The sequence below is a fragment of the Anolis carolinensis genome, chromosome 2 (genome assembly GCF_035594765.1).
Source record: "Anolis carolinensis isolate JA03-04 chromosome 2, rAnoCar3.1.pri, whole genome shotgun sequence".
NCBI classification, from domain to species: Eukaryota; Metazoa; Chordata; class Lepidosauria; order Squamata; family Dactyloidae; genus Anolis; species Anolis carolinensis.
In genome coordinates this window covers 205,719,215-205,791,303 of record NC_085842.1, presented here as the reverse complement: position 1 = coordinate 205,791,303, position 72,089 = coordinate 205,719,215, and the positions used below count along the sequence as shown (strand labels likewise).

At 42.3% G+C, this 72,089-nt stretch overlaps 2 long non-coding RNA genes across 2 annotated transcripts; one reads left to right on the top strand and one right to left on the bottom strand.

The window, feature by feature from the left end:
* Window positions 1-37,146: 37,146 nt before the first annotated feature.
* On the bottom strand, window positions 37,147-39,686 carry LOC134296498 (uncharacterized). The gene is made up of 2 exons (XR_010003273.1): window positions 39,555-39,686; window positions 37,147-39,427 (listed from the first exon to the last, which is right to left on the bottom strand). It is a non-coding gene; the product is annotated as an uncharacterized LOC134296498 (long non-coding RNA).
* A 500-nt stretch (window positions 39,687-40,186) lies between these two features.
* LOC134296497 (uncharacterized) lies at window positions 40,187-66,463 on the top strand. Its single transcript, XR_010003272.1, has 3 exons — window positions 40,187-41,827; window positions 64,134-64,215; window positions 66,045-66,463. It is a non-coding gene; the product is annotated as an uncharacterized LOC134296497 (long non-coding RNA).
* The last annotated feature ends 5,626 nt before the right edge of the window (window positions 66,464-72,089 follow it).

Sequence of the window (72,089 nt, the reverse complement as noted above, 5' to 3'; positions counted from 1 at the left end):
ATATAGCGTGGAGCCAATTTCTTGGATGGGAATCCCAATTTTAGGTTTTTTGTGCTCAGCCAAACCAGATCTCCTTCGCCCAATTTGTCCCCCTCTCGGCGCCTACGATCCGCAAAGAGCTTGTACTTCTTTTGTGTTTCCCGCAATGCCTCTACCACGGTTTGCCACCCTTGCTTGATTTTGGCCGGCCATTCCTCGTCGGTCTGGCCCTCCCCTTCCTTCCACTCGGGTAGCCTGGGGAAAGGTGCCACCTCCTGTCCGTATACTATTTCGAATGGGGCACGACCTGTGGCCGAATGTACGGCCCCGTTAAAAGCCATCTCAGCAAACGGTAGAAGGTCCGCCCAATCATCCTGTCTATAATTGGTGTACATCCTTAAGAATTGGCACAGTGTCTGTTGGGTACGTTCGACCCCCCCGTTGGTCGCGGGATGAAAGGCCGAGCTCAGGTTCCTTTCTGCTCCTAACAGCTGTAAGAATTTTCCCCAAAATTTTGCAGTAAATTGGACTCCCCGGTCGCTAATTATTTTGTCGGGACACCCATGTAGGCGATATACATGCTTCACATACAAATCAGCAAGTTTTTCAGCTGAAGGGAGTTTTGGCAGGGCCACAAAGTGTGCCTGTTTTGAGAATAGGTCCAATATTGTCCAAATGTATCTGTGGCCTCTGCTGGGGGGTAGTTCGCCTACAAAATCCATGGCTACGCATTCCCATGGCCTCATGGGCTCCACCACCTTCTGCAATAGCCCCTGGGGCTTCCCCGGTGGTGTTTTTCCCTCGGCACATAATTCACACTGCGTGACGTACCCCCTGGCGTCTTTCCTCATTCCGGGCCACCAGCATTGTTTGGCCAACAGTTTAATAGTCCTGGTGGGGCCTAGATGACCCGCACCTTTGTTATCATGGTACTTCCTTAACATTTCTCGTCTTAAACATTCAGGGATATACAATTTCTTATTTACAAACACCAAATCCCCACACAATTCTCCCTTTTCTTTGTTTGTTTGTAACCATTTGTCCATTCCATACGCTCGCTTCAACTCTTCCTCCCATATTTCTCCTCCCCCCGTGGAAATGGCAGTACGTTTGTTTTCTTTGGCCGCTTGTGCTCGAGTTAGTACTGCCAGGCCCCATTGCTTATCTAGGAATAGGCTCCCTTCAGATTCCTGAATTCCTCCCCCGTGCTGAGGCATCCGAGAGAGAGCGTCAGCGAGTATGTTATGTTTCCCCTGGAAGAATCTGAGCCTGAAATCAAAACGGCTGAAATATTGGGCCCATCTAATTTGCTTCGCCGATAGTTTACGAGGGGATCTTAGATACTGTAAATTTCTATGATCAGTCCACACCTCAAACGGTGTTCCACTTCCTTCCAGAAAGTGCCTCCAGCACTCTAGTGCTTTTAGAATAGCTAAGGCTTCTCTCTCCCAAATTGGCCAGTTTTTTTCTGTATCGCTAAACTTTTTTGACAGATAGCCACATGGCTTCAGGTCCCCCCCCTCGTCTTTCTGTAGCAGAACTGCCCCATATGCCCGGTCTGACGCATCGCAATGTAATACAAAGGCTTTAGACATATCAGGGTGCTGTAGGACAGGCTCCTCAGTAAAACGCTTTTTAAGGGCTTCGAAAGCTTCCTGGCATTCTATTGTCCAGGTCAGTTTGGCCCCTGGGGCCTTCACTTTGGCTGTTTCTCCCCTGCCTTTAGTCTTTAACAAATCCGTTAATGGCAAAGTGAGGCGCGCAAAGTCCTTGATAAATGTTCTATAGAAGTTTGCGAACCCTAGGAAGGATTGCAGCTGCTTCCGTGTTTTGGGGGCTTCCCACCCCCTCACGTCTTCTACCTTCGCAGGGTCCATCGCCACTCCCTGGGAGGAAATCCTATACCCCAGAAAGTCTATCTGGTCTTTATTGAACTCGCACTTGGCAAGCTTCGCATACAGTTTTGCTTCTCTCAACTTTTGCAGGACTTCCCTGACTAGTTCTATGTGTTGCTCCTTAGTCCGAGATATTATCAATATGTCATCTAAAAAAACAAAGACTCCCTTGTACAACAATGGATGCAACACTTCGTTGATTAATTGCATGAACGCGGCACCTCCGCCGCACAAACCGAAGGGGAGCACACGATAATTGAATAATCCGAATGCACAGGAGAAGGCCGTCTTCCACCTGTCCTCTGGTTTGATCTGCAATTTATGGTACGCTTCAATTAAGTCCAATTTAGTGAATATCTGTCCCTCCGATAACTGGGCGATCAAGTCCTTCACTAAGGGTAAGGGGTATTTATTTACAGAACTGATTGCATTCAGGCCCCTGTAGTCAATGCAGAGCCTCAGCGTTTGGTCCTTTTTCCGCCTGAACAACACAGGCGCCCCTAAAGGGGAATTTGAAGGCTCTATGAAACCCCTCGCTAGGTTTTTATCAATGTATTTTCTCAGTTCCTCCTTTTCCCTAGCCGACATTGGGTATATTTTTGCCTTGGGAAGCTCTGCTCCTGGGACTAGCTCTATCTTCACTTCAACTCTCCGCTTCGGTGGGAAACTGTCTGCTTCCTTCTCATCAAATACGTCCACAAAATCCCGATACTCTGGGGGTAATTTATCTGCCAGTTCTGCTATCCTGATAGAGTCTTCCTCCCCCCTTTTCCCCGGCTCCCTCTCCACTTCCTGGCTCCCTTCTTCCAACTTCATCCTGAAGATCATGCTCTTATCCTCCCAGTTGATTAGCGGGTTGGCCTGCCCCAGCCATGGCATGCCTAGTATAACATTATAGCTGGCTATTTGTGATATCACAAATGATACCTTTCCTTCCCAACTCCCTATCTTACACTTTACATCTTCGGCACTGTACTTAGCTAACGATCCCGATGCTGTGGATCCGTCCAACTGCGAAAAAGCTATTGGGGATTCTAGGTTCGTTCTTTCGCATCCCAATCCCTCGGCTAATTCAGGGGAGATGATGTTCCTGGAACATCCACAATCCACAAATGCTTTGCAGGTTGCTTGTTTGCTGCCACTTTCAAGCTGAATGGGGACCACTATCATGGCTTTGTCCTGACTTACCAACCCCCCCGAGTGGTGCCTCATCGGTGGTTCTTCCTCGGCGCGTTTCCCTGCCACGGCTCTTGGTTTGGGCGGGCCTCCGCCTTCCCCTTTTCTCTGCCAGCACTCGGCAGCCCTGTGGCCCAAACGGCCGCACACGAAGCAGCCCCTCCTGCTGGTGCTCACGTTCCCTGTCGGCTCCGTTCTCCTCCCGGCTGGGGTTGATCCCTCCTTCCGGCTCCCCTCTTTCATCTGCGGCCGCTGCTGTAGCCCTCCTCGGTGCCTCCTCGCCTGGGCCAGCGATGTCTCGATGCGCCCCGCCAGCTGAATCCATCCGCGCAGTGTGTCAGGCTCATCACGATGCACCGCCCAGGAGAGGATCTCCCGCCTGAGCCCCTCTTTGAAGAGTTCTATCTTTGTCACTGCAGACCATTCCGGCACCTTTTCAGCGAGGCATTGGAACTCCTCCGCATACTCAGATACCGACCTCTGCCCCTGGGAGACGGTCTTCAACTTCTCCCTCGCCCGGATCTGTTCCAGTGGATCTCGGAAACGGGTCTCCAGGGCCCCCATAAAGCGTCGGAGTGACCCCAGACATGGGTCGCGCCGCGCGTGCAGTTGAACGTACCAGCTGGCCGCTCCCCTCTTCAACACTGCACCAATGGCCCGTACCCGGCTGGATTCCGTTCTAAAAGTGTGAGCATTGTCCTCCATATAGCCCCTCACCGTGGTCAGGAAAAAATCCAGTTCAGAGGACTCTCCCCCAAACTCGATCCTTAGTTCCTCTCGTCTCGGTAGGGGTCCCTGTGGTGGCAATCCCCAATCCTCCGCCCGTCGCAAGCCCCCTTGCGGACCAGTGGGCCCCGCTGCTGCTTCTCTTGGCCCTGTGCCACGCCCGGCATTCGCCAGGGGCACCAGGGTCTCAGCTGGGAGCGTAGCCGGGATTCTCGGAGGCTTTTCCCCTTCGTCGTCACTCTCCTCCACCCGCGTCAGGCTTGTTTGGGTCTTGGGCCGGGCGCCGGGCTCCTTTCGCATTTCCCTTCCCTTCGGTGCTGGGAGGTCTGCAAAGCCCTGGCTGCTTCCCACGCTCACGTCCCACATTGAGCCAGCCCGAAGTTCCCTTCCTCTCTCTGGCTCCGCCAAAAACGCCAGGCGCTCCATCGCCCTCGACATCACTGCCAGGGTGGTCTCCATCGCCGACATCCTCTCCTCCAGAAACACCATCCTTTGTGGGCCTGGGGAAGGTGAACCTTCCTCTCCTCCGGTGCTGTCTCCCCGCACCACTCCACGCCTCTGGGTTACCCCATTTGGCTGGGCATAAGCGGTGGATGACGCCAGGGCCGCCAGCTGGTGGAACTCAGCGTCCGGCTCGGGAGTGGCCCTTTCCGACCTTCCTCCTCCTGCGCCCAAGAGCTCTTCATCCTCCACTTGCATGTTACACCTCACCGCTACAGCGGGATGGTGTCCGTATTCTTGGCTTAGTGTCAGCTCACCACAGCCGCTCCTGAATGAACACACAAGACTCTCTGTGATATCACCAGAAACTTTTACTGTAGGAAACATGAACATCAGAAAAGCCAAGAATGGGATACTACGGCCAACCCTCCTTTATATACCCTCCCCCTCATTTGAACAGTCTCTTCCCGCTCAGTAAAACCCCGCGCAAATTCCCCGCCAAGTCCAGCAGCCGTTTCTTCTCCAAGTCCTGAGCCGCAGGTGTCTTATCAATGTCAGTGACCCTGAAACTCAGAGCCACATCCAGGTTTATGTGCTCAACAGCCCACAGCTCCTTATGTGTGGTGAAAGGAAGAATCATATCTACAGCCATAAGGGACTAAGTAGAAGATTCCAAAGTGGGTAAGCCATAAAAATGTAGTCTTCTCCACACAAATCCATTCATAGCTATTGCTCTTGAAGCCACTAGAAAATCCTCTTTTTCCCACCCACTCGCTCATATGAAATGCAACATGCTGAATCCCTTCCTGATGTCAGATAGCACTGGGGGACTTTGCATAACCAAAAATGACAGAATTGTGCTGAGTCTTGAACAAGGCTGAAACCATTTCTAAAAAGAAGATGAAGCATTTTGCGGTGATACTGAAACAGCAAAAGGTCAAATTTTGCCTTCAGGCAAAAAAACTTGCAATAGGAATAGTAGGCTTTCTGATCCAGCATGAACAAGTGGTACACTGTGCAATGAAAGCAAAAAGCACAAGCCCTTCACTTTCACCAAGGGGCATGGCTATGCACCAACAGGGTTACGTAGAGGTACACAAAACAGCCTGCTGTGGCATAGTTTCTGACAGTTAAGGTGCCCTGCTGAGTCCATAATTGTTGAAGGGGCTGTACAAATAGAGTTCTTGATGAGCCAGGAGTGAATCAAGACTAATTCATAACTTTAAAAAGCCCAGAGAAATGAAAGAAAATTATCTTTGGAAATAGGAACAACAAAGCTCCCTTCATCCTGTTTCCATCCAAAGTTTTATTGTATGAAGGAGGCAAACCAGCATTGAAGCAGGATGTCATGTACATCATTTTGTAGGTCAGACATCTCCCTACAATTAATCCCCCATTATTGATGGGAAAAACCCATCAATATCTGCCAGTCACACAGCTCCATGTGTGACACACATCATAGATGGATGTAACCAGTGATATACAGCTGGTAGTACTCAAATATAAATGCTCTTTCTCTGACAGTTCGTGCCAAATAAAATAAGAAAGTAGGGCCTAAAACTGTGATGCTGCTGAAATGCTGAGGAATCATACACTCTAAAGCAGGGGTCCCCAAACTAAGGCCCAGGGGCCGAATGCGGCCCTCCAATGTCATTTACCTGGCCCCCGACCTCAGTTTTATAATATAATATTTTTATATCAGTTTTAATAATATAATATATTGTATATACATATAGTATTGATAATAATATTATTTTATACAATATAATAATACTAATAATAATACCATATAATAAAATTAATTATATGTTATATCTTACATATTATATAATACTATAGTGGTATAGTTCAATATAGTAATATATAGTTCTAATATTGTGCTATGCTAATAATATAATATATTGTATGTACATACCGCTGCTCTGAGTCCCCTTCGGGGTGAGAAGGGTGGGATAGAAATGTAGTAAATAAATGCAGTAAATAAATAATTAATTTTAGACTTAGGCTCGCCCAAAGTCTGAAATGACTTGAAGGCACACAACAACAACAATCCTAAGTAACTTGCCTATCTCATTGGTCAGAAGCAGGCCCACACTTTCCATTGAAATCCTGATAGGTTTATGTTGGTTAAAATTGTTTTCATTTTTAAATATTGTATTGTTCTTTCGTCGTTGTTGTTGTTACACTACAAATAAGACATGTGCAGTATGCATAGGAATTTGTATTTTTTTTTGCAAATGATAATTCGGCCCCTCAACAGTCTGAAGATTGTGGAACGGCCCTCTGCTTCAAAAGTTTGAGGACCCCTGCTCTAAAGGAAGACATTTGCCTGGGCGAACAGCCTGTGCACAAAAGGAGCCACAGTCTGCTGTGTGGAGACAGCACTGTATGGAGTCAACTCTGGTTACACCATATTTTTATTTTGAGCAAAATGGGATGGAAGATGTTTTCACCATCTGCTAAACAAAGATCTAACAGTGGTTCTCAACCTGTGGGTCTCCAGATGTTTTGGCCTACAACTCCCAGAAATCCCAGCCAGTTTACCAGTTGTTAGGATTTCTGGGAGTTGAAGGCCAAAACATCTGGGGACCTACAGATTGAGAACCACTGATCTAACATGTTGGCAGCATTTAATGAAATAAACTATCCATGCTTCCATCCTCTGTTGTTGGGTTGTTGCTGTCTTTGCATGACAGCAGATAAAAAAAAGTAAACAGTGTAACACATGTTGGAAATTGCTTGCAAGAACCACTGCAGAATCAAAGTTGCCTGTAGGCTGGCTACCATGTTTCCCTGAAAATAAGACACTGTCTCTTGTTTATTTTTCCTCAAGAAGACACACTATGGCTTATTTTCGGGGAATGTCTAATTTTTATTAATTATGATACAACAATCTGCATTTATTCAAATATAGTGCTGAGTAAAATGGCAGTCAGAACTTTACTTCTTCCCCCTGAGGACACACAATACCTAAAGCAGAGTGTCCTGCTCCTCACTTCACTGAGGAGACTTCCTTGGGGATGGGTCAAAGGGAAGCAGCGCTGCCAACCACAGCCCCATTGGAGCCAGTGACTCACTCCCTCTCTCACTCATTCAGGGAGGAAGCCTTATCTTGCCTGGCCTAGCCTGAAGGGAAAAAAGAAAAGGAGGAGGAGGAAGAAAAGGAGGAAGAGGCAGGAAGTGAGAGGGAAGAAGGCCTGGACTTGCCTTCGCCGCTGCTGCAGAAACTTCTTGCATTCACTTCCTATGTCTCCCTCTATGCCTAGGCTTGTATCACTATGTCTTATTTTCGGGGTATGGTTTATATTGTGCAAATGCTTAGAAATTCTGCTGTGTCTCATTTCCAGGAAAACATGGTAGCACGAAGAATGACTCTTTATTGCAGGAGCATTTTTTTCTCAGCAGGGAGTATTTTCTATTGAGGTAGAAGATTATCCCATGATACCAATAATGTTAAGTCTCCCTGCAAAATAAAATAACAACAGCTGTTTTGCTTTAAGATACGACTTCAGTTTTTGATTAGAGTAGAAAGATTATTTTTATTGGCCACTGAAGAAAACAGAACATATTGAAACAAGTCCAGCTTATTTATAACTTTTGATACTTGGTGTCTACTACTGGTGTGATTTATGCCCAGCTGCCTTTCACTTGTCAGTGTTTGTATGTCAATTATTGATTGATGGACTTGCAACAGATCATATGAAGCAAATCCATTTGTGGCTTTCCTTACACCAAATGCACATGTTTGGCTATCTGGAGTTTCTTTTCTTTCAATTGTTGTTATTTTTATAATATGTAGGATATTTTGCTGATTATTTTGGTTTGATGGTTGAAACAGTCAGGAATGATGATGATAATGACAATGATATCCCTATCTTAATTGTGATCTATACAACTGCAGCAATCATCGCCTACATACACTGTTTTGTACATTGTACAATAAATATTCTCACAACTCTGACAAGAGTGCTTGCTAAGAACATGCAAAAAAAAGCCTCTTGCAAAAAAGAGGATGTTTTACCCCCAAGTTTCTTGTTCTCACTTGTAGAGAACGAGACAAGCTAGAATTTATAACTCTGCTGAGTATGCTTGCAAAAAGCACACATTCTTGCATTCAGTGATGTGTGCATGGAGAGGGCCTGCATGAATAATATTGTTATCATATTTTGCCAAGTCCAGTTTATATAAACAAAGGTTTCTCAAGCAACAGAAGAGTCAAACTAAGTCCCAGTATATTAACAGAAAAAGACCCAAATGCCAGAGCACTTGTAGGCTAACAGTATTGAGGTACATACACACACAAGTCATTGAGAGTGAGATAAAGCCAAAGTCCTGAGTACATGTTTCCATGGTCATGCCAAATAAGTTTATTCAGAAACAAACAAAAGCCAGAATTCCAATCCAAAGTCAACAAAGTCAGCAGTCCAAAAACAACAGTCAGAAATGCAAGACAGGAACCAAAATGCAGCAGTCAAGGGCACAGTCCAGAATAAACAAGGCTGATAATCCAAAGAGCATCAGAGCCCAGATTCACACCACAAAGCAAGTCAATGTCTCCCATGACAAGGCTCTCACACCAGAAGCAACTTGCAATTTGTCAAGTCACTCCTGACACAAAAAAAAAAAATTGACAAGGCTTCACTTTGACAGTGTTTTATCCCATGTTCTCAAGTGTTGCCTGTGTGCAGCCCATTCCTCTGCTAATCATGCAGACCTGCAGACCTCTGCACGCTGTCATCTATGTTCTGAATGGGGCTCTGCATTTAACCATTCATTGGCCTGCCGTGATGTACTGGCTTCTGTTTGCTCTACCTGCTAGGAAGTGGTGGTTACGGATCTTCTGCAATAACAAAGCTAGGCTGGAGGGGAGGGGGAGAGGCTGCTCGAAACTGCTGGCTTCGAGCTCTACCACTGGCCCTTCCCTCATCCTCACTCTCAGAGCTAACCAGGGCATATGGTTAGTATGAGGTATTAAATGGATCTGGGTCCCTTTCCTTCTTGACATTTGGTTGTCATACTCAACAGCCCCTCATTTTGCTCACTCCCGCTGTAAAATGCAATACAACTCCTATATCCACAGGGGATACATTCCCAGACTTTGCATGGCTATACAAGGCACAGATAATAGCAAACCTTATTTAATGGAATGACTTCCAGACATGGAATACCAGAGTGTCATGCTGTCGGACCTAGAAAATGACTGAAGACATATTTTGTTAGATATTGATAAATGAAAACCACGACAGCCAGTCCTGTCCATACGAGAGTTGTACTGTATTAAACTGCTGGACAAGTCCACAGTGATTCACATGGCATGCACTATGTAAATATTTGCCTGCTTGAGTGTTAAAATGCTGAACACAGGCAGCACTAGCCAGCTTGTTGCTCTCAATGGGGGCATTCTCCTCCAATTGCAAAGCAAGGGCACAGCGAGTGCCCATGCATTCACAACGTCTTTGGCAACCAGCCACTGACACAAGTTCCATTTTGTGTCTATTGTGTATCAGGCTGACAGACCCCCACATATTCCCTTGAATTGTGAACCACAGCACAAAGGAGTAGAGGAAAGACAATATGACTGAATGGCTGTTGCTTTGGGCTTTCAGCCAAAAGCGCTTAATTTTTTTTAAAAAAAACCTTGGTGATTGAAGTTACTGCCATTTGTCCTATAGAGAAGCTGGAATTCTTTGGAGGACAAAACCTGCATTTCCCCCATCTTACTTCATGCTAGCATTATATGTTTGGAATCCTTACATTAAAAAGAAATCATGCCTTTTTTGCAATGGTTCTGGACTTCTCAGACATGTTCAGTGGTATCCTTATATACTGTCTTGCTGGGTTGGACTTCCACCACAGTTTTGCAGCACTATTGAGGCACTGCATTCTCAAAATAGTGCCATTGGATTCCAATTGGTTCATTCAGTCTGGGAAATGAATAAACTCATTGTAAGATTTACTATGCAGCATTATCAATATAGAGATAACACTCAACTTCCCTTATCATGACAGCAGAAACATTGAGATGTAGTAAGCTGCATGTTGGCTATCAGTCCTATAATGGGATCCAGGTGATTCTGAATAAGATAGGACTCTTTAGATACGTAGTCTGGGCCGTGATGGTGCAGCGGGTTAAATTGCTAAGTTGTAGAACATGCTGACTGGAAGGTTGTCGGTTTGAATCTGCAAGATGGGAGTGAGCTCCCATTGTTAGCCCCAGCTTTGCCAACCTAGCAGTTTGAAAACATGCAAATGTGAGTAGATCAATAGGTACCATTTTGATGGGAAGGTAACAGCGCTTCATGCAGTAATGCTGGCCACATGACCTAGGAGGTGTCTATGGACAACGCTCGCTCTTCAGCTTAGAAATGGAAATGAGCACCAACCCCCAGAGTCGGACTAGACAAGGGGAATTTTTTACTTATACTGAAATCAATACTTATGAAAAGCAGGTTATAATGCTGGTCAGAATATACTGGCTGTGGCTCTTTCTGGGGAAGGCAGAACAAGTAATGGTCACACATAACTTTATATTCACAAACGGCTGTTTTCATCAACAAAGCATCTTTGCTGGCTAGCATTGTGTGGAACAATGTTGCTGGTGAAGTAAAATCTCTATGCAAAGTCTGATACAATCTTATTTAGTTTTTCTCACATTATTCTCACTATCAGTATTCTAATCTTCTCAGTATCAGTAATCTAATCTTTATCACCATCAAATTCATGTGGGAGCGATTGTGTCTACAACCTAAGCTGTGTCTCTATTCCTGTTCCGTATTCAGACACTCACCAAAACATTGTTCTGCATTGCATGAGGCTTATTCTCCATAATTGGCTTAATTGCACATCATGTTCCCCATTCAAAAGCCCAGTTTCACACAAAACTGAATTACTGTTGTGCAGCACATGAATAATTGGCTTAATGCTCTACAGTTTATCTATGCAATCCCTCATTTCCCACAGGTACAGTAATGACATTCTCAAACCTGTGGTCTGTTTGGGATATGTAACTGCAATAAGCAACATTTGATTTTCAGGCCAAGTAAGAAAATCTTTGGATACTTGAAGGCTCTCAAATCCTGAACTGAAAGTCTGCCCTCCATCCTTGTACAGGCATACTTTGCCACAACCAATGACTCCTTTCCCCTTTATTCTTTATCTCCTATCATGCAGCAACCTCTTTTCTTGTTGTGGTTAGATGTAGAGGCTGATCTCCAAAGGCTCAGACTCCACCTTCCATTATGGGGAAACCTAAGAACAGAATGCCTATTTTCCTATAAGTCACAAGGGACCATTTTCAGTTAGGGGACATCAATGATTTTTGATTATCAATTCCATCGTGCCTTGGAAAGTAATCTGTTTCAGTCGCTTTTCAATTTTCTAAGCCAAAACATGATACTCAGAAGCCTAAAGTCATCCTTCTTACTTAGAACAAGACTTAACTATCTGTTAAGCTCTGGAGTGCTTTTAGCTACTTGGCTCTTTTGTCTCCAGAAGGAGGGAAAGGAAAAGTGCTTCTACTTTGGGTTACTATATATATACAAGTCGAACTCATGTATAAGTCAAGGATCATTTCATGGAGAGAGGAAAGCACACACTGCCTCATAGGGCCAGTTGCTCCAGGCTGCTGCTGTCCCCATTTTCCTACTCAAGCATTCAAAAAAGCCAAAAGCGGTAGAGATGACTGGTGCTTCTTTTAGGTTCTCCCAGGATGGACCTCTTGCCTTTCACCACTCTACTAAAAGAAGGGGATGCATCCTTTAAAAAAAATAAAAGTTAAGGTACAGTACTAACCCATGGACCTAGTTTTTTGGGGTTGATTTTTAACTAAAGTATCTAGACTTATGCATGAGTATATGCAGTCCTTATATCTCTATCAGTGTTGTGGTTTGTGAAGAATCTGATGCTTCAAAGGATGAGTCTTTCCTTAGGTCAGAGTGGCTGGCTGTAGCTACCCCATGAGAGCGTGAAAGAGAGACAGACTCACTTTTCCCAGCTGCTTCAAGATAAGCAGTGAACAACCAGATGTACGAGGAATGATGTCATGGGAGGGAATTAGGATTTTAAGTAGGCTCCAAGCGGACTGCTCTTTGTGAGAACCATGTTGCATTTCAAGTGGGAACAACTCTTAAGTTCTATAGCCTTGCTTCAAGTGTTCAAGTTTCTAGATTTTAGGTCTTGTCCATCTTTGCTTGTTTAAGCTTCAAGTTTCTGGATTATAATTCCTGTTAATGTCTTCATGGTTTTTGGTCTGGTTTATTCTCTGCATTGTTTTCAAGTTCTGGATATAACTTTGACCAAGTGTATGGAGTTTGCCTTGTTTCACTGTATTGACTTAAAGTGAAGTTCTAAGTTTTTCAATTCCTGTGTGTTGATTCCTGAAATCGATAATCACCTATACTCAACAACTTTGTCTTTTGGATTTTTGATGGTTCTTTTTATTGTGCTACTTCTTATCTTTTATATTTTTACTAGCTATGCCCGGCCACGCGTTGCTGTGGCGAAGTATGGTGGTATGGAAAATAAAGTATTGAGGAATTGGTGGTAGTTAAGGTCAAGGGTCAAGGTTTTCCCCTGACATTAAGTCCATTATAAATGGATCATTAGCTGTGTGGAAGGGCCTTGAGTCTACACTGCCATATAATCCAGTTCAAATCAGATAATCTGTATTTTATAGGCAGTGGGGAAGAGGCCTAGGTGAGGCCTAACTCTGCCTGTACTCTGGGCTGAGTGGGTTGCTAGGAGACCAAGTGGGCGGAGCTTAGCCTTCTAACTGGCAGCAATTGGATAAAAACAATTATTCCTCTCCCTCTAATTAGGACTTTATTTTCCTTTTCTTTTTGTTGTATGAACGTAGAGGCATGGATGAGGGGTTGTGCTGCCAAGTTTAGTGTTTCTGGGATGTGTAGTTTTGTTGTTTTGTCCTAGGCTGAAATTTCATTACCTTTTTATATATATAGATTAATAAACTTTATTTAGTGTATTCTCTCATGCCTGCGTGTTGTCTGGGTGAAAAGGTGCCCCACGGCTGGGGTGCAACAATCAGCAACTAGGAAAGGTGGATAAGAGCATTGGAAAGCTTGTGGGTAGGAGTATGGGTATGATAGCTTTTCATGATAGCTTTTCCTCTACCCTAAGCCCTTGGACAAAGTAGAGAGAGCAAGCCAACAGGACTCCCTGCTTCCACTCATCTGCTCCCCAGGAGAGGAACAGGTCTTCTTTGTGTGCTGAGAAGCTAAACGTAATCTGAGGTTTGACTGAGAGTTTTGATGCTGCTTTATTTTCCCCTTTCTTATACTTTATACACCGCAAAGGCTCTCTCACTGCAGTTGGCCCCTCACCTGAATATACAGTAATAGAATTTTAAAGGCAGAACTTGCAAGTTCATTTCCTATTCTCTTTTTAGAGAGATGCTTCCAGACTCCAGCTCACTTCTGGGACAACCACCTTCATTCTAAGGAAATCTCTCTGCCCCTCTGCAAAATCACTTGAACACCACTTTGCCATTTGGCTTCTGATTTCATTCAGTGGGATCCAACTAGCTTACTATAGGGAAGAAGAGTTCTTTGATTTCAAAAATGCTCTGCATGTATACACTGTGCAAAATGTCACTGCCTAGAAGAATCCTCCATCTTATGCGATTGTGGAGCAGAACAAACGACTCAGCATCTGTATGCATGCCTACAATGCCCTGCCTCATGAACAGAAGAAGAACTGTATAAAGCTACAGAGACAATGCAGCTGCTGTTGCCTGATTTTGGTCTAAAACTATTTAGCTGCTTGTGATCCCTTTGTTTTATCAGTTTTAAACTTATTTATTATGCAATGCTTTTGACACAAAATAAATTAAAAAGGTAGTGCTCGGAGTGGCAAAGTCAAGGTTTGCTGTTTTTCTGAATATTTTTGAGACATGATTGATTAAATCTGTAGATGCACAACCCTGGATATGGAGGACTTACTGCATTACTTGCCAGAAAAAAGCACTATGAAAATCATAAGGTCACCATAAGGCACATATAGGCACACACCGAGATCTATTTATGCAGCTGTATTTCCATATCACCAAGTGTCATTCACAATACTGAATAAGGATGAAACACATAGATAATATCTTGGCAATAAGACATACTTCTGAATCCTATTTTTACATCATATTCATTGTTATTGCTGCTATTGTTCTCAAGCCACTTTGCAGAGAAGTGGTGTAGTGGCTTGAGTGTTGAACTATGACTCAGCCATAGAGACCCACTGGATGACCTTGGGTGAGTCGTACACTCTCAGTCCCAGAAATCCCTGTGATAGGGTCAATTTAGGTTGCCATAAGTTGGCAATGACTTGGAGATGCACAACAACAGAAAGAGTTATTCTTGCCTGTACCCACAGGAAGAAATTCAAGGACCCACATATTTCATTTTTTTCTGGCAGGGAAAGCATAAAGATGGAGAGAAGGAAGGAAAGCAATGACAAAACAAACAAACAAAAAAAAAACAGAAAAAGCAGAAGAATCAAAGAAGCAACAAAAGAAAGATATAGTGCCAATACATTCATTTAGGGGAAACCAAATGAGTATCCAATGCAAACACTGCACAGAGCCTACCCATTACAGTATTGTGTAGCTTGGGCTGAGGTGAGCATAAGAACTGATGCCAACACACTCCTGATGCAGGAAATTAAAAAAGATGGGGAGACAGATGGGCAGAGAAGGGGTACAGCCTTCTTAATCATAAGGACTATGCCTCAACTAATTACTGAAAGTCATAAAGTCTGTAAAACGGAGCTTTATTGTCATCACCCCCCCCCCCCCCAGACCCTCCCCCAAATAATTTGCTATTCACAGCTTGGAAAGACAAGTTTCTCCCATCTGTTATCTAAAGCCAAAGAGCTCTAATTAATGCATTTGTACAGAACATACTTTGTCCCTTCCATTCAGACAAAGGAAGGCATGCTAGCCACACAAATCAAACCATGAATGCACTGCATAGAGGCCATGGATTTTTATTGTGTCTTGCTAATGAATTTAGATTGCATCTGGTAGTGCCGAATAATAGGTACAAGGCTGAGCTGCCAAAGGACTTTTTGTGCATTCAGAAGTGGTTAGCAAACACATGTTTCGAGAATGAACTGAAGTATCACAGGCAGTTGCAAATGGACCACGATAGGCATTGATGAGAATGTCTTTTGTTTTGAATTTTGTTGTTATTATTGTTTTGAGGATTCTCCCCCACAGAATTTGCAAAAAAAAAAGCATCTTAATCTCAAAAGAAAGATCTTAAAATTCAAGAAAAGTCCAGTGTAAGAGAAATTACCATACCAACCCAAGCAAAAAGATGGCTTTTAAGGATCCTTCCACACAGCCATATAACCCAGAATATCAAGGAAGGAAATCCCACAATATCTGCTTAGAACTGGGTTATCCGAGTCCCCACTGCTATATATTCCAGTTCAAAGCAGATATTGTGGGATTTCCTGCCTTGATATTCTGGGTTATATGGCTATGTGGAAGGACCCTAACTCCCAGTGAATCCAACCATTTTTGTTATCCAGAAATAGGTACACCTCTCTTCTTCTAGCTCCTTGTATGCAACATACTGAAGGGCCTTTTGTTGCTCTTACATTGAGCCAGTGTAGGTGGATAAGAATTATGTTTGGGTATTTAAAAAAGATATTTATTTATTTACTTCATTTGTATACTGCTTTTCTCCTCCCAACGGGGACTCAAAGCGGTTTTCAACATATGTATGGCAAAATTAAAAGCCTTACATACAAAGACCTAACACAATAATAGTAACATACAATAATCGATTAAATCATAAAACAACATCATTTAACATTAAAATGTAGAATTAAAAACATATCAGTATAACATTAAAATCACACAATCCAACAATCATGGTCCAGATCATTCCAATGTCATATCTATTGCACATAATCCAGCAATTATGGTCCAGATTGTTCTGAATGTTATATCTGTTTTACATAATCCTTTTATTGTATTGCTTAATGCCCAAAAGCTTGGTCCCATAGCCCAGTCTTTACATTTTTTTTCTAAAGGCCAGGGGGGAGGGGGCTGATCTAATTCCGTTGGGGAGGGAATTCCATAGCCGAGAGGCCACCACTGAGAAGGCCCTGTCTCTCGTTCCCACCATTCGCCCTTGCGAAGGGGGTGGAACCGAGAACAGGGCCTTCCCAGAAGATCCTAAACTCCAAGATGGTTCATAGAGGGAGATACGTTCGGACAGGTAAGCTGGGCCAGAACCATTTAGGGCTTTATAGGCTAAAGCCAGCACATTGAATTGTGCTCGGGAGCAGACTGGCAGCCAATGGAGCTGGTGCAACAGGGGGCTTGTGTGCTTCCTGTACCCTGCTCCCGTTAGTAATCTGGCTGCTGCCCATTGGACTGTTTTAAGCAAAATTTTCTTCATAAACAATATAGAAATTTTAAAGACCCGAATAAGAATGAAAAAGAAACTCGGAATCTGTATCATATCTGTTCAAATATGAATATATTTGGCTGTTTGTGAGAATAAATGGAATAGCTGTGATATAGTGAGGAACAGGTAAGCAGTGACATTCTCATTAATATATGGCAGGAAGGAAAGGAGGCTTGTAATACAGTAGAGTCTCACTTATCCAAGCTAAACGGGCCAGCAGAATCTTGAATAAGCGAATATCTTGGATAATAAGGAGGGATTAAGGAAAAGCCTATTAAACATCAAATTAGGTTATGATTTTACAAATTAAGCACCAAAACATCATGTTATACAACAAATTTGACAGAAAAAGTAGTTCAATACGAAGTAATGTTATGTTGTAATTACTGTATTTACAAATTTAGCACCAAAATATCACGATATATTGAAAACATTGACTACAAAAATGGTTTGGATAATCCAGAGGCTTGGATAAGTGAGGCTTGGATAAGTGAGACTCTACTGTATATTTAACTGGGCTTGTGCATTAAGGGGGGAGCGATTGCAATGAAGGTGCTCATTATGTTCAAATGTGCACTGCTTTATTTTTTTTTCCATATGAGGGAAAGATCATAAAACAATACAGTAGAGTCTCGCTTATCCAACATAAACAGGCCGGCAGAACGTTGGATAAGCAAATATGTTGGATAATAAGGAGGGATTAAGGAAAAGCCTATTAAACATCAAATTAGGTTATGTTCAAATACAACAAATTTGACAGAAAAAGTAGTTCAATATGCAGTAATGCCATGTAGTAATTACTGTATTTATGAATTTAGCACCAAAATATCACAATGTATTGAAAACATTGACTACAAAAACATTGACTACTAAAAGGCAGACTGCTTTGGATAATCCAGAACGTTGGATAAGTGAATGTTGGATAAGTGAGACTCTACTGTAGAAGGAAATGAAAGACCACTCAGAAGTGTCAATTGAGTAAGAAATAAAGTTGCAATGAGAATGAGCTGCAATAACATCCTTCTTCAAAGCCATCCTAACTTGACTTTTCCCATAGAACTCAAAGGTAGGCACTGCAAATAAAAGCAGCCCCAAGGAGAACACAGTTCTCTCCGAAGTCTAATATTATGTAGTAGACTCTGATATCAAAACACATCGAGGTCAAAGGAGGGGGACAGAAATTTATCCATTAAGGAAAGATATAACTTCAATTGCAAGAAGACTAGCGGATAAAACTTTACAACCTTGCAATGATGGACAAGTTGTCATTTTTTATTAAAACTGGAACTTAATAATTGCTTATTTGAAATAATATTCTCTCCTATTGAAGAAAATGTTTAGAGGAAGTATATATATATATATATATATATATATATACACACACACACACACACACACACACACACACACACACACACACTAAAAGTGTATGTATGTTGTATGTATGTATGCATGTGTGTAACAATGTATGTTTGTGGCTGATTTCCTATTGGCTCCCACTTCCAGAGACCACTGTGACTCCCACCAATGATGGACCTGGACCAAACTTGGCACACCAGTCCTCTATGACAAACAGAAAATACTGGAGGGGTTTGGGGTAACTGACCCACCATGGCGGGAGTTGGAGTTCACCTTGCATTCAGAGAGCACTCTGAACCCCATCGTCAATAAATCCTGACCAAACCGAGCACATAGAACCCCCATGACCAACAGAATATACTGGAGGGGTTTGAAGGGGATTAACCTGGCATGATGTGAGTTGCAGTCCACCCACATCCTTACACATCATTCATAACATTCCAAAACAATGACCTTTCCTAATAAATAGTGTTACAAGTTACCGGGCATTGCTGGGGACCTAAGCTAGTTTTTGATCATTATAACCATCAGTTAGGAGTTGGAAGTCATTTGTCCATCCATTGTATTTGAAGTGTCATATTTTGTTGCTACTACTGCTATTGTTGTTGATTTTATTACTGCTTAAAATGTTTGTAGTTTTGTAGCTTTTTCCTGTGTGTTGCTGTATTCATATAGATATTTTATATTAATAAAGATTTTAAAAAGAAATGCATGAATGGGAGCTTCTCATATCCCACAGGTGTCCTGGAAATCACAGGAATGTCCCAGGGAACCTAGATGATTCCTTGTATATTGTCTGTCTAGGCAGATTCATGGATGTAGGACTCCAGCATGACTTCACCCTGCCACCAGATTAACACCAGTGGCATAAAATCTTACCCTGGGGAAACATATCAACCAATTAAAAAGGCAGGCAGGAGGGGTACTTGGCAAACAAAGATAGATGGGACTAGGCAGGCTCTATTGCCCTATCATCTGAGACTGACTGACTGAGCAATTCAAAAATAAGAGACAGAAACAGAGTGACAGGAGGCAAAGAGCAGTTCAAAGGTTTTTTTCCCAGCTGCCTGGGAGAGAGGTATATATGAGTGTATGTATGTGCATTTGGATTTATATTAGAGAGAGAGAAGTATATGTGTGTGCAAGAGAGAGAAGGAGGGATGTTTCTTTGCCAAATACATCTGTATGCACGTGAGAAAGGTCGTATGTATTTCTGAATGTCCCTTTAAGAGGAGAAATGGGGTATGTGTGTGTTTTTGTATCTCTGTACCAGTAAAACAGACAGATGTATGTATCTGCGTGTGATAGAGAAAGGGAGGACATTGAGAATCTTTCTCTGCAGACCAATATTAATGGTGCTATCATACATATATTTTACCCAGAACTAAGCCCCATTAAATTCAGTGGAACTTACTCCCAGGAGAATGTTTACAAGATTGTAAACTAAGGATAAAATCACAAAAGACCACTGCAATGTTTAAAATATTTTACAACATTCATCTTTTCCCTAACTATGTGTATGTTAACTACTTTTATTCCATACACCTCCTGGAGCTGAAAATGCTGCATGTGATTTTTCCTCCTCCTCATGCTATTTTTAACCTCAAAAACAATCCTGTGAAGAAGGTTTGACTGAAAGGCTTTGATTATATCAAGGTGCTATATGAGCTATATAGGGGAACTGGGATTTGAATATGGTGAATCAATATGTGTTGAGCAGATAGATTGGGTGCGATCACAGACCACATACAGTGAGCATGAGAGAAAGCTGTCTGGGACAAGGATTGGTTCATTTTGCATTAATGTATAATATTTATAATTGCTTTATTTATTAGAGAAACATTATTATCAGTTTCTAAATCCAAAGGTTTCTCTGATAAAATGTTTTGTTGTTAACTGTTGTCAAGTCGACACTGACCCATGAATGAAAGACCTCCAAGACTCATCAACAGTCATAGAATCATAGAATCATAGAGTTGGAAGAAACCTCATGGGCATCCAGTCCAACCCCCTGCCAAGAAGCAGAAAAATTACACTCAAAGTCCTACTCAGGTCTCACAGACTCGAGGCCATAGCCTTCTTGACCGAACCTATTCACCAGGAATGTGTCTTCTTCTTTTCCTGTTGTCTTTCATCCTGAAAACATTATTGTCTTTTTTAGTGAGTCCTGCCTTCTTATGGTATCGCTAAAGTATGGCAGCCATGGTTTAGTCATCTTGGCTTCTAAGAAGGGTTCAGACTTGACTTGCTCTAGGACCCATTCATTGGGCTTTATACCAGTCCACAGTATTTGTAGATCTCTTCTCCACATTTCAAATGAGTTTATTTTCTTTGTATTAGGTTTATTTACAGCATTTATATTACGCCCTTCTCACCCCGGAGGGGACTCAGGGCAGATCACATTACACATATAGGCAAACATTCAATGCCTTTTAACATAGAACAAAGACAAACAAACATAGGCTCCGAGCGGGCCTCGAACTCAGAACCTCCTGGTCAGAGTGATTCATTGCAGTTAATTGCAGCTGGCTTGCTCTCCCGCCTGCGCCACAGCCCGGGCAGTTTCTTTAGCTTTCACAACCATGCACAGAAATGGGAAATATAATGGCATTCCTAACTTTAATGTTGCCTCTTAGGATCACCAGAGAATGATAGTGCAATTGATGGGTTGCTAATACAGTAGAACCCTGATAGTCCGAGTTAAACGGGCGGACCTCAGCTCGGTCAACCCAGATGACTCGGATTACCAGGCCTCTTCATTGGGAGGCAGCTTGAATCCGGAGGAGCTTCGTCATGCCAGGGGGTGGCAGCACCGGCACCTGGCGTGTCGAAGGAGCCAGCAGTGCGTGTTGCTAGGTAGCTTGCTATCTACCTAGCAACATGCACGCTAGCAAGTAGGTGAATGGGGAGGGCCTTTGCGGCCCTCCTCATTCACCCGCTCGGATTGCATGGAGGCTCGGACGAGCGGGGCTCGGACGAGCGGGGTTTTACTGTACTTGTTTTTGTGTGCATTCAAGTCATTTCTGACTTATCGCAACACTAAGGTGAACCTATCATGGGGTTTTCTTGGCAGAATTTGTTCAGAGGAGGCTGTCCTTACCAACCTTTGAGGATGAAAAGTGTGATATGCCAATGATTTCCCATGGCCAAATAGGGACTTGAAGCCTGGTCTCCCAGCATCTTCCTCTCACATTCAAACCACTATACCACACTGCTAAATATACTACAGTTTCATTCTTTCTTCTTCACAAATAATGTTTGCACTTGATCAAAATCTATGATTGCACTCTTAGGTTGCTCAATCTTATAACTCCACAATGTTTTCATATCTGAAATGTTGGAAGGTGTGGATTATAGGGGGCTGTATATATGTTCCTCAGAGGGCTGGTATGGAAGTTGTGTATCATTGAACATGTCTCAAGACCTACACTCCTACAAGAGTCCCAGCACACATACAGTACACATGGCCTTATTGTTCCTCTTCCTTGCTGTCAATACCTGCTCAGACACTTTGTTTTAACAAGCCACAGGAGCAGCAAAAAGGAGGAGCAGCTTCCAATTGCCTTGCCCTTGCTCTCTGAGTGGCAGTGGAAATTGGGCCCAGAGGGCAGGTGAATAGACAGCAATAACAGTTTCTCGTCATTGCAGCTACTAATTGACCACAGTCAGTCATTGTGGGTCAGCTTCAGCGAAAGGAGGAATGGAAAATAGGCACTCATACTGTGTTGTTGATGACAAAATGCCAGCAAGATAAAACTAGAAATATCAGCAAGTAGATCCATCACCACAACAAAGAAATTTAGACTATTATGTCAGACAACCAAGTGACAACCAAATAGCTAATGGTTCAGGAAAGGACATTGCTAGGCTTGTGCCCATGGGATCCTTGAATGTATTTCCCAAGATTCAGGATCAAGTCCTGCATGTATAATGTACCAATATTTTAAGCACCAAGCAATTTTCCTGAGCTCATGTATATTTTAGTGATAGGATGTATTTACACTATAGTTTTAGACTTCTTTAACTATTGTAGCCCCATGCTGGTTCTGCCCCTCTTCACTCACAGAGCTGGCATGATGTCATGTGAATGGAGTCGGTCAGCTCCATGGGTGACCGGGGCTAGATTGGCATTTTCCGCCAAATCTAGCCCTGTCTGATGAGGTTGATAGTCTCTCAAACACTGCACTACTGTATAGATTTGAGGAGTTTTTCATTTAAATATGACATAATAATAGCATGATTTCAACACAATAGGCAAAAGCACAAGTCCACACGTTTTCATTTTTATGTTGTGCTCAATCATTTCTTTTAAAAGAACCGATGCTATAATTCATTAAAGTGGGTTTCATATCTCCTTGGCAAATTGCCTGAGTGCATTCAGGATGCTTTCATTGTTCTGTAAAAGTTGTTGGCTAAAAGTCCATATGACCTTGCAGGTCTCTTTGGTCATTTTGTTTCTATTACTTCCCTTCATTCTTTGTGCCCCCCCAACACTCACTCACTCTCTCTCTCTCTCTCTCTCTCTCTCTCTCTCTCTCTCTCTCTCTCTCTCTCTCTCTCTTTCTCTTTCTCTCTCTCTCTCTCTCTCTCTCTCTCTCGGCATACCCACATTACTGTACGCTATGGTCAATGGAAAACGCTCCACTGCAAAAGATACAGCACAGATGATTCAATATCTAGCATCTATAAAAATAATTATGTAGAGCAGCTATTATCCCATTTCCTTACATTTTAAAAGAAGCATGTTTGAATGCTTGGTTTGTCTAATTCAATCTATTGCATCTTAATGGAATGTCAATTTATTATATGGTAATGTCAAGGCTAGGTTTACTGATAAGTTGATAAAGCAGATAACTAGAACACAAGGTTTTTACTGACATTACAATGTCTTTATAAAAAAAATTCATGTCAAAAATGACTTGAGAAACTGCAGGCCGCTTCTGGTGTGAGAGAATTGGCCGTTTGCAAGGACGTTGCCCAGGGGACGCCTGGATGTTTTGATGTTTTTACCATCCTTGTGGGAGGCTTTTCCCTGCATGGAGGAAAACAAATAGATCTTATAGAAATGCAGCTAACCCCTTTTAATGCATAACAATATCAGTACATGGTTATATCACAAAGGATGCATTAAAAAAATCCAGAACTTCACACTAGAATTTAAACAATCCCAATTAAATTGTGAAGTGGCACTTCAATTCAGGTTAAGTCACCTCTTACATCTCAACGTATGTAAAGCAAATGAACATTCTTTACCTTAAAGTATAGTTTCTATATTCCTCATTACAATGGGAAGAAAACTAAATGTGGTACGTCTGACCTTGGAATGACTGCTTTTGTTAGTCCATCTTACCACTTTATCACATTGAGAAATTTCTCCCTCACTTACTTACTTAGGCGATCCCTCATAGTTCGAGGATGATGGTCTTCCAGTCGTGATGTCTTGAGGGTGAATTATTAGGTGGCTGAAGAGACCTATTCTTGATCTGCATGTTCTACCGCAGTGAGGACATCGGTTTCCAGGTGGAAGGCGGTCCCTTCAGAGCTGGCTTGACGGGCCTTCCTCTTGGCACGTTTCTCCCTTAAGCCCTCCATTTGTGCCTCTTTGAATTCCGCAGCACTGCTGGTCACAGCTGACCTCCAATTAGAGGGCTCAAGGGCCAGGGCTTCCCAGTTCTCAGTGTCTATGCTACAGTTTTTAAGGTTGGCTTTAAGCCCATCTTTAAATCTCTTTTTCTGTCCACCAACATTATGTTTCTCGTTCTTTGGGAGATGGTGGTCGGGCATTCGGACAACGTGGCCAGTCCAGCGGAGTTGATGGTATAGGAGCATCTCTTCAATGCTGGTGGTCTTTGCTTCCTCAAGCATGCTGACATTTGTCCGCCTGTGTTCCCAAGAGATTTGCAGGATTTTTCTGAGGCAACGCTGATGGAAACGCTCCAGGAGTTGAGTGTGACGTCTGTAGAACGTCCATGTTTTGCAGGCGTAGAGCAGGGTTGGGAGAACAATGGCTTTATAAACAAGCACCTTGGTATCTCTATGGATGTCCCGATCATCAAACACTCTCTGCTTCATTCTGAAAAATGCTGCACTCGCAGAGCTCAGGAGAGGTACTGAGCTCATCGCATGAGTTAAACCACTTCTGGCTGTCATGCATAGCTCTCCGTGGTTGAAAAGAGGCAGAAGTGTCCTGCAAGGAGGGAATTTTGGCAATCAACCTCATCACACAATTTCTCCCCTGGTAGGACACTTCAGCCTCTTTTCAAGCATGGAGAGGCATGGAGCTCATCACATGGTCCAGGGTTGAAAAGAAGCAGAAATGTCCTGAAAGGAGGGAACTCTGAACACAGGCAGCAATCATGTTCAGAGCTCCTACCTCTTATTGCACATTACTCCCATCTTTACAACTGAAAAAAGGTGGAATGGGAACTATCAAAAGTTTCCCGTCCTGTTTCATTGCTCAATGGAGCCACTGCCGCACAATGCGCCCAAGTCCCATCCTGGAGAGTCAACCCAGAAGGATACCATGGTCGATGGTATCGAAAGCTTCTAAGAAATCCATGAGAACCAACAGGGAACACACTTTCTAGTTCTCTGTAAAGGTCATCCACCAAAGCTGTCTTCGTTCCTCAACCAGGCCTAAAATCAGACTTAAATGGTTTTAATGCCAGAGATTGTGATATATTTTTAATTGGTTCTGTTTGTAATCTCCTTTAAGTCCCCTGTTTTTAATATTCTATATACCCTAAAGGCACCAGATCCTTTCTGATCTAGGAAGCTGAGCAGGGTCAACTCTGGTTAGCACTCAGATAGAGAGGCCCACATGCTCTATTGTAGGCTATATTATTGCAGGGGAAGGAACTGGCAAAACCACATCAGAGTATTCCTTGCCTTAAAAAGCCATATGATATTCACAGGGCTGCCATAAGTCAACATGCCCTATGAGGACCAGCTTAAAAAGCTGGGCATCTTTTTATTATTATTATTATTATTGTTATTATTATTATTATTATTATATTATGACACAGCAAACAAGATAGATATGCTGGATTTCATATCACAAAATCACAAGTCGAACACTTCCCAAGTGTCTAGGACTGTGTGATGTATTTTCGGATGATGCGCGCAGATCCCAGCAGGGTGGCCTTTTGCAGCTGGCAGATCGTAATTTTGTCAATGTCTATTGTTTCCAAATGCCGGCTGAGATCTTTTGGCACGGCACCCAATGTGCCCATCACCACCGGGACCACCTGCACTGGTTTCTGCCAGAGTCTTTGAAGTTCAATCTTGAGGTCCTGATAGCGGCTGAGTATTATTATTATTATTATTATTATTATTATTATTATTATCATCATCATTATTTCTTACCCACCTCTCCTTGTGGCTCAAGATGGGTTATAACAAAGTTAAAACACAGTCATTGTAAACATCCTATAAAAATACACATATTAAAACATTTCTATAAAATACAAATTAAAATACACAGAAGAAGTATGCGAGTTTAAATTGCATGATTCAAACTGACTGGGTAAACCTGCCGAAAGAGATAGGTCTTCAGATGAGTTTTAAATTCTGACAGCTGATCTAGCTGTTGGAGCTCTTCTGGCAAGTCATTCTATAGTCTTGGGGCATGCGATGGAAAGGTCCTCTGGGTGATAGACACCAGTCAGGTTCTGGCTGGTTTAGCCTGCAAAAGAGAAGGTTGAGAGGAGACACGACTCCTTCTTTGGAGGCCTTCAAATAGAGGCTTGATGGCCACCTGTCAAGAGTGCTTTGATTGTGCCTTTTCTGCATGGCAGGCAGTTGGACTGGATGGCCCATGTGGTCTCCTCCAACTCTATTATTCTGTGATTCTAGATTATTAGAAGACACATACATATTCTGCCTTAAATTCCAAAATTGGGTAAAAGGCTAAATAGAACGAGGAGAAAAAAAGAGGAAGAGAATCTGTTTTCAAGGGGAATTAATAACATCCTGAAGTCATCCACTGCTTTCACATTGCTAACCCATCACTGCTCCTTTTAGATGACATCAGCATCTCATTATACTCATTCTTCCGAGAAACAACTTTACAAGCTCTGAATGAGGATCCATGAATGTAATCCACCCTCCATATTTATCATTCCAGGTACAGGCATCAAGAGGAGTGATTCCTGAAACCCACTCACTCCAAATCTACAGTACTGGAAAAACCCCACACATAAAAAAAGGAAAATCACACTTCTCTGGACATGTATTTCCTATAGTGAGGGAGAATTCTAAGAGCTGTAAAAACAGGCATGGGGAATAATATCTCTCATGGACCATATGTTTCCCACCTCTGAAATATAAGCTATTAAGAAAGCCAATATAAAGGAAAGGATGGAACACAGGCAACTAATCATCTGAACATAGATTCTTCCAGAAAAGGTTTTTATTATACGATTGCTTTGTCTCACACATGGAACTTTATGAGCATCATCAGATATCACTGTCTTCCATTTGAAAGGCTGCTATATTTTCCTACTACTTCTTCCAGCTTCTTTCTTTCCATGAAAAAAAAATCCGTTAAGGAAGGAGAGATGAAGTAACTGTTCCACATCACTTAACTAATGCTAAGAGCTGTCTGATTGGGAGCCTCCCAAAGTGTGATTCATCCCAGCATAAAAGGCTCTTCCGGAAAGAATACGTTTACCATTTCTGAGAATGAGTAAGGCTTGTATATACGTACATAAACATAAGCAAAGAGAAGTTTATAAAAGAGTCAAAAGGTAAAAAGGGAAGAATAAAGGCCCAGAAATAAATCAACAAAACATGTTGTGCATATGATAATAAGTAACAGAGAATTGTTACAAATTTTAGGTTCATAATGAGCAAAATCTCCATGTCCAAAAGTTACTGGAATTGTAATATGAAAGTCCAAAGAACCGAGGCCATAGTTTGGGAAGTACAAAATGGCTGATGAAGAAAAGAACCCTTCAGTTCTTTTCAAGATACCTCTGGCAAAATCTTGAATTTAATGTGATCGAGTCTAATGTGGTTATTATTATTATTATTATTATTATTATTATTATTATTATTATTATTAAACTTTATTTGTACCCCGCTAGCATCTCCCGAAGGACTCGATGCGGCTTACAAAGGCCAAGGCCTCAACACACAATATAACAATACAAAACAAAAGGCAGATTAAAAACAATTAAAACAGTATAAACAACAAGCAATAAACAATACGCTAAAACACAATAAAACTGGGCCGGGCCAGAGTAATGGGTACAAGATTAAAAGTGCTGATGTGACAGGTGATATATAAGGCTTATAGGGCAAGTGCAGAGTGCGATATACGATCTTAATTCTAATAAAGTGCTTATGGGACTTGGTGTTGGAGATTTCCTATTAATCTGGGAAGGCACATTGGAACAGCCAGGTCTTCAAGTTCTTTCTGAAGACTGCCAATGTAGGGGCCTGTCTGAGATCCTTGAGGAGGGTGTTCCAGAGTCGAGGGGCCACCACAGAGAAGGCCCTGTCTCGTGTCCCCACCAACCGTGCTTGCGACGCAGGTGGGATCACGAGCAGGGCCTCTCCAGATGATCGAAGTGAACGCGTGGGTTCATAGACAGAGATGCGGTCACGGAGGTAGGATGGTCCCAAACCGTTCAGGGCTTTGTAGGTAAGCACCTGCACCTTAAATTGGGCTCGGAAAGTAAATGGCAGCCAGTGGAGCTCCTTGAACAGGAGGGTTGACCTCTCTCTGTAAGGGGCCCCAGTTAACATCCTGACTGCCGCTCGTTGGACCAGTTGGAACTTCCGAGCCGTTTTCAAGGGCAGCCCCACATAGAGCGCATTACAGTAGTCCAGTCTGGAGGTGACCAAGGCATGGACCATCCCGGCCAGATCAGCCTTCGCGAGGTACAGTCGCAGTTGGCGCACGAGTCTCAATTGTGCGAAGGCCCTCCCAGACACCGCCGACGCCTGAGCCTCGAGCGTAAGCGATGAATCCAAGAGGACTCCCAGACTGCGGACCTGTGGCTTCAGGGGGAGTGTAACCCCATACAGCACAGGTTGCCACCCTATACCCCGGTCAGGATTACGATCGACCAGGAGGACCTCTGTCTTGTCGGGATTGATCTTCAGCTTATTCCTCCTCATCCAGATAGACACAACGGCCAGGCACTCGTCCAGCACCAGAGAGGCCTCCTTGGAATTAGGTGGAAAGGAGTAGTAGAGTTGTGCGTCATCTGCATAGAGGTGACACCCAACTCCAAAACTCCGGATGACCTCTCCCAGCAGTTTCATGTAGATGTTAAAGAGCATGGGAGACAGAATAGAGCCTTGCGGGACCCCACAGCTCAAAGGCCAGGGGTCCGAGCAGGCGTCTCCCAGCTTCACCATCTGGGATCGACCCTCCAGGAAGGATCGGAGCCACGACAAAACCGTGCCCCCGAGACCCATCCCAGAGAGTCGTCCCAGAAGGATACCATGATCGATGGTATTGAAAGCCGCTGAGATGTCCAAGAGAACCAACAGGGTCACACTCCCCCTGTCCAGCTCTCTACGGAGGTAATCCACCAAGGCGACCAAGGCTGTCTTGGTGCCGTGACCAGGCCTGAAACCAGACTGTGACTGATCTAGGTAGTTGATGTCATCTAGAAAGCCCTGGAGCTGGGAGGCAACCACCCGCTCCAGCACCTTACCCAAGAAAGGGAGGTTGGAGATTGGTCTGAAATTGTTCAGCACCGTGGAGTCAAGGGAAACCTTTTTAAGGAGTGGATGAAGCACAGCTTGTTTCAGGTAAGATGGAAAACCCCCCTGCTCCAACGATGCATTAATGATCAACACAAACCAATCAACCAGCCCCTCCCTGGCCAATTTAATTAGCCAAGACGGGCAAGGGTCCAGAACCGACGTGGTTGCCCTCACAGCCCCAAGGACCTCCACCACGGTCTCAGGAAGAACAAGCCTAAAAGAATCCCACAAAATCGGACAGGCAGATGCCTCAATCACGTCCCCTGGCACTGTGGTGGAATTGGAGTCGAGCTCAAGGCATATCTGAGCGACTTTGTCTGCAAAATGGTGTGCGAAATCGCGACACTGAGTTGCTGGGTCGTCAAAAGTCTCCTCCACCACAAGTGGCTGAAGGAGTTCCCCAACGACCCGAAACCAAGAGGTACCCTGTTTCCCTGAAAATAAGACATCCTCAGAAAATAAGACCTAGTAGAGGTTTTGCTGAATTGCTAAATATAAGGCCTCCCCCAAAAGTAAGACCTAGCAAAGTTTTTGTTTGGAAGCATGCCCGGTGCCAAACAGAACACCAGAGCATGCAGGATTTGTAAATGTACATACCAGTTGTACATGGAAATAATGATAGTAACAAGAAATTCTTGATAGGATTCACAGTTTGTCTGGTTATGCTGGTTTATGATGACAACTACTGTACACTACAGTATATAATAAATGTTCATTTTTTGTTCAACAATAAATGTGAATTCTTCTTCATGTAAAAATAAGACATCCCCTGAAAATAAGACCAAGCACATCTTTGGGAGCAAAAATTAATATAAGACACTTTCTTATTTTCGGGGAAACACAGTAGCAGCTTTGACTCATGTATCTAAGATCTTGAGTCTTGATTTATAGATACAGCAGTAATGATACTCTGCTTGGCCTAAGAATGCTATCTGCTGATTTCTGCAGATAAGTCAGATTTTAAAGATACAGGAAGAACTGACTAATCCAGTTCTTTCATGTCATGTATTATTTTTATAGAGATACACATGGACCCATATGCATGCCACATTTGCATGTAGATGTACACATGTGTACACCCATCATGTTTCCCTGAAAAGATACTGTCTTATATTTATTTTTCCTCAAGAATACACACTATGGCTTATTTTCAGCAGATGTCTTATTTTTATTCAGTATGGTACAACATACTTCTGGGACATCATCATAACTCTCCAAACCTGGAATTCCATCCTGAATTTCTTGCGACTCCATTTCCTTTAGAACCATTGGCTCCAATCTTTCATGTCGAGCAATAGGGCTCTCATTAAATCAGCAGCTCTTATCCATGTAACTTGCTCGGAGTGCATTGGCAACAACACTATTGAGTGATTTTATTCCTTGTTGAGGCTGCCTGCACCTCTCCAGTCACCTCCGAGATAGCAGCTGTCATGACAGGGCAGATGAGAAGGGCTGCCCATCTTCTTTACCGCTCCGTGCCGGTACTCTGCATAGCCACATCTATCACTATGTCTTATTTTCAGGGTGTGGCTTATATTGCACAAATGCTTAGAAATCCTGCAATGGCTTATATTATGGGTATGTCTTATTTTGGGGGAAACTGGGTACATTTGTGACCTCATTCACTGTAGTCACAACTGGTTATAGAAGGATATTATGAATTACGTTTCTAGTAAAGTCTAAATTAAGTGCCCTTATCAAGATTGAACTGTTATTCCTAAGAAATATAAGAGACTATTTTTGCAGAATCTTTCCCACCACAAAGAATATAATAAGACAATTAATTTATAACTGTTGCATTTGTTATTGTTTTCATTTTTAGAAAGGAATAGCTCCTGGTGATGCTAGGATCTGTAGAAGGCTCTTAAAATGATTTCAGACACAGCTTTATCAGTCTCTAATTCTGTTCCATTCATTCAATTTCTTGAAGGTCTGAAGCCCCATCTACACTGCAGTATAATGCAGTGTAGGGGGCACATTATCATGTGTCCAAACTACACCTCATGATAATGTAGTTAACCCCGGAACAAACAGGGAAGTCCAGGTTTATTTTGGTTTTAGGACTTCATCACACTAGAGCATCTATCCACTTGAAATCCTGTGGCTGCCTCCTGTAGAATCCTGGGGTTTGTAGTTTTGTGATGCCCAGGACCTCTCTGGCCAAGCAATTTAAAGGCCCCTCCATGAACTACCAGCCCCAGAATTCTGCAAAAGACAGCAACCGGATAGATACTCTAGTGTGATGAGGTCCTAAAAACACCTTCAAGGTTCACAACTTTCAGTAGAATTATAGAATCATAGAGTTGGAAGAGACCTCGTGGGCTCTTCAGTCCAACCCCTTGCCAAGAAGCAGGAAAATTAAATTCAAACCACTCCCAATAGATGACCATCCAGTCTCTGTTTAAAAGCCTCCAAAGAAGAAGCCTCCATCACATTCTGGGGCAAAGAGTTCTACTGCTGAACAGCTGTCAAAGTTAGGAAGTTCTTCCTAATATTCAGGTGGAATCTCCTTTCCTGGTGAGGTGAAAGATGAAAAAAGGTGTTGGGCTTGTACAGACTGCTCCTGAGATTGCCATTTGCAACTCCAGGAGCAGTCCCCAGAGCAATCTTGCGTCTGTGTGCTCAAGTAGCCTGAGGAGGAGGGATGCCAGTGCCATCCTCCCCTCTCTCTGCCCCATTTTTGCCTTTAAAAGTTTAAAAATAGCCTCTTTACCAAGATTGGAGAGTTGTCTTTGTTCCACATCAGCTTTTTTTCATGTCAGGAGTGGCTTGAGAAACTGCAAGTCACTTCTGATATGAAAGAATTGGCTTTCTGCAAGGACATTGCCCAGGGCACACCTGGATATTTTGATGTTTTTACCATCCTTGTGGGAGGCTTCTCTCATGTCCCCACATGGAGCTGGAGCTGATAGAGGGAGCTCATCCGCACTCTCCCCAGTGGATTTAAACAGGCAACCTTAAGGTCAGCAACCCAACCTTCAAGTCATCAGTCCTGCCGGTACAAGGGTTTAACCCACTGCGCCATTGGAGGCGCCTCTGTGGTGGCTGTAAATGATGTACAGAGCTTTCAAGGGTGAATTCCTCCCTTCCCTCTCAAAAGCTTCATGTCGTCCTTTAGAGGCACTATGGAGCTTTGTAAGGTGAAAATGGGGGTGAGAGAGGGCAGGAGGCCAGTGGCTATACCTCCCCCACTCCCCTGTGCCAATTGCAAATCAGTTTGGGTGGGAATGTGACCACCTCCTTTGCCAAAAAGACACAGTTTTGCCTCTCTGTGTGGGCAGCAAATCTTAATTTCTGGAAACCTGTGCATTTTCTTCAATAACCCCTGTTTTCCCAATGCTTCTCCCATCATATCCCTTACATATCCTATCCATTATAGAGAGCTTCATAGTGACTCCTGGATATGAACAGTCCTCCATTGTGATATTAATCTTCTAGCACAATATAAACTAAGTTTATTCAATGTCTTAGAATTTCACATTTAAATATGCTGTTTTATCCCTCATGCCATGCACAAGGAATGAGTAGGACATATGGGATTCAATTTGCTCCCTCTTCTTTAAGGGTGGGGGAAATGCTGCTGGTTTGTGCTTTTAACAATAGCTAGGTTTGTTATTGTTGTGTGCCTTCAAATCTTTTCTGATCTATGGTGACCTTAAGATGACTTTATCACAGAATTTTCTGGGACTGCAAGGCCACTTACCCTATTTCCCTGAAAATAAGACATCCCCGAAAAATAAGACCTAGTAGAAGTTTTGCTGAATTGCTAAATATAAGGCCTCCCCCAAAAGTAAGACCTAGCAAAGTTTTTGTTTGGAAGCATGCCCAGCGCCTGCCAAACAGTACACCAGAGTATGCAGGATTGGTAAGTGTACATACCAGTTGTACATGGAAATAATGGTAGTAACAAGAAATTCTTGATAGGATTCACAGTTTGTCTGGTTATGCTGGTTTGTGATGACAACTACTGTACACTACAGTATATAATAAATGTTCATTTTTTTGTTCAACAATAAACGTGAATTCTTCTTCATGGAAAAATAAGACAGCCCCTGAAAATAAGACCTAGCACATCTTTGGGAGAAAAAATTAATATAAGACACTGTCTTATTTTCGGGGCAACATGGTAGTGGGAATGGAAAATCGAACCCTGGTCTCCATAGTTGTAATCCAATGCTCTAACCACCATGCATCCAGTAATTCATTGATGGAGAGTTTCTTATCACCAATATACTTGTTTCCTCTAGGTTTGATTTCCTGGATGATATGCAAAGAAGGGAACTGTGGAGTGGGATGTGTGTTGAAGGGGGAGAAGCAATTTTTGTTAGTCTTTGGTGCTCAGAGCAAGATTTCTGCAAGACTGATTCCGAAGAAAACAAGCTCCTTCAGGTCCCCATTGCTGTTGTGTCATTCTCGGTTCCCAGTTCTCATCGCATTCTAAGACCTCAAGGGAGACAAATGGCTGATCCATATGGTGACATAAAAGGGGTAATTTTTTTCCAGGACAAATCTCCATCATATCCCCTTGGAACATTTATTTTATCACTGAATTTTATTTTCTTGCTGGGCTGAAAGATGTGATGAAAAGATTTCCTATTTCTAACACCCTGTGGACATAGCATTGTCACACAACTGTCTAGGGCTGTGCATCAGCATCAAACGGGTGTCTATTCAAGGACTGCTGGAGCCACCCCCCTCCTTCTGCAAATGACCATTGACAAATCCCCCCTGCTTCGACAGACCAAGATGCTTCTCCATCTGTCTTTTCCAAATGTCCCTGGGCAGGGGTCCCTTGAACGTCTGAGGACTGTATTCCTGGCTGCCCAACAGCAGGTGCTGAGCTACCCTAGCACCCCGCTCTCTGTTCAAGGTAATTAACACCTTTCGGAAAGTGTGAATGAAAGCAATTAATATGCTAAGACACACCTGCTCTGGGAAGAGCTAACTAATTATCAATCATAATGTGTGAAAAAGTGATTGGAAGTGGGGAGCTTGTGCAGGCTAACCACACTCAATTATTCCGCCAGCCATGGAAAAGGAAAGCAGCCTTGGATTAAATGCAATCAGTTTTTTTTTCTTTCCTTGTGACAGAAGGATTTTGAAAGGTGGTGGAATATAATCGGCCTTAAATTTAATCAGACCACTGGCCCACTTAGAGTAGTGCTATCTACACTGATTTGCAGCAATTCTCTAAGGAGAGGGAGCTAGGAGGTTGTGGGGAGCAGCCATCACTAACAGGTTCCCAAATCCCAACCCCAAGGTTTCTTCATAAGGTAACTTAGAACTAAGTTTGAGAGAGTTGTGAGGAACCAGCTGTTCTTCTGGGGAGATTTGTTCACTTCCTTGAAGATCCAGCTTCCAAGCCCACAGCTTCCTCTGAAAAACATGCACCACATGTGTTAATTTTAACCCCCCCCCCTTTTATTTTCTTCAGTGAGCTCCTGCCAGTATGCAAGATTCTCATCCCTGGCCTATATCCTCAGAAAGTGAGAAAATGGCTGCTTCAGGTGACCCAGGAAGTCTCATGGACATGAGCGTGGATCTCCCAAGTTCTAGCCCACCAACTCGAACTACGATGTCACGTTAGAAAATGACTATGAATCAATTCATATCTGAATTGTTCCTCTACTAAGTGGAAGAAGGGTATTTTAAGTGGTAAAAAATAACCTCCTCTGGTCCTTGAACTTGTCCTTGTGGATTTGTTGTTGTTTATTTGTTCAGTCACTTCTGACTCTTCGTAACCTCATGAACCAGCCCATGCCACAGCTCCCTTTCAACTGTGGCCACCCCCAGCTCCTTCAAGGTCAAGCCTTCTGGATTTATATACCAATATTTCAATCGGTTTTGAAGAAACTATCTCAAAGGATACCTCACACCCTTCATTTGTAAGGACAGCAGTGAAGGTACCACAGGGACTGCCAATGAATGTGACTAGGAGCTGATTTACATGGACCAAAAAAACTGGACTCACATTGAATTCAGTGCTAGCTGCCTTCATGATGCACGGCAACTTCCAGTGAGTATCCTGGGTTTTCTGCCCTTAACTTTGCTGTACTTCAGGAAAAGTCAGGGGATACTCCAGAAGAACTACAGCAATGGTTCTTAACCTGGGATCCCCTGATGTTTCTGGCCTTCAACTCCCAGAAATCCTAACAGCTGGTAAACTGGCTGGGATTTCTGGGAGTTGTAGGCCAAAACACCTGTGAGAACCACATGTTGAGAACCAATTAATTAGAGAAGTTTATGGCAGAGCTGAATCAGATTCAATTTGGCCTGATTCACTGTCCAGATGGACACTTCTGCCATAACCCTTTCCCTGATCTATGTCACCATCACCATTCTTCACTTGCCACAGACCTTTTTGCAAGTGCCTAGCTGTCAGTCACATCTGCTAATGTCAGAAAAAGCTACCTGACTGGCCAACAAGAAAGAGTCGGTTGCTCTGCTCGCTCCTTGCTGGCAACATGAGTGCCCAGTTTTAAGACCAGTAGATGCCACAGGTGACAGCCAGGGGCTTGCAACTCCATGGCTGGGGGAGATCGATGGCAGTGACACAGAGGGTGAAGTGCCGTCCCAGTGGGACAATTGTTTTCTCAGACTGTCTGGATGCCAACATGGTGCTGCATGATGACCCAGACTGGCCCTGCATTAAGTAGCCAATGCAGACATGGCCTATCTGTTATAGACTCATGCACAAAGACAGATGAAAACCCCTGTGTGAGGGTGGCATTGTGTCAGCCAGATCACCATAGTCTCAGAGGGATAATACGCTGTTCACAGGAAAGACACTAAATATAGGACTTTACTTCAAACAATAGCATTTGGATTGGCCCTCTGGTGTCATACCTGATCCTGTTCACCTGGAGTATTGCAAATTTTCCTCTCAATTTCCTCCTGACAGAAGCTGCTCTGGTGATGAGGTGCTGGATCCGTAGGCTCCTATTTCAAATCCTTAGCACTTGTGACAACTTCAAACCAGCCTCCCACTGAGCATCAGATGAATGCCTCTATGGGGTATTCTATTCAAATACAGCACAGAAAGCTTTTTACTTCTGTTCAAGTCCCTTTATTTTCAACAACTGAATTTAGTTGCTGCAAATGACTTAAAGCAATAACCATAATGGGAACTTTATTTAACTCTGTATCTGGAATTTACAAAAGGGTGTATTTAATTGGGCAATCTCACTCCTACTCCATGATCACTGTGGAGAAAAAAGGGAGGGCAAAGATTTCCTACTTTAGAGCTGAACTAACTGTTGGAAAAGATGGGTTTGTTGCTCAGAGACTGAAGAAAAAAGGGTAACTAGTTCTACTCACTCCATTCCATTAAACTCCATACAGCCCCATTCCTGATCATTCATTGCTGCATTCTTTATGGCAACCCCATAAATGTCACAGGGATATCTTAGGCAAGGAATACCCAGAGATCATTTTGCCAGTTCCTTCCTCTGAAATAGAGCCTATAGCATTTGGTATTCATTGGTAGTCTCCTACCCAAGTACTAACCAGGGCTGATCTTAGAACAGCCATGTACTGAAATTTGCACACTCCTACATTTTCCCAGTAGAACAAAAGGTGCAAAAACTGTATACACTTGGGTGAAGTTGAAAATGCTCACAGGCTCTACCAAAATTGCATGTGGACTATATGAAAGATTTTATGTAGACATCAAAAACAGAAACAAAAAAAACCAAAATAAAAAATATGAGAAACTGAGCAGGACTGATACTGCTAGGATTTACTGGTGTCAATGTTGATGCCAATTCTTTCTGGAACCAGATAGCAGATTCCGACATTTGTGAGTTTACTGCACATACCTTTTATTGCATACCTAGCTGTTACGATCCACTCTGGGCATTTCATAACAATTTAAGAAGCGCTTTGCTGGAACAGTCCAAAGCTCATCTAGCCCATCGTTCTGTTCCCATGGTTACTATGGGAAGAAGTACTGCAAGACATGAGGAGTATAGCACCCTCCCTCTCTGGCAACTGGGATGAAGAGACATACTGGCCCTTATGCTTCATGGAACATACTGGTAATCTCTGACAGTCTTTTCTCTATTAATTTGTCACTTTTTAAACCCAAGTTGGTAGCTATCACAGTATCTTGTCAGAGCAAAGCTCTCAGTTTCATTACACACTATGCAAAAAGTGCTTTGTTTGTTGCTCTGAATCTAACCATCCCATCTTCTGCTCAGCTTAACTGTGTGATTCCCAAGTTCTAGTATTATAAGGGAAGAGCAATTTTCTTTCTCTCCACATACAGAACCATGTCCCTTGTTTTCCCTTTTTTCTATGCTAGAGATCCCCAACCATTTTAATCTTTCTCCATAGAGGTATTGCTTCAGCCCTTTGAGAATTAGGTTGGTCCTTATCTGCCCCTCTCCCTCCCTCTGTTGCAACACCTCACATGCATGAGCTCTGAGGACTACACTTTATTAATAGACAGAATGGTTAATAAACCTAAGGTCAGACTCAGGCAGTGAAAGCTTAATCTGTTTTCAGTCTCAATGTTTACAGTGATCCTCACTCCCATTACATCTGACTCTGGCTTTGGTCTACACACACTAATGAGAAAAAAAACAAGCTGTGGTTGAGTTAGAGCTACTGAAAAAAAGAAAGAAGATGATGATCACATCCATATTGCAAACTGGCATGGCACTTAGCCTTCCAATAATTATTTAGATTGGAGTGGGGGTGGATAACCTTGTCTCTCCAATTGATGTTTGGTTGCATCTGTTGCACTCCAGGTCTGGAAAAATTCAGGAATAGAGAAAGAAGAAGTATATCCAAAAAGGGTTTAGCAATAAGCAATAATCCAACAGGAGTCCAAATGTCTTAAACAGATTCAAAGGTAATATAGTCCAGGAATAGCCAAAAAATGCAAGAACAGCTTAAGCCACTTGATCATGAATATAACCACAGGAACATAGAAACTTTACAATTTATTTGAATCCCAAAACCAAAGGCTTAACTTGAAACATGGACCAGACACTCAGGCCTAGCTTCTTACTCCAGACACTATGTTGCCTGAACTAACTTGAAATTAAACAACTTGCCAATTAAAAGCTGCCCATGAAATCATTTCATCTCCCCTGAAATCTCTCCCCAGCTTTCCCACACAAACACTCTGCCCTGCGATGTCTATTGTCTGGTCTGATCTGCAAACGAAGGCCTGTGTTGATTTTTATATCTCCAGGTGCTTTTTCCTGGGAGCCTTCAGTATCACTTAATTCTCCACTCGACTCCTCCTTATCTAATGTCTCTGACTGCTTTGACTGACCTTGAAGGCCTGCATTTTCCCAGTCAGCTTTCTCAATGAAAGAAGCATTACTCCCTTGACTTAAATCTCCATCACTTTGTGCCCCTGGAAATCCCACAGGCAATCCCACAATTCTCTCTGAAACATTGGTGAACCCATCAGTCTCAGGCTGATCTACAACAGCTTCTCCCCAAAAGTCTACCCAGCACAGGCACTGGCAAGGAATGATGGGATTTGTTGTTCAGCATCATCTGGTGGTGCCCATATTTCCCTGTTATATAGGATGAACTAAGCCAGGGAGGCTGAATTAAAGGTTGAAATAAAAGAAGGATGAAACTGCAAGCCTTTGCAAGCTGTTTCACAAAATAAAGATTTCAAGATAAGGCACACCAATAATCATGTCACCAACTCACTAAAAAAAGCTCTGTGAAGGAATTTAGCTAGTCCAAGAAAGTCACCATTCTCTCTAACTCTCCCTGGGTAGAGATATTTCATTGAGTTGGCTACTGTCACATGACAAGAGTGAATCCCAGTGAAAATGTGTCCTGGTGGTGCAGTTGGGCCCCTAATCTTTGTAAATTCATTGAAATAACAAGGACAACTTCAAGTTTTGGCTTGCAAAAAGAGAAAGAAAAAAGAAGGGGTGCAAAGAAAAACAAAGAAGGCAATTCTAAACAAATGCGAATATAGCATGAATTATGAAGCAGAAGATGTCTGGCGATGTATGCTTACTCTGCATCATTTTCTTTGATTAGTCTATTCACACAGCTTTTTGGTAGCAAAAGGCAAGGAAGGTCAAGAGGCAGAAATAGACTGAAATCATTTGCTGCCTAAGGTGAGGAGGGATATTGATGGTTTTCTGCCAGTTTTTCAGTGCCTGTGCTGGGCTATCTCAGCTTGCAGAATGAGGAGGACATGAACAAATAAATGTAATAGGACTATTGGAATGAGGTGGGGGAGAGAAAGCTGCAAAGGGCAGACAAAGCAGGGCTTGGGTCTCCTTCCATTGGTGCCTCTCTTTGGGCCAGAGCTAAAGGAGACCCCAAGGTGAACCTTCCTTGGTTGACATTGACCCTTCACTTCTCTTTTTTCCTTTCTGCCCTATGACACCCAGCTGCCTGAGTTTCTCTGTGCACTTGGAGTCTCTACACTCTTGAGCAGATCAGACTTAACATTGTTGGCTTCATTTTCCTTCCACCCCAAACACGAATAATTTCCCAAAGGAGACTGAGCTCTTTACAAACCTCCGTGTTACAGAACTCTTTGCCCGCACTTGCCTCCCAGCAGAAGGAGCCCACCTTGGACCTACCTGATTTGCAGAGAAGGAGAAGGCCCTGCCTGCTCTGATGTTGAACGGCTAGGCTGCGATGTTGGAGCCAGGCCATCAGCAGCATCCAAGTCTTCTCTGGGGAGTGAGGGCACTGGCCAATGTGCAGCAACTGAAAAAGAAGAAGAGAAGCATGAAGGGCTGGAGCCAGGAAAGGAAGCACTGCCTCTCCTCACCTCCCCAGTCCTGTCGTAAGGCCCCTTCCAACCTCAAAACCCAGGCTAACCAACCCTCCTCACCTGGATATAGAAGGCCACCACACCAGATGCTGGGTTCTTCTAGCATCTTCTCTGAGGTTTCATTGAAGGACACCCAGGCAACCCTCTTCACCAGCACTATGATGATCTTTGCCAGTTCTCTGCAAAAAAAGAATGAAGTTGGTCACCAAGGCGAGTAGAAGCTCCAGGAACCACACCTCCAGGCGAGTGCTATCTCTGATGTGGCTGATGATCCCGCCGATGGCCCATGTCGCTCTTACCTACATAGAGAAAGAAGAAGGCTCAAATGCCAGGAGGGCTCCTGCTGAAGGCCAAGAAAGAGGGGGGTCCCGTTCTCCTTCCCCAACCCCCCAAAGTCAGGGTGTGGGTGGGAATGTCCTTACTGTGGCTACATCCAAAGTGGGGCCGCCCTGTTCCTTGCCCTGCTGGGCCAGGCAAGGGCCTTCCTTCACCTTGGCCAGGAACAGGTTGTGCGCCACCTCCAAGCTACAATAGAGTGAATTGAGTACAGAACATACCAATTCACCTCAAGCCTTTTAGGGAAGAGGGAAGAGGGAAGAGAAAGCCATGGTCACGGTAAGCCTTATCTCCATCCCGGGGGGGGGGGGGGGGGGAACCACTCAGGGCCCCATCAGTACCGTCAGGCCCAGCTCTCTTACTTCCCATTGGACTCCAGAAAGTGGTCCATGGCCATCTTCAGGTGTTTGCAGACCACATAGTCCACTGCCTGCATGACCTCTGCAGAGGAAGGACTAAAGACCAGCTGGCAAAGATGGTGCAGGTGTTTTTTTACCTGTCAAGAAATAAAGAAGGGAAACAATGGCACCTGGCAGCCATGGAAAGGTTCCTGGGTCAAAAGTGGTGGGAGAGAGCTGGCAGGTGAATCTGTGTGGGATGCCTGCTGGAAGGAACTGGGCATTGGGGTCCTAACATACCTTTCTAGTGGTCAAAGAGACCACTGGGTAATGAACAGGAGTGGAGAAGAGCAGCCTACATGAAGGCCGGGCATCTCTGGGACAAACCTGCCACTTGAAAGGTCTATGCAGGAAGCCCCTCTCCGCGTCCTGAGAAAAGTGATGGGCAATGCCTCCATGGTGGTGGTCCCAGGCCTCGCCGGTGTGAACTCAGGGTCTTTCCTGCCCTGGGTCCAGGGAGGACCATCTCTGAGGGTGCAGGGTGGGGTCTTCTGCTTCCTTGTGGCTCAGGGAGCTGGAAGAGAGGCACAAGGAGGTGAGGCCTGACAGGATAGGGATGGAGGACAAGGAGGGGGAAAACTGTCATGCCTCCTGGCAACAGCAACGCACCTGCTTGAACTGACATCCTCCAGGCTGGGGATGTCAGCCAGCATTGCCTCTTCGGAGTCCTGTAAAACACAATTGGGCAGAGCAGTGAAGTAAAGCTGCCCCCTCCCCTTGTGGGTATGGGGCCGAAAGAGACGGAATGGGAAGACAGCTCAGGGGAAGAAGACTAGAGTAGGAGGAAGAAGGTTCAAGGAGGGGGCAGGGAGAGGAAAAGCGGTGTGGGGATGGAGAGGAAGGAGCCCACCCATCTTTTACTGCCCCCTTCCCTTGATGTCTTCTGAGGTTGTCTCGGAAATTGTATGGTGACGACTATTATGTGCTGAAATACATCTCCCAAGGACCCCTCCCTCTGCCCTCCACCACCAAATCACCTCACACACGGAAATTCCCCCTTACCTTACAATTTGCATATCCCCCTCCCTCCCTCGGCCAATCACCTCCCACATACAATTTCTCCCCTACCTCACAATCCCCACTGGCCAAATTTTGCATATCCCAATCCCTCCCAAGGGGCCCCTCCCTCCCCTCCCTTCCCTGGCCAGTCACCTCCCGCATGCAAATTCCCCCCTACCTCATAATCTCCACTGGCTAAACTTTGAACATCCCACTCACGCCCAGGGGCCCCTCCCTCCCTGGCAAATCACCTCCCACATGCAAATCCCCCCCCCCCAACTCACAATCCCCGCTGGCCAAACCTTGCACATCCCACTGCAAAGGGGCCCCTCCCTCCTCTCCCTCTCTTGACCAATCACCCACCACATGCTAATTCCCCCTTACCTCACAATCCCCACTGGCAAAACATGTCTTATCCCCATCCTCAGGGCCATCCTGTGTGGGGCACATGGAAGGGCCTGGGCCAGAGAGGCATCCGTTGGGGGAAGCCCCGGCTGGACTTGCCTGGAGATCCCTCTTCCCATGTTGGTGGCCAGGAAGGCAATAGTGGTGCCAACCACCTGAAGGCCCCTCGGAACCCCTGGTCTCCCTGGCAACCAGGTAAACACCATCGGCCCTGGAACCTTAGCAGGAATGGAACCTTTTCAAAGAAAACAACCATCTGCCTGGAGCTGCTTTTGGGAGTGAGGGAGGGAGGGGGCCCAGCAGGAAAATAGGAAGCAAGGAAGGGTGGCCCTGCACATCTTCCTTTTCCCACTCCTGTGCCTTGAAGAGTGGACTCAGGGGCCATAGGAACGCTGCCTCTGGAGTCCCAGGCGGAGGCCCCCTTGGCTCCTCTTTCTAGAAAGGGCCTCTCCCTCTGGCTCTAGAGGCTCCCTAGTTCTTCCTAAGGCCAGAGGCTGACTCTCCAGGGAAGGGAGGGAGGGAGGGAGGGAAGGAGGGAGGAAGGAAGGAAGGAAGGAAGGAAGGAAGGAAGGAGCGCAGCCCTTGAGGTCATCTCCTGGGAACTTTTTGGCCGCTGTTTGGCTGCTTTGTGGCCCAAGGACCAAGCAGTCTCTGGAAGGGAGTCTCCTTCCTCTGCGGCTCCTGAGATACCTTTGAGATACTCTTCACCCCAAAACTCCCATTGCCTTGCTGACTCTTCTGGGGTCTTTGGTTTCTGTATAGAGGGCCCCCTTTTTACTCTTTCCACATTTAAAATGCACCAGGTCTAGCCACAGTGACACATACTTCAGTTACATCCTGTTTAGATTACTGTAATGCAATCTACATGGGGCTGTACTGAGAAGTCTTCAGCTGGTCAAAGAGCTGTTGCCAGATTGCTAACTATGGTTGGCCTTTTTTATCATGTCAGAAGCGACTTGAGAACATACTGCAAGTCGCTTTTGATGTGAGAGAATTGGGTGTCTACTGAGTCGTAGCCCAAGGGATGCCCCGATGTGTTAGCAGGGAGGTTTCTCTCATGTACCCACAAGCTAGAGCTGACAGATGGGAGCTCACCCCATCTCGCAAATTCAAACCGGCAACCTTCAGGCCAGCAACCAAACTTTCAGGTCAGTAGTTCAGCCGGCACAAGGGTTTAACCCATTGTGCGGCCACGGCTCCTTACTAGGGTTGGCTAAAGGAAGCAGACAAGTTCTTTTGTTGCAATGGCGCCATTGCCAGCTGGCCTGCACAATGGAAAGCCCGGTTTTGACCTATAAAGCCCTATATGAATCAGATCCAGGTTATTTGAAGGACCATATTTCCCTCGTGAACCTACCCAGTTTTAACATCTGCTGGGAACCCTTTTTCTCTGTCCTGTATTCTTCACAGGTACATTTGGTGGAAACATAGGAGAAGACCATCTCATTGGTTGCCCCCAAGCTCTGGAGCTCCCTTCTCAGAGAAGTTAGATGAACAAGCTCCCTACTTTTTCTGGACATTTCTGTTTCAGCAGGCATTTGATAAGTTTATTTGTTTATCATGTCAGAAGCGAGCCGAGGGTATAAGTTGTAATGTATTTAAAAACACAAACAAAGTTTAAAAACTTGTCATTATATGTCCTTTGACCAGTAGCTGGCCACTTGGAGTGCCCCTTGGAGTGCCATTTGATAAGTGTCTCACATAAACAATGCACTGGATTTTTGCTAATTGTCATACTGGTTTATGTGTGTATTTAATGATGTAGGTTTTGTTCTGGTTTTAATCTTTTTATATTATATCTCTTTTTAAACTTTTGCATTTTGTGTTTTTTTTATTGATGTAAGCCATTTTAAAATTGATGTAACTAGGGGGGGGGGGGAGTTGGGATAGCCAAAATCTTTCTTGTCTTCAGCCATTTATCATAAGAAGCACATTGAGATTCACATCTCTCCCTTAATTTGCCAGTAAAGAAGAATAGAACTGGAAGTTTGCTAAAGATGACTGACTTTAAGACTTCTCCTTCCCACAAGTATTTCTAAACAGAAAATACTTGTTCCTTGGCAATTCTAGTCAATTCCAGTTATTCAGTATGGATTCTCCTTAAACCCTTAGCTCTTCCCACTGCACTGCTTATGTTAGACACAGCCTCCAGTTTAACTGTAATGGTCTGTTTACATGACATCATAACTTTCTGCCTTTCATAAGTTATGGCATCTGTCCCAGCACTTTGCTTCCACATTGGTCTAATCCCCACTGCACAGGAATTTATAGTTTCAGCCATCATCAACAAGTGGGAACAGTTTAGGCAACTGTAGCAACTGTATTGCTGTTATGACGTTTTTCTGCAAACTAGAAAGACCAAAGAAACCAAATACAAAACAAAGTAAACTTATCTGGTGAGCCAAATTTTGAGCCAGAAGCACAAAACACCTGCACCACTTCTTCCTGGGATCCTGCCCAAATCAGAACTCTGTAATTGGTGCCAACTACAAAATTAGCTTAGAGTCAATTTACTTTACGGGAAAATGACTGAAGGAACATGGTTACATATTGACATTGCCTCCCATTTGCAGCTTATAATGCAGTAATTTGGGTGGGAATTAAATTACAGTCCAATATAAAGCAGGCTGCCAAGGCTAGTTCAGTGCTCATTGCAAAATGAATTTTGAAAGACCATGCTGGGACCACAAGCACCCTCTGATGAACAGGGCAGATGCAGGAATGCAGGCTCTCGCCCAGAATTAATCATGTCAAGATCAAGTGCTTGGGTTGGCCCCTTCTGTCTTTAAATGATGGTGGTGGAGATGGTTATTAAATGTATGTGCCATTTCACATTGCAAAAGAAATCAATCTCTAAATGACTTAACAGTGTACACACAATACTAATATAGAAAGCCATAGTTGATATATCAAGGAAAATGCAGACTTACAATGATATAGTAGTGTTATACTGATACTCTTTCTCTTTCTACTGTTCAATGGCCTCTATTGTTGAATGGTTTCCCCATTGTGCCGTTCAATGGAAGCTTTCCCCTTCCCCAACACTGATCTATTCTTTGTGTCTTCATCCACCACATCTACTATTGTTGAATAGGATCAGCCCAATTTACTTCTGGAACTAAATAGCAGCATAGTGTGGTTTCCCCAGACACATTACAAATCATCTGGCTGGGTTAACATATCTTATCTGATTTTCCATATAATTTTGATTTATAGATTTCCTTCTGATATTAGTTTTACTTGACTTGTTTGTCTTCTCATGTGTTGTTTTGTATACATTAGTGTGCTCTGACTGTTTCCTATTTACAGGAGACATGCCTATATTTTGTAATCTTTCCCTTTTTTCTATTCTTATTTTTGCCTTTGGGGTAGAAGTGACCTTTTGTGGGATGAGAGAACCACAGCTTATGGGACCGGGCTTAGCACAGCAGGCTAAACCTCTGTGCTGCAGAAGAATACTGCCAATTGAAAGATCGTCAGTTCAATCCCGGGTCAGGGTGAGCATTCACTATTAGCCCCAGCCCACTTACCCACCTAGCAGGTCGAAAGCAGAAATGCAATTAGATAAATAGGTACTGCTTTTGCAGGGAGGTAATAAAAGTGTCCTTAAGGACATCGATCGGAGGAAAGCTCCTCGGCATGGAAGATAAAGCGACAGCACACACACCCCTCCGCCTCATGTGGCTGGAGTCAAGCACAGCTTCCAAGATGCCAGAAATAAGATTGGAAAAACTGGCTTTATGTCTGTTTGTGTTGTCTGTCCTTGTTAATTTTATAATCGGCATTGAATGTTTGCTGTGTGTGTGTTCTGTAAGCCGCTCTTGAGTGCCCTTCAGAGTGAGAAGGGTGGGGTAAGTACTGTAAATAAATAATAATAAATATTCCCTCCAGGTTTCCAGATTGGTCTTGAATGGAGTAGGGGGTTGAAATCTGGCCACCAGGATCGATCCTACTCTTCATTCTTGTTTAGAGGATTGCTGTGTAACATTTAGAAATATGCATATATGGCTACTAGTCATAATAGTCACACCTCTGAGTATCAGACGTTGGGAAGCACAAATGATTATGTGCCATTGATCTCATAGCTTTCATGTGAATAAGCATCTGATTGGTTTCTGGATAAATAAAATGGTAGAATACATAATCCTTTGTTCTGATTCAGCAGAGCTCTATCTCCTTTTCACAAACATGTGTCATGCCAGTACTGGATAGAGAGCTGGAGCTGTCCCTAATTCCTCTATGCATTTCTGGTTCTTCCTAGCAAATCAGTGAGTAGAAGGGAAGCATATTTAGCTTTCCTCTTCACTTACCTGGGATTAAATGTTATAAGCTGCATATATACAAGAATTAATGCAATTTGACACCACTTAAACTGCCATGACTCAGTGCTGTACAATCATAGTTGTAGTTTTGCAAAGTCTTTAGTCTTCTCTGCCAAATAGTGTTACCCTGTTTCCCCTAAAATAAGACATCCCCAGAAAATAAGACCTGGTAGAGGTTTTGCTGAATTGCTAAATATAAGGCCTCCCCTGAAAGCATGCCCACCAAACAGAACACCAGAGCTTGCAGGATCGGTAAATGTATGTACTATAGATTGTTGTACATGAAAATAATGGTAGTAACAAGAAATTCTTGATAGGATTCATAGTTTGTCTGGTTATGCTGGTCTATGATGACAACTACTGTACAGTATACAATAAATGTTCATTTTTTTGTTCAACAATAAATGTGAATTCTTCTTCAAGGAAAAATAAGACATCCCCTGAAAGTAAGACCTAGAGCATCTTTGGGAGCAAAAATTAATATAAGGCACTGTCTTATTTTCGGGGAAACATGGTAGTGCCTTACAATACTACAGCAGCCATGTTTCCAGAGTATTGAGCTATAGCAATTGAAACAGTATCAAACTGCATTAATTCTACAGGCCAGCTGCACCATATTCAATGAAACTTAATAATAATAATAATAATAATAATAATAATAATAATAATAATAATAATTTATTTGTTTGACCAATCATATGACCATTTCAAAGTGCAACATAAATAAAAACAAGGCAAAAAGAATGGGAGGACAGCAGCTGACCTTCTGTTTGCCATCAAAATCTTATTTTCCTGATTCTCCTTTCAGGAAATGTGCTCTTTTCTTGATAGCTTTCAGCATAAAAAGGCTTACTCTGATTATGGTGGATCTTTCTTGTCCTTGCAAGAGGACTGTCAGAAGATCATTTCTGTTGGGGGACAATGAAACTTACTTTTCAGACATGGGATTAAGTGAAATTCCACCAAATTAAAGTGGCTAATAAAAATAGCTGTAGCTTGGAATTCGGTGTATACACCTGAGCCTAAGGTGTTACCTTTTCAAATACTTTACTCGTCACTCTGACCACACAACAGGTCTTTACTTTTTACTGTTGCTGGAGCACACAAAATATTTCATATGATCTCTTGTTTCATTTTGGATTGTCTCATTAGAGGATATTTGTGGTAAAAGACATGCAAAGGGGAGTTATCCTTTTGCACTGATGCACTGATGTCACTGCCAATGTCTATGAGAAATTGTCTGCCATAGTCACCCCTGGCTGTTTGGCTCATTTAGTTAAGTTTCAAAGCAAAAGGAACATCTGAAGCATTGGAGACTCTTCTAGCAGTGTTGCTAATGTCAGCATAGCCTTTTGCCTGAAAGGAGTACACAGTCCCATTACCACAGAAAGGTAATAATATGGTGGGAATATTCTAAATATCCCTCCCTAAACGTCAAACTCTCAGGAATCCATGGGATTGATTGCACTGTCTAGAACCGGGTATGCAATAGTCATGCTTCAGACTCATTCAAACAGGTTTTGATTATATTTGCCAGACATAATAATCTTGCCAAAAGCCTTGAATATGTTATTTACAGTATGGTGATGATTATTCTGTTTTGTGTTTGAAGAACCCTTTTGATTATGTTACAGGGAAGAGTTCATATGGAAAAAATACAATTAGAAGTAATTTCTGTTTTATCTCAGCATGACTAGTTTACCATAATGTTTGCAATTGTTGAGTAACATCATTCTCCCGTATGCCTTGGGGCTATTTGAAACTGATCAAAATATTTTAGAAAAGATTTTACAAACTGGCACTGCTGTGCTGGCAAAAACAGCCCATGTTTATGTAGTGCTATATTATCATTAAACTCCTAATGTTATAATAAACTCTATTGGAACTGTGGTGCAAAAAATTAGCTTTTTTAAAAAAAAGATGCAGAAACATACAGTGAATGTTAACAAAGCAAAAGGCCTCTTTGTTCATATGCTAGCCAATACTGCGATGCAATAGGACCTATGTAGTATACAGTGCTGGATTTATGCATAAATTAAGTAAACTTTACAACTTTGAGTAAAGAGCATTTTTACTTAAAGTTGCACTCTCCCTGACAGACTGTGTTTGCAGCCTGGAAGTGTTCCTGGATCACTCTCCCCAAATGTCAACTGAGATAGATGCAACAATCAGCAGTTCCTATTATAGGCTTCAGCCGAGACATCAGCTGCACCCTTTTCTAGAAGTGGGAGACCTAAAGATGAGAGTGCATGTGTTGGTAACCTCAAGGTTGAATTTCTGCAATGTGCTATACACTGTACTACCTCTGTACCAAGTTCGGAAACCATATTTTATTCAAAATATGGCAGCCGCTTTGATTGTAAGTACATCCAGAAGTGAGGGCATCATACCGATAGTAAAATCACTCAACTAGTTCTCATTAATTTCTGACAAAGTAGTTGGTTATTACCTTTAAAACCCTACATTGTTCGAATCCAGGTTACCCACAGGAGCACCTTCTCCTGTACAATACATTTGCTAGGGGCCGGACTTAGCACAGCAGACTAAATCACTGTGCTGCAGAAAGATCCTGCTGATCAAACGGCAGCAGTTCAAGCTCTGATTGGTGGTGAGCACCCGCTGTTAGCCCCAGCTCACCTGCTCACCTAATAGATCAAAAGCAGAAATGCAAGTAGATAAATAGGTACCACTTTTAGCAGGGAGGTTGTATAGGTGCCCTTAAGGACATCAGTCAGGAGGAAGCTCTTCAGCATGGAAGATGAAGCAACAGCACCCCCCTCCCCCATGGCCAGAGTTGAGCACAGCCTCCAAGATGCTGGAAATAAGATGGGGGAAACTGCCTTTACCTCTTCTGTGCTGTCTGTTCTCGTTAATTGTATAATTGGCATTGAATATTTGCCCTATATGTGTTCTGTAAAGCTGCTCTGAGTACCCTTCAGGGTGAGAAGGGCGGGATATAAATACTGTTAATAAATAAATACATACATTGAGGTCCTCTGTGAGACATTTACATCAACCAGAACCTGACTGGCAACTATCACCCACAGGACCTTTTCATTGGCCACCTCTAGATTAAAAGTTTATAAGCAATGCTTTTGGGTTGGAAAGATTAGCCGTTTACAAGAAACGTTGCCCGGGGGACGCCAGACTGGGTTCACTCACTCTTCGAGGAGGCTCTTTCTATATCCCCCAATATATATGTTATATATATATTATATGCTGATGACCTTGGCCTAACAACAAAAGCAAAAGATTTTGAAACAGTTGAAAACCAACTCACTAATGCCTTGAAAGATCTCTCCAGCTACTACAAAGAGAACCGCCTGAAGCCTAACCCTTCCAAGACACAAGTGTGTGCTTTCCACCTACGTAACCGTGAAGCCAACAGGAAACTGAAAGTTAGTTGCAAAGGCCAAGAGCTCGAACACTGTTTCCATCCTAAATACCTTGGTGTCACCTTAGATCGAACACTAACATATAGGAAACACTGCATGAACACTAAGCACAAAGTAGCAAAGTTGCAACAGCAAGAGTATCCCTCTGGGCAGCTAAATCAGGCAATTCTAACTTGATGGCCCCCCATGAGGGTCTTCTTCCAGGGGCAAACCAAGAATGAGCAACTTGGAAGTCCCTAAACAGACTCAGAAGTGGAGTGGGCAGATCAAAAGACAACTTGGCAAGGTGGCACTACCTGGAGGAATTCTCCACCTTGTGTGACTTTGGAGCAGAACAAACAACTCCGCATATGTATGCTTGCCCACACTGTCCTGCCTCATGTATGGAGGAGGAGTTGTTTAAAGCGGTCACTGTGGCCCGCTTTTGGTCTAAAACTATTTAGCTGCTTGTGATTTCCTTTATTTCATCACTTTTAAATTTATTATGCAATGTTTTTGACACAAAATACATAACCTCTAGACTGTGGGATTGCTGGAAGAAATTCAACCATGAAATGCGCCACCTGAATTTTAAAAATTATTACAAACTTATCTCTGCCAGTAGACCTACCCAGACAATTTTAAACTATGAATCTCAATAAAAACCATTATCTGGGCGGAGGCCAAAAGGGGGTACTAAACAGAGAAGAATAGTTCATTTTACAGGAAGGGAGTTGAAGGAAGAAAACCATTTCCTACATTTTTGCTGGTTATTCCCCCTCTCTACTTCCCTGGTATATTAGTAAATCATGTAGATTTCCCTCTGCTGTGTAAGAAATAAAATCTACATCTACAAATACAAATACAAATACAAAGTGTTGCAGAGGAATTATTGTGCAGAGAAAATCATTAGGATTTACTTATTTGGGGGTATTTTCTCTGCAGAAAATGTGTTTCTAGTGCAGAAAACACTTTTTATGCCCAAAGAATTGAATTTTCATGTAGAATTTTTTTTTGGTGGGCACAAAACCCCATGCGGTTTTCCATGCATTCCTCTGCAACAGTGGTTCTCAAGCTGGGGTCCAGGGACCCCTGGGAGTTCACGATATTGTCAAAGGGGGTCTGCAAAGGATTAAATTATTAACTAATATTAGTATTGATAGTATTATTTTAAATTTGTATGGAATCCTTATAACCAAAATATCATAATAGTATTGTGTGTATCAACAGATTAATTTATATTCCATTCTCTCTAAATTTGAAGAAACATTCATGAGAAAATTGGAATAATTATTTAATGTGCCTTAAACCATAAGTCTTGTGGGTCTGCAGCCACAAAAGTATTTTAAAAGGGGTCTGTGGTGAAGGAAAGGTTGAGAACCACTGCTCTACAACACTCCAGGGCAGGGGTCCCCAAACTAAGGCCAGATTCAACCCTCCAAGGTCATTTACCCAGACCCCATCTTTAGGGTCACCCTAAGTCTGAAATGACCCTAATTAACTTGACTATCTCATCAGCCAAAAGCAGGCACACAATTCCCATTGAAATACTGGTTTTTGTTGGTTAAAACTGTTCTTCGTTTTAAATATTGTATTGTTCTCTAATTGTTGGGGGGAAAGTTTGCACTACAAATAAGATACATGCAGTGTGCATAAGAATTCATGGTTTTTTCAACTGTAGTCTGCCCCCCCAACAGAGAGACTGTGAACTGGCCCTCTGCTTAAAAAGTTTGAGGGCCCCTGCTCTAGAGTGTTCAAATACCTGGAGAAAATTGCGCAACAAATATTTCTGCCCTTTTTATTCTTCTTGATCAGATTTCCCAATAGTCAAGAAATCTAGTTTTCAACCTGGAAATAAATAATTGTGAATATCATTTCCTTTCCAATCCTTCTCCTAGGTTGATGGAAATGTTCTTTACAATAGTAACAGCATCCTCTTGGCAAAAGGAGTAGAATGTTTTGCAGACATTCAGTATAACTGTCATGTTTGTATGAGGAATAGATGCTCGCTTGGATCCCTGTGAGGTGCTGTGCCTTAAAAAAGAGAAACAGAAAGATGGATTAGTTTCAGACCAGAATGGCAACCCTTTGGCAAAACACTCACAGGGTTTTCTGGGACTGAGTGTGTGTGATTTGCCCAATGTCACCCAGTGGATTTCCATGACCAAGCTGTGAATCAAACCTTGGTCTCCGGAGTGGTATTCCAGTGTTCAGCCCACAATAATAATAATAATAATAATAATAATAATAATAATAATAATAATAATAATAATAATAATAATTTACTTTTCTATCCCGCCTCCATCTCCCTGAAGTGACTCGGTGTGGCTGACATAGGGCCAAGCCCAAAAAAATGCACAAAATTAAAAGCATATATAAACAACATCAACAAACAATTAAAATAAAAACAGCTTAATAACACAATAATACAGTAGAACACATTTATTTATTGTGTCAGAAGCGAACCGAGGGTACAGTTGTAATGTATTTAAAAACACAAACAAAATTTAAAAACTTGACATTATACTAAATGTCCTTTGACCAGTAGCTGGCTACTTGGAGTGCCTCTGGTGTTGCTATAAAAGAACCTCCATTGTGCATGTGGCAGGGCTCAGACTCCTCTGTAATCAGTGGTCTATGGTTTGCTCTTCCCCACACTCGCATATTGTGGACACTCTTTTTATGATTACATCACACACATGCAATTAGATAGAGAATTGTGGGGAAAGGAGACTGCACAGCAGAGGTTTTTGAATAGGGTTGTTTCCTAAGGCCTAGTTAAACCATTTTAACACCATTTGGGAGCAAGGTAGATGGTACTGGCTCAGATGTATCCTTTCCTTTGTAACTTGGGGGAAAAAATGTGATTTGCATCTTTCTGGAACCTATTACATTCTCCACCTCTCAAACAACTGTATAAATATGATTTATGCCTAAGACTTTAATAGCACTCAGTACTGCATCTGAAGTGGTGGATTTTATACTCACAAAAGCTCTTGCTAAAATAAAAATCAGTTACTCTTAATGTGCTGCCACACCTTCCCTTCTTACTTTTTATGCTGTAAGAAACTAGGAAGGTTACTTCTTTGAAAATTACAACATATAAAGTGAGTTGCTTTTAGACTAGCTGCATTTTGGGTGGAAAGTTTCCCAGTAGAGTGACAGCCTGTATCATTTTAGTGTGCTCAGTTTGCAATAACTGCAAAAAGAAAGAGAATATACCAGGTGTCCTCAAACCTTTTAAGCAGAGGGCCAGTTCACAGTCCCTCAGATTGTTGGGGCCCAGACTACAGTTTGAAAAAACCATTATTTATTATTTATTATTTATTTATGACATTTATATCCCGCCCTTCTCATCCCGAAAGCGACTCAGAGTGGTTTACAAGTTATATGTACATACAATATACTATATTATTAGCATAGCACAATATTAATCTTATATATTACTATATTGTAATATATCACTATACTGCTATATTATTAGTAATATTATGTGTAATATATAATATATAATTATTATATTATTGTATTGTATTACATTATAATATTATCAATATTATATGTGTATACAATACATATTATTAGCATAGTACAATATGAACAGGAAAAAAACATGAATGAAATCCTACACACACTGCACATATTTATTTATTTATTTATTTATTTATTTGCAGCATTTATATTCCACCCTTCTCACCCCGAAGGGGACTCAGGGCAGATCACATTACACATATAGGCAAACATCCAATGCCTTTTAACATAGAACAAAGACAAGACAAACATAGGCTCCGAGTGGGCCTCGAACTCATGACCTCCTGGTCAGAGTGATTCATTGCAGCTGGTTGCAGCTGGCTTGCTCTCCAGCCTGCGCCACAGCCCGGGCCATTTATTTTTTAAGTTACAAAATACTATAGAACAAGGTGTCAGGACCCAGGCTGCAGAGCACCAATAACCATGCGCAGAGACCAGAATCTATCTAATATCTTTATTAAAGGAATATATAAAGTCAATAAAAACAAGTGAAGAATATAGTTCAGAAGTAGACCTTTCAGGAAAGGTCAAATATAGTCCAGGAAAACAATGTCCAATATGTGATATTAGAGTCCAAAGTTATAATCCAATAACCGAAACACACACTTTGCCAAGCAAAGTGTGGGGAAATGACAGGGTCCTTTATTCCAATGGAGCTTGACAACAAGGCTGGAAGCAAACTAGATTCTTGGCAAACAAGGCTTGATACGTGGCAACAAGAGGCAAGAAGCAAGAACGAGGTCCGTGGCAAGATCCGAGGACAAGGCAGGCTTGGAACTAGAACAAGGTCCATGGCAAGGTCCGGGAAACAGGGAACTGGAGTAGCGTAGTCCACACACCATCTCACTCCCGAAGCTGACGAATTGACTCCGCAAGGATTTCCTTGCGGGTAAACACCTATATAGGATCTTGTTTTCCCGCCAAGGAACACTTTCCCTGGGGAGCAAGAAACGAAACCCATACTGTGTCCAGATGCATGACTCCTTAAGACTTCCCAAGGGAAACAGGCTTAATCAGCTAATTGTCTGGCAGCAATCCTGGCGCTTCTGCGATTCGCCTCCCTAGCGCCTCTATCTCGATTATAATAATCCCGGCGAGAAAATGGGGGAGATTTCTGCTCAAGGCTTGTTTGGCTGACTTCTTGTGGGCAAACATCTTGCAGGTGCAAGGGCTCCAATTCTGGCTGAAACGGTGGGAAACCCAAGTTTTCCTCTTCATCTGCCACAATAGTACTAGGAACGGGACTACATGGCCCATGAGTCATCACACAAGGCTACTGTTTTCTGCCCACAAGATGTGTTTCACTGACAGATTACAAACATTTCTCCTGGAGGATGCCAGACATAGGAGGCTTAGCTATAAACTGATGTTCCTGAAATCCAATGCCTGACAGAGGCTTTAACTGTCAGAAATATTTTAGGTATGTGCTGGGCCTAGACTGGAATCTTACCTGTAGTGCAAAAAGCCCATGAACAAACAATACAATACTTAAAATGAAGAACAATTTTAACCAACATTAACTTACCAGTATTTCAGTGGGAACCATGAGCCTGTTTTGGGCTGATAATTAGGATTGTTGTTATTGTGTGCCTTCAAGTCATTTCAGACTAAGGGCGGGAGCCAGGTAAATGACCTTGGAGGGCCACATCTGTCCCATGGGCCTTAGTTTGGGGACCCCTGCACTACACCATGCTAGAAATTTGGAGATTGAGGCAAATTGTCACGAGAAGTGGGAATTCTTATTTGGAGGGTCAATGCCTTCATGCCCGCCCTGCTGCACTCCTGCTGCCTACCTCACATTTTAAAAGCATACACATTTCAGAGAATGCATCATGTTTACAACAAACATTTCTTCAATTGTCAAATATTGACTCAAGGAGTAGTGCACCCAGGATTTGGTAGACAGCAAATGAAGCAACAACTCCTCCATTGGGCCCCCTTTGCTCCTTATTACCTTTTCAAGCAATGTCCTTTGACTCTGTGCCCTCAGGAAACTGGTGATTCGACTGACCTTAAACCAATTAAATTTTGCTTTGCCCCCTTGAGCAGATCTGCAGTCACAGCAGGAACAATTATTTACCAGCAGGAGATTTCAGAATATTTTTCTTAGCTCCTTGGCTAAAATTCCATTTAATAACTAAAACACAGCCGTTTTATTGTGGAGGACAGCCTTCTTGCGTTCTTTTATCTTCTGACAGCTGTGTGGCAAATAGACTTCAAAGAAGATAATGAACGTCTATTGAACCATTAAGAAAGGAGGTTAGTTATTGCAGCCTGCCATTTAGTATTATTCAGATGAGTTTTCTGTTTTCTTCACAAAGAAAACAAAGGCTTTAGGAATGATCCCAGTTGTGATTGTGACTGCATTTAGCTTGATTTGCAAATCAATAAATACCCTAAAGGCACCAAATCTGGTCTGGTCTTGGAAGCTAAGCAGGGTCAGTCCTGTTAGTTCTTGAATGAGGGACCACCAATTAATACCAGGCACTGTAGGCTATATTTCATAGTCAGGAACTGACCACACCACCTCTGAATATTCCTTGCCTAAGAAAACCCTATGAAATTTATGGTGTTGCCATGAGTTGACATCCAGCATGAAGGCACATACATAAACACGAAGCAGCATGGCCTAGTGCTTTATGTTTGCATTTATGGCAGGATTGGGAGACCCCCAGAGCCATTTTTCCAGGCACAGGGATACCAATTTGTGTTTAAAAGTCAGAAAATTGGCTTCCAAATGCCCACTGGGGAGGAGGGGGCAATTATGCCATATTTCCTTGGAAATTTTAAGGTCAGATGAAGCCTTTTATTTCAAATTATGGATCACTTATTGTTGAAAAATGGAATTTCTTAACACCAAAATGGTCTACCTTCCTAACGGCACAAACCTAATACAGTCCCTCATGTTGTAGTGACCCCCAACCATAACATTATTTTTGTTGCTACTTCATAACTTCATCCCTTAGGACTGTCCATATTTGTGTGACGATGTTGTCCTTCAGACTACAGGCTGTCCCTGAGTTACAAACAACTCCTATTTAAGGGCAGGGCTGAGACAACAGGGAGGGAAAGGAATCTATCCTCTCCTTTGTGAGAAATTTCATTAACACGTTTTATGTTGTATTTTACATTGTGACTTTTTAAAAATAATATTTATTTATTTATTTATTTATTGTATTTCAATCTGCTTTCCTGAACAGACTCTCCACTGTAATATGGCTAGATGCAATACAAATAGTTTAAATGTTTTGGTCAATGTGTTCTCTCAGGAGGTGATCTTCTTTTCTCACCACTGTCAGGTCAAACAAAATCTTTTTCCATCTCTATTCTGTGTTTCTGTCTACGTTGAGAGTGACATCCAGAGTTTCCAGAGACCAGTCTGTTGTGTTATATTTATGGCCTGTTATGTGGGACTCAAGGTGACATTGGCCCCTTCTACACTGCCAAGTAAAATCCAGATTATCTGCTTTGTACTGGATTATATAGTAGTATAGACTCATATAATCCAGTTCAAAGCAGATAATCTGAATTATCTGCTTTAATAAACTGTATTATATGGCTGTATAGAAGGGACAGTTGTCTCCTATTTGCAACCTTCTTGCATTTTTCCACAATATTGCCATATTTTTTACAACAGAAAATTTCTGAAGAAGGAAAAGGCAGAATATCTGCGCAAAGTCTGTTGGCTGGTAAGCCTAAAAGCAGCCCTTCTTAAAGTAATCCCAAAGCCTGTTCCAGTGACCTGAATTGATAACATGGTTTTTTTCCACAGAAAATCTCCTTCCATGGAGAAAATGATGTGTCATGGGAGATGTGGGGAAGCTGCTAAAAATAACATTACTGTTTTCATCCATTTTAACTTGCCCACTGTGTCACAATGTTATCTCATGATGAATAGCCTTACTCTATCTATAGTCAGTTAAAATGGCAACTGTGAAACTGTTGTAGTCTGGCAAGCGTCAGAGGATTTTTTCTAAATGTTGAGAGGATGAGGGGGATGATGGCTTCCAAAATGAGGCATCTGTGAGTGTTCAGGGGGGATTTCAGGCAGATGAAGCTGATGTTTGGAATTCTTCAGATTATCCCCAGACAACAGGGGAAAATGAAAGCACCTATTTGCTTGAGAAAAGGCCCTGGGAAGATGAGGAGGTTTCAAAGGAGTGTAGATTAGACTTGAGAATGCAGGGCGTGAAAAGCAGGCAAACTAGGTCTTCCCAGCAGAGTCGAGATAAGACTTTGAAGTTCAGGTGTGTTAGGCATGATGTCATGGGTGCCTGGATGGGCTGAAATTAAGTGATTTGGCTTCAAGCATCTCAGAGGGGACAACATTGCTAATGGGGATCAGTCTCCTGTTCATGTTTCCATGTTCCTGGTTCCTGTATTGTCAAGGTTCTTGTTTCACGTTCCTGTCTATGCTTATGTACCTTTGAAGAATTTACCTTGGAAAGGTTCCTATGTTCATGTTCATGGAAAAACCTTGGATTAATTCTGTGTTTTTGAATTCCTGGGTTTTGGGGTTTACCCTGGCAGTTTTGAATTACTGCTACTGAACTCTGGTTTCTTTTGCATACTGCATTTTATATCCTGACTGTCTCTTTTGGATTTGCCCTTTTCCCCTTTTTATATACTTTCTTCAATAAACATTTTATTATTAGATCACTGGACTCTGGTGTGGTGCTGGGTGAAAGGGTGTCTCAGTGCTAGCATGCAACAAAGACAAACAATGAATGATGTTGTGATTTGTATCCCTAAATGTTACAGTGTTGCGACACAAGAATATTTTGCTATATGTTTGTTTGTGAAGTCTTCCTTTCATAATCCTTGGGGCACCTTTAGGCAGCAGAAAGCAATGGTGGCCCTCCAGGCAGTTGCAGATGGCAGCTTCCAAACTATCTAAGGTGCTGAGGCTATTGGGAGAGTAGAAATTAGTATATTGGATCACTCTTTCAATACGCCAAACTGACCCAGAAGCCATGATGATGTGGATGATGACGACGATGATGATGATGATGATTATTATTATTATTATTATTAACTACGTTTTCTCTCCACAAAGGAGGCTCAAAACAGTTTACATTAAAAGTATTTCAATACAATTTAAAATCAACAAATATACAAACATTAAAATAGAATTAAATATCAATAGTATTAGTTAAAAATTAACACTTGAAATCCATAAAACTGATTAAAATGTATTCAAACATGTGAGACCATATTGGTTATACTGGTTTGGGTTTATGAAAACTGGAATCTCATAACATCAAAAGGGCCACACATTCTCCATCCCTTTGCATTGACATGTTGTCGTTCTGACTAGCTCTCTGGGTTTTCAATGTTGTTTTCATTATCATTTTCAAAGTGATTTCATGACACATTAAAATGGATCATTGCCCACTAGAGTTCTTTTTCCAAGAAAACAGTTTACATATTTAGTTGTCCCTCCACATTTGCAGGTTTAACTTTTGTGGATTTGATTATTTGCAGATTTGATTAATATGGTCTCTCTGAGAAGCTGTAGGTCTTCCAGAGTGATTCTATGGCCAACTTCCATCGGAGGACCAAGAGATTCTTTGATAAAGCTCTTTCAGGTTTAAAAAAGGTATTTTTCTTTGTGCTTTTCTCCCTTGTGAGAGTCATTTGCCCCTAACCCCTATGAATATGCAGTGTGGGGCATGAGAAATGGCTAAAGATGATTCCCAAGGTGGACTGAGATGGGTGCTAAGAGAGAAAAGCTGCAGAAGTGAGGGACATCTATGTCTCTTGTGATTCTCAGTAAAAAGGCAATTTTTGACCAAGTGCCTGTCGTAGTAGCCCTTACTTATAGATTGGCTTGAGCAGGCATGACTAATTCAGATGATTTGGAGTGTCCTCCAGAGCCTTATTTACTACTCCTTATCTAGACCTTGCATCCCTAAATACAGAATGATTAATTTGCTCATACTCTTTCTGTTGAGGGCTCATCACTGTGCTATCCAAGTAGCTGAACAAAGGTTGATGGATTTATCTCTGCAACTCATCCAGGAAGCTTTATTATCCTGCTTCAGAGTGTTATGATTAAGGTCAAAATACTTCACTAGCTTGTTTCAGAGGGTAGGCTTTTCCTTGTAGTCAGTTGAAGTGAATCTGATTGACTCTTTTTGAAATACTTCTGCAAACTCACAGTAGAATTTGAAATCATAGATAGTATAGAGTATGAGAGCATTTAGAAGTGTGCCACAGGGACCTGGGTTCAAATCTCCAATCAACCATGAACGTTGCAGAAGTGGCTCTCTAACTAACTCGCTTCACATGACTGTACTGAGGATAAAATGGAAGAAAGCCCATGAATGTCGCCTAAGCTCCAAAAAGAAAGGATGAAAAATTCATATCACAGCTCCTCCTCCTCTTTTTGGGAGCACACATGTTCCTTTTCACACGGTGTTTCCCTGGGAGCCCTGAAGAATGCTGTGACATGTCTTACGCAAGCTATGCCTGCTACTTTAACCTTATTGCTGAAACCCAGGCTCCCTTGAAGGGAAGAAAAAAAAGGGTCTCAGGAAGAGTGCTTCCTTAACCTTATTGCTGAAACCCAGATTACCTTGAAGGGAAAAAAGCGAAAGGTCCGAGGAATGGAAAGGGGAGCCTTGTAAGTTCCCCATTGCCATCAATGGGCTGGATCTAGACCAGGCATGGGCAAACTAGAGTTGGAAGGGACCTCTAAAGGCCATCTAGTCTAACCCCCTTCATTCTGCCTTCATGCAGGAAAAGCACAATCAAAACAACTCCAACAGATGACCACTCAGTCTTAATAATAATAATAATAACAACAACAACAACAACAACAACAACAACAACACTTAGAAGTTCTTGTTACCAGCAACAACATTTTATTCCCACCCTCAGCTGGGAGACACAGCAGAACAAAAGAGTCTCTTGCTCATCTTTTCATTTTTGCTTTTTTTAAAAAAATGCAGAAAATATTCCCTTCAACCCGTAGGATCATCTTAGCTAACCCGATAATTTTTTAAAGTCTTTGGAAGAAGAAATAAGTATGGAGGCTACAATGGACAAGACAAAATGACCTATATTATTAGAAGTTGTGGTTTTTAGACAATTCTGGAAATCTACCTTGCCAGAACACTCTGAAATTGTTTTTTTAAAAAATCATGTATTTACTTATGGTATTAATTTGGTGAATTTTAAATACTGTTAACATGCATGCAAGGTGAACATTTATGCATTGCCAAAAAAGAGAGAGAATGCATCAGCAGAAAATGGTAACACATATTTGAATAATATTTAAATGTATTAACATATTAATATGCATCCCCTACTGGGTATGCTCTAGCTGGAGATTTTGCATTGGAGAGGGGGTTGTGTTGGAAAATCCCAGCATTTTCTTTCTCTACCTCTTTCCTGCTGTTAGAGCAATTGGGGTTTAGCTAGTACAGGATTCCCTGCATATGCAAGTATTCTGTTTTTCCTCATTTAAAACCTCTCATTGGCTCTTCTTATCCTTTTAAATGCATGATCATAACTACCTCTATTGTGTCTCCAAGTAACTAGACCATGTGACCTGGGAAGGTTCCTAGAATCATCAGTCATATCAAGATGTCCCCCATTCTTAGTATCTGTGATATAATATGACTTTATCTCTTCCATTTTAGGATCTCTTCATTTACATCTTTTATTTTGTTCTTAATATACAGTAAAACCTCGCTAATTCGAACCCCGCTTATCCGAGCATCCGTGCTATCCGAACCAAATTCCTCCTCCCCCCATTCACCCCGCTGGATCCCGGTGCTGCCAGAACCCAGCTGGGTGAGTAAGCAAGTGACAGAGGGCGGGCTCGCTCTCTCGCTCCTTTGTCAGGTGCTGCCGGCTCCGGCGTGGCGAAGTAGCTGAGGCACGGGCCGGCGGGTGAAGAAGGAGGGCTGCAAAGGCCCTCCCTCTTCACCCACTCGCTCACTCCTTTGCCACATCTGGCGGTGGTGTTGTCGGCCCCAGCGTGGTGAAGGAGCCGAAGCACAGGCAGGTGGGTGAAGGAGGAGGGCCGCAGAGGCCCTCCCCATTCACCTGCTTGCTGGCTGGCTCCTTCACCACGCTGGGCACTGGTGCTGCGAGCCCCGGCGTGGCGAAGGAGCCGAGGCACGGGTGAGTCGGTGAAGGAGGAGGGCCGCAAAGGCCCTCCCCGTTCACCCACTCGCTGGCTGGCTAAATGTGACATTTAATAGGCTTTTCTGTAATCCCTCCTTATTATCCAAGATATTCACTTATCCAAGCTTCTGCCAGCCCGTTTAGCTTGGATAAGTGAGACTGTACTTTATTTATATTCCGCTCTATCTCTCCGAGGGGACTCAGGGCGGATTACAGAACACATATATGGCAAACATTCAATGCTGTTATAAATTTAACAAGGACAGACAATACATAGACAATACAAAGTAAGAAGCAGGCATGTTGCCGGGGGGGGAGGGGGGGCTTGAAGGGCTTCAGCCCCCCTCGAAATTTTCAGAGTGGTCTGTGAGAAGGACTTACATTTATTATTTATGTTTGTTCATATCATGATCTGATCACCATGCTCAATATATCCCATATGCATGGGGGTATTGGGATAACGATACAAAAGGTTTGCTAGGGTAGATCCTCTCTCACTCAGACTCAGCCCCCCCTCCCTCCCCCTCAAATCAAAATCCTGGCTACGGGCCTGGACAGAGGTAAAGGCTTTTCCCATACTTTCCATTCTTGTTATTTTAAACCTTATTTCTATCCCTCTTTTCTCCCTGTAAGGACTCAGGGCAATTCACAATAATATGATCTAAAACAATTTAAAATACTGAAACACATTTTAAAAAAAATATTAAAACATGGTGGGATATAAAGTTTAAATACCATTACAATACAATTGATGCAATTAAAATTACATTTAAAGCTCACAATCCCCCTCCCCAAAAAATCCCACCCACAACCTTTACAGCAGCATGCTCTTCATCCTCCCCAAAATGCCCGATAGCAAAGAAATGTCTTTACCTGCTTGCAGACGGCTCTGTTTCTCTTGGAAGGAAGTCCCAGAGTCTGGAAGCAGCCAGCACAAAGACACACTTCCTTGTTCCCACCAAACATGCTTGAGCGGGTGTTTGGACAGAGAGATCCCCCCCCCCAATAGATTCGAAACAGGTTCGTAGAAAAATATATGGTCCTTCAAATGACCTTGACCTAAGCATGCAGTGTTTCTTCATTGCAATGCATCTTCATCAATAAGTTAATGAACCTACTACTTTTTACCTGATCTTTTTCATTATGGAGTTAGGATGTGTGTGGACCATAATCAATTGTGCCAAGTTCGTCATGGTATGGGTATACCAAGTCACCTTGTCTGTCTTCTGAGGAATCTGTATAATGACCAAGTAGCAACAGCAAGAACAGACCACAGAACAACAGACTGGTTCAAGATTGGAAAGAGAGTGCGGCAGAGCTGTATACTCTCACCCTACCTATTCAACTTGTATGCAGAACACATCATGTGACGTGCAGGGCTTCATGAATCCAAGGTTGGAGTTAAAATTGCTGGAAAAAACATTAACAACCTTAGATACGCAGATGATACCACTTTGATGGCTGAAAGTGAGGAGGAACTGAGGAAACTTATAACCAATGTGAAAGAAGAAAGCGCAAAAGCTGGGTTACAATTAAACGTTTTTGTTTTTTTTAAAAAAAAAAAACAAGATTATGGCAACCAGACTGTTTGATAACTGGCAAATAGCAGGAGAAAACATTGAGACAGTGACAGATTTTATATTTTTAGAGGCAAAGATAACTGCAGACACAGACTACAGCCAGGAAATCAGAAGATGTTTACTTCTTGGGAGGAGAGCAATGACCAATTTAGATAAAATAGTGATGAGTAGAGACATCACACTGGCAATGAAGCTCTGCATAGTCAAGCAATAGTATTCCCCTTAGTAACCTATGGATGCGAGAGCTGGACCTTAAGGAAGGCTGAACGAAGGAAGACAGACGCATTTGAACTCTGGTGCTGGAGGAAAATCCTGAGAGTGCCTTGGACCGCAAGAAGATCCAACCAGTCCATCCTCCAGGAAATAATGCTTGACTGTTCACTGGAGGGAAGGATATTAGAGGCAAAGGTGAAGTACATTGGCCACACAATGAGAAGACAGGAAAGCTTGAAGAAGAGTTTGATGCTTTTTAATCTGTTTCCATTTAGAGAAGCAATGTGAGAATGAGGCATGCTTTGTCTGCTACTCTGTTAAAATCAAGCTGATTCCTAACAGTTTTTGCTTTCATGTTTCCCCCAAAAGGCTAACCTTCTGGTAAACTCTACTTCCCTTTTTCATCTGATGGTCCACAGGGTTCTTTCCAAGTCTACTATTCCTATATTTAACGTGACCAATTTAGAAATAGTGACTATAATTTAAATCTTCAGTCCTAAATTATCACAGGGTGAGCAAATGATAAGCAAGTGAGTCATTTTACCTAGAATATCCACTGCTGTACCTCCCTGATATCCTTCCAGCAGCAATCTAAAAAAAATTATTCAGGAAGGGTTTTAAAGAAGGAGGTTTTAAAGATCAGGGGGTACTGTGGTTTTAGCCATAAATAGGTTTTTAATTGGTTTATTTTCAAATCCATCCATGTTTAATTCCATTTTAATACAGTAGAGTCTCACTTATCCAAGCTAAACGGGCCGGCAGAAGCTTGGATAAGCGAATTTCTTGGATAATAAGGAGGGATTAAGGAAAAGTTTATTAAACATCAAATTAGGTTATGATTTTACAAATTAAGCACCAAAACATCATGTTTTACAACAAATTTGACAGAAAAAGCAGTTCAATACGCAGTAATGTTATATTGTAATTACTGTATTTACGAATTTAGCACCAAAATATCATGATATATTGAAAACATTGACTACAAAAATGGCTTGGATAATCCAGAAACTTGGATAAGTGAGGCTTGGATAAGTGAGACTCTACTGTATTTGCATATTTTAGAGTTTAATTGTATTGTACTGGTTGATTTTGAGCTGCTTTTAGTAGCTTTTTAAGAAAGAGAGAAAGCAGGATAATAATAACAACAACTACTGATGGGCAACTTCAGAACACCTATTCACTCCTTTGAGAATTTACTGTCAATAAACTGGGTACATCTTATAGCCTAAGTGTTTTATTATGTTTCAGTTGTTATGTTTTAATTATGTCTACTCCTTTTGATGATGATGATGATGATGATGATGATAATAATATACTTTTTTATATTCTGCTCTATCTTCCCAAGGAGACTCAGGGCAGATGCGGACACACATACGGCAAGCATTCAATGCCATTATACAACAAGGACAGACAATACACAGATAGAGGTAAAGGCATTTCCCATCTTATTTCCTCCATCTTGGAGGTTGTGCTCGACTCCGGCTATGGGGGGTGCTGTCGTTCCATCTTCAGTTCTGAGGAGCTTTGTCGTCCTTATATGTCCTCCTGATCGATGTCCTTAAGAGTGCTGTTATTACCTCCCTGTTAAAAGCGATACCTATTTATCTACCCACATTTCTGCTTTCGATCTGCTGGGTGGGCAGGGAGCTGGGCCTAATGGTGGGTGCTCACCCTGACCCAGGCTCAAACTGCCGACCTTTTGATCGGCAGGAATTTTCTGCAGCTAGCAGTTTAGCCCACTGTGCTAAATCTGGCCCCTTTTATCTCAATGTACCTTGTATGTTTTGTACCTTGTTGTCAGCCACTTTGAATCCCCAATGGGTGAGAAAAGCAGGATATAAATTAGTAAATCATCATCATCATCATCATCATCATCATCATCATCATCATCTTTAAATTAAAGACCCTTTTAAATAGAGAGCTGTGCTCTGAGAACATTTCAAAGAAAAGACTGACATCTATAAAATCTGAAATATGGCTATCCTACTGTATATATGCTCGTTTTTAAAATTCAGAACATCTTATGTGCATTATACATTTTTCCTGGCTGTTGACACTAATCTCATGCATTCATACTTATTCTCACCACAAGTGAAAATCCTTTTGCAATTTTAGTCATTTCCTTGAATTATTTGACAGTGCTAACAGTTGCCCATCTGCTACTTTTCTCTCATTAAAAGAAAACACCACCCTGACCATTCACTATGGGGAGGTTTGGTCAGGACCCCAACAACAGTGGCTTGAAAGGGGCATTTATCTTGATAAAGAGGCTAAGCAAATCTTTTGCATTCTTTCAAAAATCTGTAAATCTGTAAATTTTTATTCAGTAAGAGAAGAGAATGGATGTCAGGATGCACTACTTCATGGATGGCAATCTTTCCAAACCTCCAGCTAACTTTCTCCAATCTTTTTGTGACACAGTGAAAATCGATGCTTTGGGAAAGGACAGGCTTTTGAACTTAAGGACTTGCCTCTCAACTAAAAAATACTTGGGGCTTTGTTTCAAACAATGAAAACTTAAGATAATAACCAAAACAGTTTGCTAATAGTAATGTCAGGTAAACAATGTAGCCACAATGCATTCTGAGGAAGAATGGTAGAATATATCTCCCCTTCTTTCAAAGAGGCTTATTCTTGTTTTATGCATAAGACATCCATTTGAGGGTTCTGAGAGCAGGGAATATCGTTGATCATACCTTGCAAAGAATAGAGACCAACAAATTTATCTCTGATTTAATTTCCATCTGAAGGTATTTGAGGTTGTAATTGTCTGTGTGGACATAAAGTACAGTAGAGTCTCATTTATCCAGCATTTGCTTATCTAATGTTCTGAATTATCCAACACAGTTTCTCTCCCACTCGATCCACAACTGTTTTTCGAGGCAGCAAGGATTGAATTTTTTATGGATTTAATTTCCGACTATGTTGCTTCTGTAAGTTGATTTTATGCAATTTGTAGTCAATCTGTAGTAGCCATTTTTTAAGACAATGTTTTCAATATATTGCAATGCTTTGGTGCTAAATTAATAAATACAGTAATTACTACATAACATTACCGTATTCTGGACTGCTTTTTCTGTTGATTTGTTGTAAAACATGATGTTTTTGGTGCTTAATTTGTAAAATAATAACATAATTTGACATTTAATAGGCTTTTCCTTAATCCCTCCTTATTATCCAACATTTTTGCTTATCCAATGTTCTGCCAGCCTGTTTATGTTGGATAAGTGAGACTCTATTATATGTGTTATTACAGATTGATGATGATAAATGGAAGCCTTTACGTGTGCCCACGATCCAGTGTCACCCACAGAACAATAACAAGCCACTCAGGTTTGCATAACAAAAGTACAGGAACTTTACTAATTCCAAGAGATCAAAAAAAAAACAGTAGTATTTACAATGGTCCCTCTGATCACTTACAGAAGTCAACCATCATAAACAATCCTTTCTTGGTCCACAAGTCTGCTTCAGAGAAGAATACAGTCCTGGTTCTTCACACTCTTTTCTCAGCAGCAAACCCGCCTCAAAATAGCAAGGCCTCTCTGAATACGCTGCTCTAGCACTAACACTAGCAGTATTCAGCCAGTACTGAAAACTTGTTCAAACAAGTTCTGCAGCAGCAGAACAGAAACAGTATCAAACCAATCCCCAGATCTTTGCAGGCTCAGCCAATCAGCTTCATACACTTCATTTATAGATAATAATAATAATAATAATAATAATAATAATAATAATAATAATAATAATATCCAGCATATCTTGTTTGCTGTGTCATAAAATAATAATAATAATAATAATAATAATAATAATAATAATAATAATAATGAAAAATAGACTTGGTGTAGTGCTTGGTGCAAGCCACCTACAGAGAAGGGAGAGAGGGGGTGAGGAAGAGGGGACTCGCCGTGGCTGAGCAGCAGCTGGAAGGGTTGTCAATAGTATTTGTTATTATTTTTAATTCTTCTGCTCATGTGCATGTTTGTAGAAGGAAAAAAATAAGAAAAAATCAAGAAATATGAAGCAAGAAATATGAAACATGGTAGCAAGGAAAGAGATACATGAAAGCAAGGATCTGGGAATGGAGGTGCTTGAGTTACTTTGTAGCCATCCAACTCGTTCCTTGGCTGGGAGAGAGAGTGAAACCAGTTGAGCAGTCTCCTCTGAGCCTGTGGAGATCCATTCCAGCTGGCCAGCTCGGACCAAACAGCTGTGCTGGGAATGGGAGCCTGCATGTGAGGGCTCGGGCTATGGAGTGGGTGCTGCTGGTCCTTGGGAGGCTTGAGGAGAGGTGGAGGGATGGGGCCGTTTCCAGTTCATCTGGCCCTCCATCCTTGGGAAACTATAATTCCCATGGGTTCAACTATGTCTTCCTTTTTATGGGGGGGGGGGGTGGAGGTCTTCAATGTCAAATCTAATCACCCCACAGCAAAACTGGTTGCTTATGAACAGTTTCCAAGCTGGATTATAGTCTCAATGTAGACGTGGTCCTAAGTCAACTTTCCATTTACCTGGGTAATATCTGCTTTGTTAATCGGCTTTGTACATTTGTCAGGGTGAGAGGTGAAGCTGTTTAAGAAGCTGAATTTCAGAGTCAATTTTCATCCACTGGTTTTCTGCATTAGCCTATCTCTCCCAGCAGTTGGAGATGGCTCTGCCGATAAGCCTGCTTACAAAACACAAACTTTGGCAGAATGGAAAGTTTCATTGCCACTTTATTATAAGTGATAACACCAGAGCCCTATCATGAGCTGTCAGGATAAGCCTTGTCCGTATAGAAATCTACTAGAGTTTGACTGTGAGGAGAAGATGAGCTGTGTAATCAAATGGCTTCTCTTGTCAGCTGTCACAGGCGAGCCGGGATGGGCAAAGCAAATTGAACTCGGCACATTGGCTGGAGAATGGGGAAATTCCCACAGGCACCAAGATAAAGGTCAATAAAATTACGGATTTGCAGAGCCCATCTTCAATATAATCATTGTTCCCTTTGATTACTGTTTCTATCTTCTTCTCCCCACTGCACCCCTAAATAATACCATGATCCTGGACAGACTTGGGAAAACGCTGCATTTTGTTAACAGATGGCCAATGGTGTAAGATCTCCTAGTCACTCCGTCTTTGTAGCTTGTAAATCTCCCTGTGGAGTAAAGATCTGTCTCTGTTACACAAAGGACTCCAGTCTTTGCTAAAGGGCTCCAGACAAGGATGCAAATGAATGTATTTTTCCATACAACAGTGCAACTAGAAAATAATGGCTTTGAGAATATCAGTGACTGAATTTTTCACTTTGGGCCATGTTTCAATATATTATACTTCATACTCATATAGCATGTTTCATGTGCTCAAAGAAAGCCTTATTCCATGATGGATCATTAATCGATACTGAAGAATGGTGAGGAAAGTCAATATTTTCATATTGCAGATGAAAGGAGGAGACTCCAATTGGGAACAGAAAGTGTAGATGGCAAGGTAAAGATAAAGGGATGGTTGGTTCTGTGACAAGGCAGGACAGACGCAAAAAATGGCCCTGTCAGAAGAAAAAGCAGCCCTGCTGGGGATCTGACAGGGCAGTTTTATCTCCTGAGAGCTTTGGCTTTTCTTATGACCACTACACACTACTTTGAAAAGTGCCTTATGTTGGCATAATGGACTTTTACACGTGTGTTCATCAGCAATAGGATTCCGGCTTCACACTGCAAAAAAAAGGACAGTTTGAAGCAGAATGATAGAACCACTTTTGAACCCTTATGGAAGGGCACACAAGATGACCCTCAGATCCTTTCACTCCAGCCCTGCCTATTGAACTTGTATGCAGAATGTGGAGCTTAATGAATCCAAGGCTGGAGTTAAAATTGCTGGAAGAAACATTAACAATCTTAGATATGCAGATGATACCACTCTGATGGCTGAAAGCGAGGAGGAGCTGAGGAGCCTTATCACCAAGTTGAAAGAAGAAAGTGCAAACATTGGGTTGCAGTTAAACATAAAAAAACCCAAAATTATGGCAATCAGAGTGATTGATAACTGGCAAAAAGAGGGAGAAAACATGGAGGCAGTGACAGACTTTATATTTTAGGCGCAAAGATTACTGCAGGCACAGACTGCAGCCAGGAAATCAGAAGATGTTTACTTCTTGGGAGGAGAGCAATGACCAATCTCAATAAAATAGTGAAGAGTAGAGACATCACACTGGCAAAGAAGATCCACATAGTTAAAGCAATGGTATTCCCCGTAGTAACCTATGGATGTGAGAGATGGATTATGGAAGATAGACGCTTTAGAACTGTGGTGATGGAGGAAAATTCTGAAAGTGCTTTGGACTGCAAGAATATCCAACCAGTCCATACTCCAGAAAATAATGCCCGACTGCTCAGGGAAGGATATTAGAGGCAAAGATGAAGTACTTTGACCACATAATGAGAAGACAGGAAAGCTTGGAGAAGAGAATGATGCTGGGGAAAATGGAAGGAAAAAGGAAGAGGGGCCAACCAAGGGCAAGATGGATGGATGGATGGATGGATGGATGGTATCCTTGAAGTGACTGGCCTGACCTTGAAGGAGCTGGGGGTGGCGACACCAACAGGGAGCTCTGGAGTGGGCTGGTCCATGTGATCACGAAGAGTTGGAAGCAACTGAAAGAACAAACAACAACGTTATAACACAGAAGTGAGAAGAGGAACTCCCTCCTTGAATTACAACTGTTAATCACAATACTTGATTACATTCCTTGTTTAAAAGGGCAGACTCTCTGATGTAAACAGCCCCAGGATGCTGTTGATTAAATTTCACATACATTGAACCTGCTCTCTGCTGTGATAAATGAATCAAAACAACAAAAGCCATTTTGTGGGATGGTCTGAAAATGTTGATAGATGGCAGATAGAGACGATGTACTTTGAACAAGTTGATAATTTTTTCTCTAATTGCGTATGTGATGAAAACTATCTGTAAAGGATTTATAAGGTAGGCTCTGAAACCATTTCCTTGGCCCTCTTTGGGCCTTTGACAAAAAGGGGCCCCTCTTTGCATTGCAAAAAAAAAAAAAAAAAAGATGGCATTTTTCCTACTCCTTGCTCGTGTTGCTTTTCCTAATTTGGACCAATCTGCTAGGCAATGAATCTCACATTTGTGACACCAAGCACAACACAAAGCAATATTCAAATTCATCCTTCATCAGTGAGACCACATTCCCATAACAACATAAATAAAAAGTTAATATACTGCAGGAAGAACAAAATTCTCCTTCTTTAAGTCACAGTTGTAATGCAACATAATTATACCTGCACTGCTGGAAAAGGAATTGATTACAAGCAACTATTTTTTTAAGGTTTCTCATAGTCCCAGCATAAATAATTTAGATTTATTTCCTTTTTTCCCAATGTAGAGTCCTGTGGCACATTAAAAGCTGTCAAATGTATAATAATAGTAATAACAATAATAACAACAACAACACTATTTTTATTCCACTCTATCTCCCTGAGGGGACTCTGACCGGATCACAACATATACAGATAGGCAAGCATTCAATGCATTTTAATACAGTGGATTAACAATGGCATACAAATACACAGACAAAGGTAAAGGCTTCCCCTTTCATCTCCGGCTTTCTGGAGGCGGTGCTCATTGGGAGGTAGTTTTGTTCCATTTTCAAGCCGAGGAGCCTACTGTCCATAGACACCTCCTGGTCATGTTTTAGCAGCATAGTTGCATGAGCGCCTTTCTAACCTTCCTGCCAAAGTGGTACGTATTGATCTCTTTACATTTGCATGTTTTTGAACTGCTAGGTTGGTAGGAGCTAGGGCTAACTGTGGGAGCTCACCCTGACCTGTGGCTTCAAACTGCCAAACTTTAGGTCAGCAGATTCAACAGCTCAATGATTTAACCCATTGTGCCACAGCTTTTGCAAATGCAAAGCCACTTGATAGGATGCATCTGATGAACTATAGTCCATTAAAGTTTATGCCATCATAATCTGAATCTTTAGGATGCCACAGAACTCTGAAAGCTATTAAGTGGTAACAGCCATGGAGACTACATTTCAGTATATCTGGTGGATTCCTTTGCAATACAGTGATTTAACTGTTCTGGATTTTAGACTGAATTTTAAAGGAGTTAGCCAGGATCCTGATTCTGAAATAGGTTCAACATATTGGAGAGCTCTTTAAAAATCCAGTCTAAAGGCTAGGGTCGATTCACTATTCTACTGACATAGAAGCCACCAACCACCCTGTTATCTCTTTGGAAATGGTTTCATTTGTCCAGCTCTTGGTCTGATTTTTCAAGAATGTATCAAAATATAATCTGATCCCATGCAACAGATATGCTTAGATTACTAGCTGCAACCTGAGATGTATTGATCTGTCACTGATAGCTCCATTTGCTAAAAGGATACAGAGGTACCAACAGCACTGATATCTTTGGGCAGCTGTTTGTGCGATCAGAGAAAGTTTGTCTTTACCATTGTCTGTATCCTCAGGCAACAGAATGTCTTGGATCTGTCCTTCGTACATCCTTTTCTCTATGGTGGGAAAGCAGCACTCTGCATTAACTGAAGGCTAGCAATGTAAATTTGCATATTCTAATCCTTGTAAGCAGGAACAACTTCCTCATTATTCTCCCCACTGCAAAGTCTTCAAGCACTATTGCAGGGAAGTATCTTGCTCTGAAATGCAGACAGTTTTTCTGCAGAGCAAACATGGTTTGTTTTGTTTTGTTTTTGTTTTGTTTTTTTGCACAAAATACACTGCTCCCAGTGCAGGAAACACATTTCTCCATAAAACATATTTCTGCAAAGTATTTATTTATTTATTTATTTATTATCATGACAGAGGCGAATTGAGAAAACAGTTATAATGTATAGAAAAACAGAGTTAAAAACTTGACATTATGCTAGATTTCCTTTAACCAGAAGCTGGCCACTTCAAGTGTCTCTGGTGTCGCTGTAAGAAGGCCCTCCATTGTGCATGTGGCAGGGCTCAGGCTGCATTGTAGTAAGCGGTCTATGATTTGCTCTTCTCCACACACGCATGTCATGGACTCGACTTTGTGGCCCCATTTCATAAGATTAGCTCTGCATTTCATAGAGCGAGAGCGCAGTCAGCTCAGTACCTTCCAAGTTGCCCAGTCTTCTATGTGCCCAGGAGGGAGTTTCTCATCTGGTATCAGCCACTGATTGAGGTTCCAGGTTTTAGCCTGCCACTTTTGGATTCTCACTTGCTGAGGTGTTCCTGCAAATATTTCTGTAGATCTTAGGAAGCTATTTCTTGATTTAAGGTGTTGGCTTGCTGGATGATATCTGAAC